At 46.5% G+C, this 72089-nt stretch overlaps 2 protein-coding genes across 4 annotated transcripts; both read left to right on the top strand.

Annotated features, from left to right (window-relative positions):
• Window positions 1–17746: 17746 nt before the first annotated feature.
• LOC119309712 lies at window positions 17747–51044 on the top strand. Its single transcript, XM_037585659.1, has 16 exons — window positions 17747–17886; window positions 18326–18383; window positions 18442–18517; window positions 19005–19092; window positions 19209–19365; window positions 22067–22328; window positions 22521–22740; window positions 22826–22949; window positions 23660–23899; window positions 24375–24863; window positions 25904–26278; window positions 47360–47749; window positions 48059–48469; window positions 48701–49084; window positions 49532–49900; window positions 50658–51044. The coding sequence occupies exons 1-16, from the start codon at window positions 17747–17749 to the stop codon at window positions 51042–51044; spliced, it is 4170 nt and encodes a 1389-aa protein (XP_037441556.1).
• LOC119310587 lies at window positions 49536–55715 on the top strand. 3 transcript variants are annotated; one of them, XR_005150728.1, is made up of 8 exons: window positions 49536–49900; window positions 50658–51035; window positions 53077–53456; window positions 53577–53969; window positions 54268–54495; window positions 54591–54648; window positions 54861–54932; window positions 55394–55715. XR_005150728.1 is itself a non-coding variant. In XM_037586281.1 (7 exons), the coding sequence occupies exons 3-6, from the start codon at window positions 53154–53156 to the stop codon at window positions 54882–54884; spliced, it is 1101 nt and encodes a 366-aa protein (XP_037442178.1). In that variant the 5' UTR covers window positions 49536–49900; window positions 50658–51035; window positions 53077–53153; the 3' UTR covers window positions 54885–54932; window positions 55394–55715. The 3 variants fall into 3 exon arrangements, 1 of the variants encoding a protein (XP_037442178.1); XR_005150727.1 differs by having other exon boundaries at window positions 54587–54648; XM_037586281.1 differs by having other exon boundaries at window positions 54268–54648.
• Window positions 55716–72089: the final 16374 nt, after the last annotated feature.

The following is a 72089-nucleotide window of genomic DNA, read 5'->3' as shown; positions in this document are numbered from 1 at the left end:
CATATCTCTATGTAACCATAACATGTATCCTTTGGCCTATTGGTGTTTGCTGCATCAAAGCGGACACCACTGTTTTGGTTGATGCTCTCTTTATCTTGGGCGATCATGTAAAATGTATTCCCATTCATCTTGTACCCTTTGAAGATGGTAACTTGGACAACAAGTACAACTCATCTTCAACATCGTCATCATCCATGAGACGTGTCTGCAACAAATCAGCGAAGTCTCTGTTTGTTCACATGTAATCCTGTCGTCAGACTGCTCCGGGTGTTTGGGGTGTAGAATATTCTTATGTTCCTCGATATACGGAGCCACCAAGGAGGAATCTTTTAGAACTGTGTAGTGTGCTTGAGTGAGAGAATCACTACAAGAAATATGTCAACTTATGACCTTCTGTCAGTGACCCTCGAAGAATTGGTCATAAATTTATGACCATTTCAGACCAATAGGTCAAAAGCTGTTCGGGGGGCTCCAAACCCTAAACCATTGCGACCATTTTGGTCAGAAAGGTCGTAATTTCCTCACACGAAAAGGTCATAAAGCAAACAGCGCTAGTCTGCTACCTTATTTCTAGTTGTTAACGACCAATATAGATGGTCATAGCCTTGTAAATTGTGGTGGGTTGCTATGACTAGGCGCCACCTCATCAGTTTTGCCTATGTGTCATGTCCATGTGGCAGTTTTTGCCCTAGGTTGTGAAGCAACCTATATTTCTGTCATTCCCAAAATTCCCAAAAAAATCTCATAAATTCTTTAGGTCATATCTTCATCAAATATGTAAAAACCTTCCTTGCCTAGTTCAAAACTAATTCAAAAATATTCATTTTCCTATTCTGTTCAGAGCAGCACTTTGTGAAGGAAGTACCACTTTGGCATGTCCAAATGGTATCCATTTTCTACAGTGCTTTCCTATGCCCAAATAACCATCCTTCACCAAATGCCAGCTCAATCCATTCATTATTTTGAGCCGAGCTTCAACATTCGTATTTATGTCCAGTGTGGTGGTTTGCAAAGCAAGTACCACCTAGGCTCCTTTTTTTGAGCTGAAAATTTGTGAAGACGGTCTTCTTAGTAACTGATCATCCTCAGCCAAAACTCACGCCCATTAGCCATGTACATTTCCCGTACCGCTAATCAAACACTTGGCTGCTAATTCATGTTTGAGCATCGATTGGTCTCCTCGTGAGAATCTTATGTTGTAATTTTCTTCCTAGCACCAACCTGGGGAGTGCCCAACCCACTAGACATGCCTAGGCCGCCCAGAACGCATGGCAACGCCACGGTCACGCGGTGACCACGCGGCGGGCATGCGAGTTTACGCGCTCTAGAGTTGGGGCCCTCGGCCACCGCCCAAACCTCGACGTATCGCCACCAAACCATGTATTTATGATTAAATAGGTCCTTATGTAACTAGAAATGATTTTTGGAAAAAATAAATAACAAACTATGAGGAAGCTGCAGTTCAAATTTGACCCGCTTCCAACTGAATCGGCAGAAATTTGTCTTTTTCACGAGAGGTGGATCAAAAAATTGTACACCAGACCATTTTGTCAATTGTGCATTAAATATGCCCTAGTATTTTATAAAAATGATTTGGTCCAATTTGCAACAATTATTTGGTAGTTCCTTCACAAAAAAACCTCCTTTCGGGCACTCGAAAAATGGAAAATGGTTTTTCCGTCCAACGAAAATGAAAACTTCCTTAGGCAACATTGTTTGCCATTCCAATATGCACCCTTTTGCACAATATGAGATCATTTGAACAAACTAAGCCATGAATGTGGCCATAAGATTGATCATTTGGCTTGAGAGCCATGAATCTTCACGCATGATAGCTCATTTCTGAGAACACTTTTTTAAAATAATTACCGTATTACAAGTTTGTTATTTTTCTTGGGAACTTGGCCACATATAATGACACAATGTGAAGGTTTCCCAATGTTTTGATTTTTTTGGAATTTTTTATGCCCGTCTCAAAATGCGGTCAAAACGGCGGGCTTGACCGTTCCTAGATAGTGGTTGAATCTTGGAATTTTTTTGGTGTTTCTCTGATTAAATAGATACTTATGTACCTAGAAATGATTTTTGGAAAAAATAGATAGCAAACTATGAGGCAGCTGCAGTTCAAATTTGACCCGCTTCCAACTAAATCGGCGGAAATTTGTCTTTTTCACGAGAGGTGGATAAAAACTTTTTGCACCCAACAATTTTGTCAATTATGCATTAAATATGTTCTAGTATTTTATAAAATTGATTTGGTCCAATTTTGTAACAATTATTTGGTAGTTCCTTCACAAAAAACCTCCTTTTGGGCACTCGAAAAATGAAAAATGGTTTTTTCGTCCCAAAAAAATTAAAACTTCCTTAGGCAACATTGTTTGCCATTCCAATATGCACCCTTGTGCACAATATGAGATCATTTGAACAAACTATGCCAAGAATGTGGCCACAAGATTGATCATTTGGCTTGAAAGCCATGAATCTTCAGAGATGATAGCTCATTTCTGAGAACACTTTTTTAAAAATAATTACCGTATTGCAAGTTTGTTATTTTTCCTGGGAACTTGGTCACATATAATGACACAATGCGAAGGTTTTCCAATTTTTTAATTTTTTTGAATTTTTTATGCCTGTTTCAAAATGCGGTCAAAACGACGGGCTTAGACCGTTCCTAGCTAGTGGTTGAATCTTGGATTTTTTTTGGTGTTTCTCTGATTAAATAGATACTTATGTACCTATAAATGATTTTTGGAAAAAATAAATAGCAAACTGTGAGGCAGCTGCAGTTCAAATTTGACCCGCTTCCAACTGAATCGGCGGAAATTTGTCTTTTTCACGAGAGGTGGATAAAAACTTTTTGCACCCAACCATTTTGTCAATTATGCATTAAATGTGTCCTAGTATTTTAGAAAATTGATTTGGTCCAATTTTGTAACAATTATTTGGTAGTTCCTTCACAAAAAAACCTCCTTTTGGGCACTCGAAAAATGAAAAATGGTTTTTTCGTCCAAACAAAATGAAAACTTCCTTAGGCAACATTGTTTGCCATTCCAATATGCACCCTTGTGCACAATATGAGATCATTTGAACAAACTATGCCATGAATGTGGCCATAAGATTGATCATTTGGCTTGAAAGCCATGAATCTTTAGAGATGATAGCTCATTTCTGAGAACACTTTTTAAAATAATTGCCATATTACAAGTTTGTTATTTTTCCTGGAAACTTGGTCACATATAATGACACAATGCGGAGGTTTTCCAATTTTTTGATTTTTTTTGAATTTTTCATGCCCGTTTCAAAATGCGGTCAAAACGCCGGGAATGACCGGTCCTAGCTAGTGGTTGAATCTTGGAATTTTTTTGGTGTTTCTCTGATTAAATAGATACTTATTTACCTAGAAATGATTTTTGGAAAAAATAAAGAGCAAACTATGAGGCACCTGCAGTTCAAATTTGACCCGCTTCCAACTGAATCGACGGGAATTTGTCTTTTTCACCAGAGGTGGATCAAAATTTTTGACACCCAACCATTTTGTCAATTGTGCATTATATATGGCCTAGTATTTTATAAAATTGATTAGTTCTAATTTTACAACAAATATATGATATGTCCTTCATAAAAAAAACTCATTTTGGGCACTCGGAAAAATGGAAAATGAATTTTTCGTGGATCAAAAGCATTTTACGTAAAATCATTTGGTCAATTATACATACAATTTGTTCTAATACATAGAGTTCGTAGGTTCGTCACAACAAAACTATTTTTTATACTTCAACAACGAAAAATGCTTTTCTCCTGCAAAAGAACTTATTTTTAATCATTTACGACCTATTTATATGGTCATAAAATCATCAAGGCCTTTATTGCATTCTGATTGGTCCACGAGCACCTCACGCGGATCATGCCCGACCACCATTGGATAGGCCTGGATCCGACGACAGCCCTCTTCCCCCACCTCCTCTACCCCTCATCCCTCTCATCCCCCTCCCGAATCAGCGCAGCTCTCGTCCAAACCCTAGCCGCGCCATCCTTCGTGCGCCGCCGCCCCCATCGATTCCGCCCAACACCGCCGATCCCCTTCCACCTCTCCCACCCATCCCCTCGCCGCCACCCACCTTTGCCACCGACCAGTGCCCTCGCCGCCACCCACCTCCGCCACACCTCCCCTCCCCACCTCAGATCCTCTCCCCTCTTCCCACTCCCAGATCCAACTTCCCACCGCCGCCTCCGGCGCCCAATCCCGGTGACCTAAGGCGGGATTCGATGGTGCCCAGCAGACCTACACCCGTCACCGGCCATGGAGGGGGTGGCCCCCTCCGCCAGCGACGCGCGGACGAGACCTACACCCGTCCCGCCCTTCTCCTTTCCTCTGTCTCTCTCTCTCTCCCTCACGCATCTTCCCTCTCTCTCAGGTACATCTACAACAGCCCCGCCATGGATGGCCTCTTCACGAGCTCCTACCGCCGCTGCAGTTCGTCCGCGTCGTCGCCCCACAGACCACCCCTGCACCTCTGCAGCGGACCTGCTCCACATCTCCTACAACCATGACTACGTCTGCTTCACGACGAGATGCTCGCGGCAGTGCGGGCCTCCGACGCCATCCTGCTCGGCGCGATAGGAGGGTGAGTGGAAACGATCTGGCAATAGAAATTAGTTCAGAAGTTGTGATGTGCATCTGTGACTTTCAGTTTCAGTAAATGGACGCTGATGCTGCGCTTGCAGGTATAAGTGGGACAACAGTGAGAAGCATCTCAAGCCTGAGACCGGGCTGCTCAACATCCATGCCGGGCTCAGCGTGCTCGCCAATCTGCGGCCAGCCACGGTGTTGCCGCAGGTATATATCCCTATCTTGTTTCAGCTTCAGTGCATTTCACATAAGTACTATGCTTTACTCGACAGCACTGCCTTTCGTACTCTAGTTTGCTAGTTGCATCCAAGGCCATGTATTGAACACATCAGATTGTCTCCTGCATCCCCAATGTAATCTCTAGTAGCGGCACATAGTTTAACCAAGCAGCAAAATACTAGCAAATGTAGCCATAGCTGCAGGATTTGGGATGGGTGGACTTGTTTAATTCACTTAAGAATAATAATGTCCTGTGTAACTACTTCCCTCTCTGCTCAGTTAACTAGCTAGCTCACTGGTTGTTGCTGTGGTGGTTTAGGGTCCTGGAGAACGCTTGTAGGGACGACGAGGAGATGCGCGCCATCCTTGGCGACAGCATCGGCAACCTAGAGCTCATGAAGCAGAGGGTGCGTTTTTCTGTAATAATAAATTACCAGGGTCTTGATTCTTGGGGCCTCAAAGTGCAGTGCATCTGCTGTGCTGAAATTGTAGAGCTTTGTGTTCTTGCTGTGCAGATACAAGAGAGGGTGTGCGCGAAAGGCAAGGAGGGGTTCAACAGGCCCAAGACGGGCTCCGTCGCCGCGTTCAAAGTCAACTTCCGAGAGTGAGTTGTTGCGTAGATGATGAACACACATGTATTGTTATCTTCTAGGCATGCATGATAACTGAAAGTGATTCTGGACAGCTTCAATGACTTCGTTGACTGATTCGTTGTTGGTGAACTTGGTGATATTGTGCATGTAGATCATGATGTACCAGCTCTGCAATGGCATTGCTTTCTGCCACGAACGCGGTGTCCGGGACCATGACCTCGAGCCACACAACCTGCTCATGGGTGGATGCGCTGGTATCCTCTGGTTTGATCCCAGCAAGAGGTAGTCTTCTCTTCTCTTTATCAACCAAAGGCACTTTCTTTTCTCATGGATGGATGGGACTCCATTAATTTAGTATCAATTCAGGTGTTAGTATGCTATTGATGCTCGTGTTAATGCCATGCTTTTTGTCTTGTCATGTCTTGAAATTAAGTGGCAGCATCAAATGCAAATCTATTAGTGTTGTTAAACTACTGGTAGGCTAGCTACAAACTGACTTGTTATTTTCTTCTCTAGCAAATTGTATACATGAATCTCTAGTTGGCCATAAATTTGACATATTGATTTACATATGCATACACATGACTATTTCTGTACACTGAATATTTAAGCTTCTGCCTAGCTTACCAAAATTATGTATACAGAGCTGCACGTTTTAACACTAGAAATCAGTTTCTCTAGCATATATAATAGAAATACAGAAGTGCTTCTTTCCATATTAGAGTTGTGCTTGGCTAATTTTTCCATGTGATGACTACCACTTTTACAGGTAACGCTGATGGTTTCGGAGATACTCGTAAAGAAGAGTTGTACAATGCATGTGCTACTCTTAAGGTACTTGGGGTCCTTCACTTCTCCATAGTAGATTGTTTCCAGCCTTTGAACTCCTAGGAGTTTTTAACACAAATTGTAACAGATGATTCCCTTAATAGACAATGCATGTGCTACTCTTAAGAATTTAATAAGTGCATGCTATACTGTTGCTTACTAGGCCAGAAGTGTTTTTTTATGCTAGAAGTCATTAGTAGATCATGAGCAGAGTGAAGCCTAGAATTGCTGCTGCACAAATAGATTGCTTGCCACTTTGCTACCTGAAACAGAGCCTCGATTCCATTCAGACGCTTTTCTGACTCTTTATTTATTAGCGGCCCGTGTAAGAACAAAAAAAATAAAGCTCCAATTAAGTATGGTATTTTGTTTTTATTTCATGCTCTTTGTAGCTGACGGGCTGGGCTGTGCTTGGATGGGCCATGTTGTAGCTTACAGTTTGGTGTTGCACATGGTCTTTTTTAATTTTCATTTGATGATTAGGATACACCCCTGTCTCATTTTTCAGAAGTATTTAACTCTGTTATCCACTTGCTTGGTTTAAGGGAGATTCACATGACTAGGGGATGCTATACGTGGTCCAATAAACAGGAAAACCCAACCCTTGAAAAATTAGATAGAGTGTTGATGTCTCTTGATTGGGAAGATTTATTTCCCCTCGCTTCGGTGAGTAAGCTGGTGAAAGAACTATCAGACCACAATCCCCTTTTATTGGATGGTGGGGTCGCCTCATCTAGAGCACCAGGGAATAGGTGCTTTAAGTTTGATAATGCCTGGCTTGGTAATCCTGAATTTCTCCCCTTGGTGGCTGATATTTGGTCAAGACCGGTATATTGTGTCGACCCCATTGATATTCTTAATATCAAGTTGAAGAGGTGCAAGAAGTTTTTCAAAGGTTGGGGGTCCAATGTGTTTGGGCATAATAATATTAGGAAAAAACTTATCAAGTTGGAGTTGCAGGAGTTGGAAAAGATTGAGGAGACCATTGGTCTATGCGGGGATGCTTATACTAGGAAGCTCGAGATCCTAGTAGAGCTCAATAACATGTATGCAGAAGAAGAGCTTCATTGGCATCAGTTTTCTAACAAAAGGTGGCTGCTGAAAGGAGATAATAACACCGATTTCTTTCATAAAGTTGCGAATGGGCGTCGCAAGAAAAATTCCATGAAATCCCTTGAATACGGGTCTGTGGTTGTAGAAGGGACCAAAAACTTGCTCTCTCATGCCACAGAGTATTATAGAACCCTTTTCGGGACGGCTCCAGGTAACCTCTGTCATATCGATGTAGAATTATGGTCTCACGAGGAGAGAATTACTCATGCTGACAATGAAGACTTAACTCGGTCTTTTTCTCTTGAGGAGATAAAAAATGCTCTTTTTGAGATGAAATCCAACCGTGCTCCTGGGCCGGATGACATCCCTATTGAGTTTTATCAACATTGCTCGGAGGTGGTTGCTCAGGATCTTTTTCGTCTTTTCGAATGGTTTTACGAAGGCAAGTTGGACGTTCAACGCCTTAACTATGGCGTTATAACTCTTCTGCCCAAATCTGCGAATGCTGCGAAGATCCAGCAATATAGACCCATTTGCTTGCTTCGCTGTCCCTATAAACTTATCACCAAAACTATGGATATTAGAGTGAGAAAATATGCCCATAAGCTGTTTAGTATCCAGCAAAATGCCTTTATTAAAGGGAGACATATTGTTGATGGTATTCTCTCCTTGCAAGAGGTGTTGCATTATACTCATATCAAAAAACAAGTGGGGGTGGTCCTTAAACTCGATTTTGAAAAAGCTTACGACAAAGTTAACTGGGACTTTTTGCTGGATTGCCATCAAAAGCGTGGGTTTAATTCTAAGTGGTGTGGGTGGGTATCTCAAATCCTTAAGAATGGCACGGTGAGTGTCAAGATCAACGATGAGATAGGCCCTTATATTCAAAGTGCTAAAGGGGTGCGGCAAGGCGACCCTCATTCACCCTTTCTGTTTAATATGGCGGCAGAATGCCTGACAAAGATGGTGCTCTCAGCACAAAAAAATGGTCTCATCAAGGGTTTGGCTGCTGATCTTATTGAAGGAGGAGTGGGTATCCTTCAATATGCGGATGACACGGTGGTTTGTTTTGAACATGATATTGATAATGCTGTCAATGTCAAACTTCTGCTATATCTCTTTGAGCTCATGTCAGGATTGAAAATCAATTTTGACAAAAGTGAGGTTTTCACTATTGGAGGGGACAATGAGATTGACGAAATATATGCAGACATGTTTAACTGTCAAGTGGGCACACTGCCCATGAGATATCTGGGTGTCCCTGTCACATACTCTGCTCTTAAGAACATAGAGCTGGATTTCCTGGAGGGTAAGATGATTAAAAAATTGGATGCTTGGATTGCTTATGCTGCATCATCAGGAGCCAGGCTCACTTTGTTAGGATCCAGCTTGGATGGGATTCCATCTTATCTTATGTCGATGTTCCTTTTCAATAAAACTTTTGTTGAAAAAATGAAAAAACATCGCAGACGATTCTTTTGGAGGAAAAAAAATAAGAAACATGGATACCATATGGTGAAGTGGGATAGAATATGTCGCTCTAAAAAGATTGGGGGATTGGGGATTAAGGATCTTCGCAGGCAAAACATCAGTTTGCTTGTCAAGTGGTGGTGGAAGCTTGAAACAGGCGATGGCCTATGGCAACGTATTGTGAGGGCCAGATACTTTAGAAACAAAACAGTTGCTGATATACGGAGCCGTTTCTCGGACTCACCATGTTGGAAAGCTATTATGAAAGTCAAAGACACATATATGGCTGGTAGAAAATTAATATCAATAGTGGGAACCTAGCCAGAGTTTGGTATGATCCTTGGGTAGATGATACTGCTCTTTGTGAGCGCTTCCCAGATCTTTTTAGTATTTGTCAAGAGCAAGATTGCACTGTTGCTTCTTGGGTTGCAAACAACTATAATCTGGGTTTTAGACGCAGGTTGTTTGGTGAGCTGAGTGATCAATGGGCTTGGATGGTTGCGAAAGCCAGGCAGCTGTCGTTGAATAATTCTTCGGACACTATCTCATGGAAACTTAGTAGTAAAGGAAAATTTACAACTAAGTCGGTTTACGAGTGGCTAGAAAGGAACCTATCTGGCCCTAATTACAAATGGGTGTGGAAGGCCCCTATTCCACTGAAAATCAAAATTTTCTTGTGGCAACTTTTTCAAAATGTTGTACTCACTAGAGATAATATGCGAGCTAGGAGGTGGCATGGGGATCTTACATGTTCCTTTTGTACTGATATGGAAACAACAAATCATTTATTCTTCACTTGCCCGCTCGCCCGCACTGTTTGGGGTGTGTTGGGAATGACGGGTGGGGCATCTTGCTGCCCTCGACCGCTTCGGCAAAGCTGGGCGTGGTTGTATAGGTTCTTCCCAGGAGGGGAACCATTTTATATGATGATTATCGCTGCTGTTTGCTGGGGGATCTGGAACCTTCGTAATAAAGTCACTTTTGATAAACATGTTGCTCGCACTCCACTTGAGGCGGTTTTCACTGCATGTTCTTTTATGCTATATTGGGCAGGTTTGCTTAAAGAGGATGACAATGTGCAGTTCCAGGCTGGTGTGAAGAGGTTGGCTCATGCGGCTGCGGCACTCGCGAATCGATCCTTTCCTCGCGGCAGACTCCTCCTCGGCGACAATGAGGGGATCCCGATCGGCTAAGCTGAAGTCCACCAGTGTCCTCTGGTCTGGCCGTCCACTGGGGTTTGATGCCCGCTGGATCTGGCACCTTTTGGTAGTGTCTTGCTGCGGCAAGAAACTTGTTGTTAGTCAGTCTAGTTATTAAACCATCTTAGTTGGGCAGTTGTTGTTAGTGCCATCAGGTTTTCGCCCCACGGCGGATGGTCCGCTTTAGGGTCATCATGCAGTGGGTTTCCTGGTGATGCGCCAACTCGCTCCTCCCCTTTCAGTCTTCTTTTGCGCTGTCTCATTCCAGTCCAGCTTTTTTCTGTTGGTAGTTGGTTACATGACAAAAGACTTGGATAATGACTGATGTATTTCCGTTGATTCACTGGTAGAAAAAGAGGCTTCCGTCCAGCCCCATTAGTCGCGAAAGTGTAGGAACCGCGACTAATGAAGTCTTTAGTCGCGGTTCGGCAGACGAACCGCGACCAAAGGCCTGGGCCCAGGGCGCTCGGTGGCCAGCTGGTGCACGTGAGGGGCTTTAGTCGCGGTTGGCCAGGCCAACCGCGACTAAAGGTGCGCAAAGGCCTTTAGTCGCCGTTGGCCAGGCCAACCGCGACTAAAGCTCCTCCCCTATATATACCAGTTCAGCACACTCACTTAGCCATTTGGTGCCACTTCTCTTCACAAGCTTCACAAGGGGGTGTAGGTTTGCTTTTGGTTCCTCTTATGCACACAAGGTGTTTGATGAAATACCCTAAGAGGGTGAAACAAACATGATATGAAGTGTTGGAGCCACACTTGAGGTTCCTCATTTATTTTTTCCTCCTCGATCGCGGTTAGCAACTTGAACCTTTCATGCATGTGTGTCATTGATAAAATATGCATGTGTGCAGTTCATTGTTTAATTTATATTGTTTGTAGCTAGTTAGTTTAACAAATGCATGATGGTTAATTATATATTTTATATTATAATAATGCAGATGAATCGGCAATGGATGTACGGTAACCGACTCTCCGGCGAGTTCACTACGGGTTTGAAAGATTTCCTCGTAGTGGCTAATGCGAACAAGCAGGGGGGTTTTGTTATCTGTCCATGTATTATCTGTAAGAATCAGAAGGGTTACTCTTCCTCAAGAGATGTTCACATGCATCTGCTTCGGCACGGTTTCATGCCAAGCTATAATTGTTGGACCAAGCATGGAGAAAGAGGGGGTATAATGGAAGAAGATGAAGAAGGGGATGATTTCATCGATGAAAGCTATCTTGCTCATTTCGGTGATACTTTCATGGAGGATGCTGAAGGTGAAGGGGAAGGTGAAGAAGAGGCACGTGATGATCCCGTTGATGATCTTGGTCGGACCATTGCTGATGCACGGAGACGCTGCGAAACTGAAAAGGAGAGGGAGAATTTGGATCGCATGTTAGAGGATCACAGAAAGGCGCTGTACCCCGGATGCGATGATGGTCTGAAAAAGCTGGGCTGCACACTGGATTTGCTGAAATGGAAGGCAGAGGCAGGTGTAGCTGACTCGGCATTTGAAAACTTGCTGAAAATGTTGAAGAATATGTTTCCAAAGGATAACGAGTTGCCCGCCAGTACGTACGAAGCAAAGAAGGTTGTCTGCCCTCTAGGTTTAGAGGTTCTGAAGATACATGCATGCATCAACGACTGCATCCTATACCGCGGTGAATACGAGAATTTGAATGAATGCCCGGTATGCACTGCATTGCGTTATAAGATCAGAGGCGATGACCCTGGTGACGATGTTGAGGGCCAGAAACCCAGGAAGAGGGTTCCCGCCAAGGTGATGTGGTATGCTCCTATAATACCACGGTTGAAACGTCTGTTCAGGAACAAAGAGCATGCCAAGTTGTTGCGATGGCACAAAGAGGACCGTAAGTCGGACGGGGAGTTGAGACACACCGCAGATGGAACGCAATGGAGAAAGATCGACAGATGGTTCAAAGATTTTGCAGCTAACGCAAGGAACATAAGATTTGCTCTAAGTACGGATGGCATGAATCCTTTTGGCGAGCAGAGCTCCAGCCATAGCACCTGGCCCGTGACTCTATGCATCTACAACCTTCCTCCTTGGTTGTGCATGAAGCGGAAGTTCATTATGATGCCAGTGCTCATCCAAGGTCCGAAGCAACCCGGCAACGACATCGATGTGTACCTAAGGCCATTAGTTGATGAACTTTTACAGCTGTGGGGTGGTGTCCGTGTGTGGGATGAGCACAAACAAGAGGAATTTGACCTACGAGCGTTGCTTTTCGTAACCATCAACGATTGGCCTGCTCTTAGTAACCTTTCGGGACTGTCAAATAAGGGATACAATGCATGCACGCACTGCTTACATGAGACTGAAAGTGTACATTTGCCAAATTGTAAGAAGAACGTGTACCTTGGGCATCGTCGATTTCTTCCGAAAATTCATCCAGTAAGAAAGAAGGGCAAGCATTACAACGGCAAGGCAGATCACCGGCCGAAGCCTGCGGAACGCACTGGTGCTGAGGTATTTGATATGGTCAAGGATTTGAAAGTCATCTTTGGAAAGGGTCCTGGCAGACAATCAGTTCCGAAGGGAGCCGACGGGCACGCAGCCATGTGGAAGAAGAAATCTATATTCTGGGAGCTAGAATATTGGAAAGTCCTAGATGTCCGCTCTGCAATCGACGTGATGCACGTTACGAAGAATATTTGCGTGAACCTCCTAAGCTTCTTGGGCGTGTATGGGAAGACAAATGATACAAAGGAAGCACGGCAGGACCAGCAACGTTTGAAAGACCCTGATGACCGGCATCCGGAATGGTTTCAAGGTCGTGCCAGCTACGCTCTGACCAAAGAAGAGAAGGTCATCTTTTTTGAATGCCTGAGCAGTATGAAGGTCCCGTCTGGATTCTCGTCCAATATAAAGGGAATAATAAACATGGCGGAGAAAAAGTTCCAAAACCTGAAGTCTCACGACTGCCACGTGATTATGACGCAATTGCTTCCGATTGCTTTGAGGGGGCCATCCCGACCAGCACCCCCCGCCCTGCACATGGGCCATCCCGACCCCACATATATTCGTCTCCATCCGCATCCCTGGCCAAACCCTAGCCAGTCTACTCCAAGCTCTGTTCGGACAATTTGTTTATACGGAGAGGGGCGGCAAGGGGGGCGGCGATGCGCGCGGTGTTTTTTTAGGGATCGAGAGGGGACGGCGAGGGTTATAAATGTGTTGTCCTCGCCTCCCCTCTCCGTGACGCCGTCGTCTGCCGCCCCGTCTCGCGCTCTACCGTGACACCCTCTCCCACCCCTTCCTCGCCCCCTCCTTTCGCCACCGCCACCGCCACCGCCCCCCTTCTTCACTTAATTAATTTGTTTTTACTACATGTTTTCAGGACTGACATAATGGCGGACGATAGAGCTGACCCGATTATGGACAACTATGATCCGGACGGTGAAGCACATATGTTCGGCATCATAAACGGCGATATTGTATATGTGCCGACCGGAGAAGAAGAAGATGATATCTCTTCTTATCTGAACCTTGACGGTGAAGATGAAGGGCGCCGTCAGCAAGATGATGCCGAACAAACGTCGATAAACGACGATCTTCAAATGGAAGTAGCAACCACCTCCGGCGCCGAGGTATATATATACATTGAGCCTCTGGTGATACAAACTAACTGATTTGAATAAATATGTGTGTACTAACGCGCGCGACTCTTTCTTATTTTAGCCCTCGGCCGGATCGTCGAAACAATCGAGTACGTCGTCAAAGCGTGGCGCAACCAAGACGATGAAACAAGGAGAAACATGCACCATCGAGGTTGTCGACAGTGCAACCGGCAGGCCGCTGGAGCCCCGCAAGAACGCCACCAAGTTTGTCAGCCAATGCGGAGCCATTGTTAGAGACAACGTCTCGATCACCGTCCAGGAGTGGAATGAGCCAAAGAAGGCACGAATTGATGGTTTCACTTTTGTCGATAAGAGAACAAAAAAAGATTGCTTCAAGAAGCTTATGGCACATTTCGTTCTACCTCCGGAATACAACAAATTCGATGAGGAGGGTAACAAGATTGAGGAAAACAAGGAGAGGAGGAGGCTAGTCAAACAGTTCGCTCTTCATAAGATGGCTGACGCATTCCGGAAATTCAAGCAAAATCTAGCCCATGACTTTGTCAAGCAGAACAAGACTCCGGATTTCAAAGGACAATATGAGAAACTGAAAGATGATTGGCCAGAATTTGTGAAGCAAAAGAAATCGGAGCAGTTCATTCAAATATCGAAAAAAATAAGGAAAATGCGGCTAAGAAGGAGTACAATCATGTTATGGGGCCAGGAGGGTATCGCCTTTGGGAGCCTAGGTGGGAGAAGATGGAGAACGAGCTGAGGGCGCGAGGAATCCGTCCAGGTACGGAGGGATGGGACCCAAGGGCCAAAAGCTGGTGGTACGGGCATGGGGGAACGCTGAACCCGGAGACAGGGGAGTGTGTTTACCGGGGCAAATTAATTAAACCCACCCAAGCCCTTATTAACGCAATGAGGGATGCTCAACAGGGGAAGATCAAGTTCAACAGAGAGAACGACGCGCTGACAAAAGCCCTCGGGAATCCTGAACATGGAGGACGTGTACGAGGCATGGGGCACATTCCGTGGAAAATAGGGTTCCCCCAGAGCGATGACCCGTACGGTTACAGAAGCCGTAAGAGAAAGATGGATCGGGAAGCAGATGTTGTGGCGCGGTTGGCATCGGAAATGGATGTGATGAAGAAAACCATGAGTGTACTAGTAGCCGAAAGAGATGCAGCTCGGGTGCAGCATGAAGATCATCCAGCGGATCTCGGAAGCCAGCAGCGGAGAAGCAGCATGGCTTCCACGGAGGCCCCACCGGCTGGTGCAGATGCACCGACGATCGAAATTACTGCACCGGAGCCTCTGGTGGTCCAAATTACTGCACCGGAGCCTCTGGTGGTCGAAATTACTTCACCGGAGCATCCTCGCTACCCCGTGGACGATATAAAGGAGATGAAAGAATGTCATCTGTATTATCCTATCGGGAACATGTCCATGAAGGTAGCCATCGGCAGTGCTTTACCATGTTTACCTGGAGCACTCCACCACAACAACCCCATTCAAGATGGCTATGCTCGTGTCACGGTGGAGGACATAGTCCAAGGGTTTGAGGACCTGGAGATTGACATTGCTACACCTGAAGGGGAGAAAAGACTTGGAGATGTCAAGCGCCATTTCATTCTATGGCAAAAGAAGTTTATCAAGTTTCCAGGCGAGGCGCCAAGGACAACAAGTCCACCCCCCTACGGTGGTGGTGGTGGCGGTGGCGGTGGTGGTGGTGGTGGTGGTGGTGGCGGTTCACCTACACCTCCATCACGTCAGCCGACGCCGCCCCCCAGTCCACAACGTCCGGCGGGTGATCAGCCGCCGCCCCCCAGTCCTCGTCCGGCGGGTGATCAGACGCCGCCCCCCAATCCACCTCCGGCAAAGAAGCAGAAGCAGTCCTGGATTATTAACCCGGACCCTTATGTACCTAAGACCACAAAGGTACCGGAGCCATCACTGAAGCCTCTCCCCACAAGGCCTTGGGAACGTAGTGCCGAGGAAGTCGACGCGGCCTCGGCTGCTGATTTGGAGAAATGGAAGGCGGACTGCAAAAAGAAAAGAGAGCCCGAGCCCAAGCCAGTATTTTCTGATGAGAAAAAGAAGTGGGCTAAGTCATTTTTGAGCACACCGTCCCAAGCCGCGAAGAATCTGCCTAACGACTATGCACGTGAACTTCGCAGGCAGGCACTCATGTTCAAGGAGAACAAAGAGCGGGAGAAGGCCGAAAGTAAAAAAAGCGGGAAACAAGTTGCCCAGCTCGGGGAACAAAGTAAACAATCGATTGCCCCGCTTATAGTGGAAGCCTTCTGTCCGGATGCCCCCGAGATCATACAAGCTGCGGCAGCACAGGGATTGACTGTAACGAGTGCCAGAGAACAAGCGGCCAACTTAGGTATTACTCTTCGTGAACTGTTAGGCCTTGACGAGGCGCCAGTGAAGGAGGTAGTAATTACATATGTCAAGAATGGGCCTCTCGTCGAGCCTGCGCAGGAAAAGGATCTACCTCCACAAATGAAAGGTCTGCTGAAATGGTACAAGGGTTACATAAAAAATAAAAACGCCAAAGAATATATTTATGCGGAAGTTAGACATGAGCATCACTTCAAACATTACTATGTACAAATTGAACTGAGTGAATTGTTCCAGCTTTTCAATCTGCGCGAGCTCGATAAATCTATCATCAGTTGCTACGTTCTGTAAGTGATTTATTAATTTCTACCCCATCTCGTTCATATTGCCTGCACTATATATATGTCCTAACTATATTGTTGTGTCCGCTATTATACATGCAGAATGAAGATTAAGGAATGCAGAGTAAGGAACATCCATGATGTTGGGTTCATTGACCCACACATCGTTAATGGACATGTGTTGGAGCGTTACCCCACCGACGTGGAGGCAGACCTGTGGCAGTTTCTTACAAAGCAGGAACTCAAAAGTGATATTCTATTTCCTTACCATTTTGAGTGAGTGTTTCTGTCTTGAGCACATTCTCTTTTGTTTACTCCATGCATGGTATGTGGCCGGCTAATCGATGAGTTATGCATGACGTACTGTGCATGTATCGTGTCCGCAGGTTCCACTGGATTCTGCTAGTAATTAAAGTTAACACCTCAGAATGTCTCGTCCACGACTCTGTGAATATGGATCCAAAGCTTTGGGGCGGCATGAGAAGAATGCTGCAGAAGTAATTATTTTCATTCATTTGCGCTCTATATCGATCGACCTATTTCGTTCATTTCCTAATATCAAGTAACTAATTAATAACTCTCTTGTTCATTTAATTTTCTTTGCCTCGTAGGGTTTGGAGACGGTTCGTAGATACAAAGGTCGGTGAATTCAAAAAAGAGCTAGAATTCAAAATGTTAAAGGCTAAGAATGCTGGGGATATTCAGCCACCGGAGACCAATCTATGTGGATACTATGTCTGTGAGATGATCCGGAGATACACCTCTGAGCGGGTTCCGAGTGATACCAATGCTCAGAGGAATAACCTCCGGTGGATGCTTAGTCCAGAAGCTCGCTTCCGACCACTTCAAGAGGAACTAGCTGGATGGTTCAGCAGGGAAGTCCTCCATCCTAAAGGAGAACACTATTACGAGGACGTAGAACTTTATATGCATTAAATCATGTATGGAAACTTGTTCAAAATTGTATATGGTCATCCGATGATATTGAATATATATTGTATATTCCTCTTGAATTCTTTTTGGTTCTAATTTTAAATTTATTTGAAATTGTACATTCATATGCATGTATGTAGTACCGTAGAATATATGAAACTCCTTCAAAATTAAAATAAAGCACAAAAGAAATAAAACAATACAAATTAAACAGAAAACAGGTTTAGGGGGGGCTAAAACCCTAAACCTGCGGCGGCCTTTAGTCGCGGTTGGCCAGAAGAACCGCGACTAAAGGTCCTCCGCCCCGACGGCCACCTGGCGCCCACGTGGACGGGCCTTTAGTCGCGGTTCTTAAGCAACCGCGACTAAAGGGGGGGGGGGGGCTTTAGTCGCGCACGGTCTGTCGCGGTTGCGCAACCGCGACTAATGGCAGTTGCGAACCGCGACCAAAGGCCCTTTTTCCACCAGTGATTGCAAAATTAATGAAAAGGGGTGAGAGTCCGGTTGGAAAATTTGATGATTAGGATTAGCTGGGGCAACCAGGCAAGGCAGCGGACGATGCGATGGCGAGCAATGCTGCGCGGGCATGCGACGGCGGCGAGCCGGAGGAGCACAAGTGTGACAAACCGACGAGGAAGAAGGATCTAATTGTTGCGTACGTGCTCATCTTCGCGGAGCTTTGCTCAGCTCCACTGGCCTTATTGTAATCACACTGTGAAGTTGAAGCAATAAAGAAAATCACCGGGCCATGAGCAAATACGAGAGCAAGAACGATCCGGTTGCTGCGTACGCCCGTGCGATGACCATGCTTGTGTATCCGGCCGGCGGCGGCGAGTCTACCTCCTTGTGTACGTGCCGTAGAAGCCAGCATGGAGCACAAACCTCCGGTTGTCGCATCGCATGTGGCTGAAAATAACTCACGCCATGGACTTCGAAAGGACTAGGCAAACAGATGATGGGAGGAAAGGGAATCTTTTTATTTTTTGAGCAAATGGTGGGAAAGGAATCTGCCTACCTGATTGATAAACATTCAAGTACCCAATATGCCCCTAATTAGTGCCAAAAACCTGAGGTAGTACAGAAATGAACGGCCCAAATTGCATTGATGCACTGTAAAAGGTCTCAAAAATTAGTTTCACCAGACTGTTAGGTCTTCCAAAGGTCATAATAATAAAGAAACAAGGGAAACTCAGAGGGCAGGTATACAGTCCATATCTTCCAAGCATCCCTGGCCCTGACCCTGGTGTATATACAACAGGACACCTGCTCATTTCAGAATACAGACGACATCTTCTTCAGCCTGCAGCCCGGTCCACCTCCCGATCGACTACCAGGTATGTGCAACTCGATGATCCCGACTCGTTTTGGCTTTTGTTTTCCTAGCTCCTGACCTGTTGTACTACTCCAAGATCCACTTGTCTGCATGCAAAACTTTGTTGGTTTTAATTTGCCCAACTAAGTTGAGATCTAAACTGCAAGCCGCGAATTTAGCCTGTAGAAATAAGTAGCAACAACACCACCCAAGTCAACCTGAATGGATTTCGGGAGTTGTTGTTGTTGTTGTTGTTGTTGTTGTTGTTGTTGTTGTTGTGAGAGAGAGAGAGACCATGGGAAGAGATGGATTTGACATGAACAACGAGTCGACGGTTTTATCATATAATACAACAAACAGGTCAATGGTTTTTTTTTTCTTTAAGAGAAGTTCCAGGGGTTTGATTTCGCTAGCCACTATGAGTTCAAGGTTGAGAGTGGACTAATTTACTCATCATTTTTTCCCCACATCTCAGCATCCTTCATTAATATTAATATTAATATATGCAGGGTTGTTTGATGATCAAGTCATTGGACATCTCCATAAACACAGTTCCAGTTTGTGCTCCGTTGACCTCCTACACGGCTCATCCCATAGGTACGCAACTCCTTGTTTGGATCCATATGCTTAGTCTCTCATGGTTCATGATGAACTGCATTACATTTACTGCGTAAGTACTATGTCGAATTAAGCACACTCTGTACTCTACTTAGGATGGACGAGGCAATCATGGAACGCGACGTATTGGAGCGTATATTTGCCGGAAGCATCAAACCAACAGATCTGAAGTTATCAGCTCTACAGAGCGTCACCGGAAATTTCTCAGAAAAGCAAATAGTTGGTACGGGCGGATTTGGAATAGTTTACAAGGTAAACTTCACTTTTTAGGGATTTATTTTGTGTAAACAACCCAAATATCTCGCGTGCTTGATCGAACATTTTATTTATGTCGACATAAGCACAAAATAAAACTACCTTTTTTGAAAATGAAGGCGTGCCCCGGGCCTCTGCATCATGACGATACAAGCAGCCATCTTATTAAAAAGTCTCGAAGTATCACAGAAACAAATAAGTATTACAGCTCGCAAGCGGAGCAAAAAATAAAAGGAAAATTACATGCTCAAACTCCCAATCGGAATGACAATGCCAAGGGCAAGCTCCCTAGACTCCGATCCTGTTATGCAACCGTCATCCGAACTGGTTGAATATAGCCCGCGCTACCATCTCCCACTAGTTGCACCCAGTAACCAAAGGCTGCTTGGAGTCTGTAGGAGTGAGTAAGGACCACATACGGATCCATGCAGACGCTCTGAAGATGACCTGCAAGAAAGTTAAAGTATATTGTCTGTTAAAAATCATATCATTCCTGCAATTCCATATATCTCACATGAGCACACATATTCCAATCCGAATACGAGCCGCAGTAGTCTGATCAACCCTAGCTAACCACGTTCCAAACAACGATTCAATGTGAACTAGAGGAGTAATGTTAAAGGCTATATGGATCGTTCTCCAAAGCAGCTTGGCGAGTGGGCACTCTATGAATAAGTGTTGTATTGTTTCACCATGATCACAAAAACAACAACGCGAACTACCTACCCACCGCCTCTTAAGTAAGTTATATTTGGTGAGGATCACTTGCTTGTGGACGAACCACATAAAGATCTTAATATGCAAGGGAACCTTAACCTTCCAAATATGTAACGATCTCGAGATTGGGCCAGAATTAATCAAATTCATATAGAAAGATTTCACCGCAAACACCCCATTTCTAGCTAACTTCCAGTGTGTCGAATCAGGTTAGTCGGATAATTGAACATCTATCAATCTCCGGACCAAATGCATCCAGGCAGTCCATCGCTCACCAACTAACGCACGTCTAAATTGAATGTTCAAGGGAGTCGCTTGAATTATTGTGCCTAGGTAATCCTCCTTACGTTGCACGATGTATAACGGGTGGGGTATTGTATGGCTAGGGGAGTCTCTCCTAATCATGTATCGTCCCAAAATCTTGTTGACATCCCATTGCTAATCAATAATTTGACCCTACAAAAGAACAAGTCTTCGCACGAGTCCCTTCCAGGATGGTGAGTCTGTTGGTCTCACAGTGACCTGGGCTGGGCAAGCGTTTTCGGCTGTCAATACTTATTACGTAAAATCTGTGCTTGGGTCGGCAAAGAATATCCCATAAACTCTCCGGTTATGTCCCTAACCTTTAGAGCCATTTACTCATAAGACATTTATTCTTAATTTTCAAGTTCTCTATTCCAAGACCCCCCTGGTCCTTGGGTCGGCAAAGAATATCCCATCGTGCAAGATGGTATTTCTTCTTGGCCTCATCTGACCGCCAGAAGAAACGAGATCTAAAGAAATCAAGTTTTTTCCTCACCCCTTTCGGTACCTCGAAGAAAGATAGTAGGAACATCAGTATACTAGTAAGTACCGAGTTAATTAGCACTAGCCGACCACAATACGACATTAGCTTGCTCTTTCAGCAACTAAGCTTTTTTTCAATTCTATCTTCGATGCACTTTCATTCTTTATCTGATCACTTACGGTGATGAATCGATATGCCCAAATAACTGAAAGGCAAAGAACCTAATTCACACCCAAACAATTGTCTATAAGCGTCTTGTTCTTCTTTAGTCTTTCCAAAGCCGAACAGCTCGCTCTTGTGAAAGTTTATTTTTAATCCAGACAATTGTTCAAAGAGACACAATATGAGCTTCATATTGCGTGCTTTTGCAATGTCATGATCCATAAATAGGATAGTGTCGTCAGCGTACTGTAAAATGGAGACTCTCCCATCAACCAAATGAGGGACTAGTCCTTCCACTTGACCGTGATGCTTGGCCCTGCCTATCAGAATGGTCAACATATCGGCCACTATATTAAATAGGAGAGGAGACATTGAATCCCCTTGTCTCAATCCCTTGTGTGTCTGAAAATAGTGACCGATGTCATTGTTAACCTTTATTCCGACACTACCCTTCTGGACTTGAGAACCCACTTGGTTCTGCCAAGCCTCACTAAATCCTTTCATGCGCATTGCCTGCTGAAAGAAATGCCACTTAACTTTATCATATGCCTTCTCAAAATCCACTTTGAAGATAACCCCATCTAGCTTCTTCGAATGAATTTCGTGCAGCGTTTCATGCAGGACGACAACCCCTTTAAGAATGTGTCTCCCAGGCATGAAAGCTGTCTGGCTCGGTTGCACCACCGAATGAGCAATCTGTGTCAATCGATTGGTGCCTACCTTTGTGAATATTTTGAAGCTCATGTTGAGAAGACATATTGGCCTGAATTGCTCGATCCGAACCGCCTCTTCTTTCTTTGGTAATAGCGTAATCATGCCAAAGTTAAGATGAAACAGTTCTAAATTACCGTTAAAAAATAATGAAACACTACTGGAAAAAAAGTTCCATTGGTAGATGCAGAATTTTATCAATATCACCGCTATGTCTATGTGCTATACTGCCAAGCAAAATACTTTGGGGTGGTATGTTGCCAAAACAAATTGTTGCATTGCATCTTCAGATAATTTCTAATGTCATCCAAGTTTAAACAGGGTGTCCTTCAAAATGGACAAGTTGCTGTGAAGAGGATAAAGAACAATCATACGATAGATGAGAAAGTATTTCGTCGGGAGGTTAACAACTTATTGCATGTCAGCCATAAGAATATAGTTCGGTTTCTTGGCTTCTGTTCTCACACAGAACATAAAGTATTCGAAAATGAAGAATCGAGAGATTACATTTATGCCGAGAATAGAGAAAGAATACTCTGTTTCGAGTACGTCAACAACGGGAGTCTTGAAAAATATATTACAGGTACACCCTGGATGTGAAACTTTTCTCTCTCTTTATTATATTAATATATTTCCTTTGTCAAAAACTTCTACTCTTCAATAACTGGGCCACAGATTATTACGGACTGGCTTACAATTATATCATTTTTTATGTCTAACAGTGCACAAATAAATGTTGAAAGACCTCACGCTCCTCCTCCTTTTTGTTCGGCAGATGAATTAAGAGGGCTTCAATGGGACACTCGCTATTCCATAATAAAAGGAATATGTGACGGTCTGCAGTATCTTCATGTGGAAAAACATATTATTCATATGGATCTGAAGCCAGCAAACATACTAATAGATTATAATATGGTAGCCAAAATAACTGATTTTGGCTTATCAAGAATGGAGGAAAATGCACAAACAAAAAGTACAGCCGGTTTTTCATCACCGTAAGCATTTCCCAAAACAACAAACTTCTTTTACCTTCGTTACAATTCATTTTCTATGTTCTGTAATTAAAATGTTCTCATGCAGAGGATACACCGCTCCAGAATACATAGAGAAAGGCAAAATGTCAGTCAAGTATGATGTGTATAGCTTGGGAATCATAATAATCGAACTGGTGACAGGACAAAGGAGTATTCCCGATAGTAATAGTGTAAGAGTTTTTCATATTGTAGGTGGCCTGTTTTTACAGATTTAGCAAAAATATTTCTGTTGCATACAGTTAGAAGGTTTGGTATGCCTATGGCTCGATGCAAAAATAAAAACATACAATTTTTTCGGTTAAGAAGGGTAATACAGTCGCATGTTTATGGATATTTAGCTTCATGACAATCCACAAAATTCCGCACGTGACACAACAAACACCTGTTTTGTGCCCCTCATTTTTCTTCCTCATGCTTCCTGTAAAGTGGGTATTCCCAGAATCTAGACAAGGTACCCCCGGTCCGAAACCTTGTAACTTTATTCATCTTGTGACATGTCTAATATGTGCCCATTACAGATCTAATGTCGACTAACTTGGACAACAACCGAATATACTCTTTCAAGTGTTTAAAATCCATTAATTTAATCAAAGGGGAAATAAGCTAAGTAGTGATTAAGCACCCCATAAATGTTTTAAGGGAATAGGAATTTGCATCTCTAATGCATTTCTGCCTAATTTTCATTACAACCATCGGATGGCATATTGAATTTTTCTTGGTGCCACAGTTTAAATTAGATCTAAAACATGATGTGTACATACCTGTTATCATAATGATGTCTTGATTCCAGAACCGTGCCGACATGGTTTTTCTACCCTATGCTTATACAAATCATGGGAATTGAATATTTTGTCACTATATCAGCCTTGTCAAATGGCAGGTACGTAGAAGATGGAGGCACAGATTCCATAAATCAGGGAAAGAAACTCTATTCAGATGCCAACAGATAGAGAAACTCATTGAGATAGGGCTACTCTGCCAACAAGATGATCCCTACAAGAGGCCTTTTATATCAGAAATAATACATGTTATCAATGAACTAGAAAGCACATATAGTAAAATCAGCAATACAAACGAAAAAAGTAGAATCAGCAATGCGAACGAATCTACGATAGGGCAGGTAAGTTCATGTGCTCCTCATAACTTCAATAACAGTCCAATTGTTCCTACATTGTTCTTTAGATATCATTGTTTTGTTTAAAGAGAGAACATGGAAGCAAAGTCTACGTGACAAGGTCCTTAAGGAAGCCCTATGTACATGTAAATGCACACGAGAAACAAACCAAGAAAGTGGATCCTACATTGTGGCAGAGGACTCTTAGATATATGCTTGGATGCACTGTTTCCTCTAAGCACTCATATATGGAAACAATTGAAAGTGATATTATACACGCAAGAGAGTGTGCCTATTACCATGACCTGGTGTTTAATTTCCATCAATGCGAATCCAAACATTTTATTAAAATTAAAAAAAATCCATTTCCTTTTGGCTACTATTCTAATTGTAGAAGTTTCCACCTTTTGAACACAAAGCTTATGAGATTTTATGAAAAGTACATCTCACTGTCACAAGGCATCTTGGTTTGTTCTTACAGATAAGCCCCTACTTGGAGGATGACATGCTTGGGATTGAGCCGCTCGAGTTATGCTTTCCTTTTAAGCTCAACACTCAGATATCATGCTCAGTTAAGCTAACCAACGAGACAAATGATTTTATTGCATTCAACTTTGAAACGACAAGCCCCCTGCCATACTGTATACAACCAAATAAAGGCTTTGTGGCTCCACGATCGAAGTTTGGTGTCGACATAACATTGCAACCACTGGACAAGGCACCACAAGATAAGTACACGGGTGATTTCATTGTGCGGAGCACCAGAGTGAATGACAATCTTGAGGACATAACTGAAGATATATTCAAAAGACAAGAGGGTAAATTGGTGGATGAGGTGAATCTGACGATTACATATAAGGCCGGGGAACCCGAAGTGGATGTGCCACTTGGGTCGCCTATAATTTTAGACACAAGAATTTTGCACGGTCCACATGTATCCACGGTGCTGTCAACCGAGGCAGAATCCAAGGTGAGCATGGTGACTTAATTAAACTTGTGAAGAGTTTAATCACCTTCATTAGCAGAACATACAATTGTTTAAGAATTTGATCTACTCGGCTTGGGTATAACTACACATGCACATTAACCTAATTAATATTTTACATAGAGCGTCCAAATATTTGCCATATTGGTTTTCTGGTTGACAACAAAAGTCTAATCCTCATTGCGATTTACTTGAGTTGACTATGTCATTTGTGAGTTTTATGCATTTCAAAACGTAGGTAAATTTAAAATTATCATTGGGGAGACTAAATATGTGTCACTTTGGTTTTTTGGCTAAGAACATAATCTTGAATGTTATTTATTTGGTTTGATTATATCATCTATCAGTTTTGTACATGTTTAGATTACCTTTTTAAGTAGACAAGCTGACTAGCTGCTAATCTCTGTTGAAAACAAGATCCATATGTCTGGCAGCAGTGTGCCTAGTTCATCATGACACCTACTTTCCCTGTTAATTAATTCCACTGCATCACTATTTTGTTAAGAATAAAATAACGGATGTACCCTAAACCTGAAGCTTCAAATGGTTGGCATCATCGGTATGCCTGATGATTAGTGTTCCAGGAACAAAAAAATGTCCTGTTGTGTTCACGGTCCCAGTTTTGTCCCTGGTTTTTACTCTAATTTGAAAGGAACCACCGATGTGCTAACTCACTTCCTCAAATTTGAAAGTAGGCGACGTTTTCACAAATTGCACTTACCAAAAAGAGATAGAATGACCCGTATTTGACAGGATATTTTTTTACTTCTGGATAATGGCGTCTTGCTTATTCACTCTACTATATAATAATAACAACCACTGGAAATAGTTTAGTATGAAGCTGTTGAAAGGAAAACAAGCTGGAAAATTATCTCAAAAAAGTGAAATGGGCTATACTTGAAACAAAACTTGAAAGTTAGAATGTCCAATTTAAATATAGATACTAATTTAGCTGCAAGTTAGTGTTGTATAATTGAGTGTTTCTAATAGGCCCATTTATCCATGGATGTGGTATTATTTTGCAGATAAGTGCATCTACCTCAGATGAGGTGATCCAGTTTGATCCCCCCGAGCTCTGCTTTCCCTTAGTGCCAGATAAAAAGGTGTTATCCTCAGTTAAAATAACCAACATTAGAGATCTGTATGTCAGTATAGCCTGGTCTTCACCAGAAGAAAACTCCGCAATGTACGCCGTAACCTGTCCCTTATCGATCATGCCACCACGGTCCACACAATGGCTCACACTAACAAGAAAAGAAAAGAAAGATGCAGTAAAAGACATGCAGTTCAATGACCAAGTCTTTGTGTGGTACACAATCGTGGCCGAAGATATCAAAGTCTCCGACCTTGATTCGGAGGATTACAAGGAATATAAGAAGTTGCCTGTCGTTCTAACAAAGGTAACTACACTATTTTTCTTTTGAGAAAGTTCACTAATTAGATTGCAAAATTCTTATAGTCTAGTTATTTTCGAAAAGAAGGATAATCCCCGGCATTCTACATCAGGACGATGCATGCAGCCATATATTATTAAGAAAGTACATCGACCCAGAAAATAAAGCAAAAATATAATATGAGGCTGCATGCCTCGCCACGGTAACTCCATCATATAGCCACTAACCCTATGTTACAAGACAACATGAAAACGTAAAATATACAACTCACAGGCTACGCTTTCAACAAGGAATCGCTACACATGCGGCGATGATGGCGAGTCCAACACAAGCTTGCACTCCGAATTCTCATCCCTAAAGTCAAGTTTCAATCCACTATCTTTAGCAAGGTCACGACGTAGGCATGGCTCAACGTAGCCTGAGCAGAGATCTTGTGTTTCCTCCGGAGTGCATAAACTCGTCGTTAAAGTCGTCTGTACCATCATTCCTTATCCAGCAATCAACCACCTCGATAACAATATACTTCTGGAGAAGACACCGGAAGACAAGGACGTCCCATACTGCATGCCTCCCGCGACTGTCGCACCACGTTTGATCCAGCAATAACAGGGTAAACATGACACCTCTGCCAGAGCAAACATGCATCACTTGCCGGTTGCAGGCATGACTTGACGCCTCTGCATGAGACGTCGTGTGTAGGATCCGCCGTCGGCGTATCTGTCAGGGGCTTCACCTGCCGGCGACACACATTGCTCGACGTCTCCAGAAGAGACGCATGTGTCACCTGCCGAGCCGCATCCAATCCGGTTTGTTGATGGAGGGGATGTCCCGTACCGCCGCCAACATCAGAAGGGTCGTCACCTCCTCGAGATACGATCTCCGAGTAGCCCACATGACCACGAATGCTGTCGCCGTCCAAGAGGATGGGTCGCCGCCTTGATTTAGGGTGCTACAGGAGCACCCACCGCCACCCCAGCGGCTGTCGTCGGCCATACAACGGCAAACGCCGCCACCATCCTAAAATGGGTACTAGTGCCCGAATGTCACACGCGTTGTCCCTTGGTCAGCCGTGCTCAGCGTATCGTCGCGTTGTCGAGTAGGCCGCTACCAAATAGGCATCCGGGTCCACAGCCGCCGACAGATCCCCTCCCTCCATGCCGAAGCCAGGAAACACCGGCGCCACGAGCCGCAGCTCCCCGACGGCCGCCGCGCACCCTACCTCGCCATGCTACCCATCCTGCCAAATCTGAGGCCGATCCGCGTGCCACGCACCAAGGCGCATGCTCGCGACCAGTCGGTCCGCCACTGCCTTCCCCGGAGCCATCCGGACTTTCCCAGACGGTGCCTCAGCGGCGGCAATCCGCGCGGCAAATATGATTCCCCCCATCGCACCTGGAAACTGGCGACTCTGACTCCGCTATAGCTTCCGATATGCCGTAATGGCAGCAGTGTTAGCTTTTTTAATCTTGATTCACATGTATCTGCATATTAGTTTGCTTGTCCATGCATATAGGTAGTTGTAGCAGGTGAAGCCTTGGAGAACATGCAGGAGGTGAGATGCGAGGCGCCGTGAGATATGGCGCATGGCGAGATGCCGAACGGTGGCGAGAGGCTGCTGTGTATGCATGTCCGAGGTTGTTAGCTGCTGCTGCATGAGTGGCCGGGTCGTGTGGTTCCTAGAGTGATTCTAGGAGAAGATCAAGTCATTAGTTAGTGGTGTGCGTGGGTGCGTGCATGCAGTTAGTGGGCGAGTGTGTGGCCCGGCTACGTGAGCGTGAGTCTACTTAAGCACTTGTATGCATATTTGCTTTCAGAAGAAAAAAGACAGAGGCAAAGAGAAAAGGTTGGGCTGTGAGAGTCCGACGCCAAACACCTGTGTCTCCATTTTCTTGAGTTGGTTGTGTGAGGCAGCCGTGAGGGAAAAGAGGGGCTGAGAGAGTTAGCTCCAACATTTGGTATCAGCGCTAGGTGATGACGAAGACGATGCCGCGTGACTCTTCAGCGAGTGGAGCGTTGGTGCCGAGCGACTCGGCGGCGATGGCGGCTGCCGCGACGGCGGCGACGACGGCGGCGGCGGGGAAGCTCCCGTTCCCGCTGCTCACGAGGACGAACTACGCGGCGTGGGCGATGAGGATGAAGTACCTCTTGCGCGCCAATGGCGCGTGGGGTGCCGTTGATCGCGAGGCCTCATCGGAGGTCGACAAGGGCAAGGAAGAGATGGCCATGACGATAATCTCCCAGTCCATCGACGACTCGACGCTGCTGCGGGTTGCAGAGAAGGAGACCGCAACCGATGTGTGGGCGGCGCTACGCTCCATGCATGTGGGCGTCGAGCGCGTCCGAGAGGCGAGGATTCAGTCCTTGCGCTCGGAGTTTGACGGCCTCAAGATGGGTGATGCCGAGTCCGTGGATGACTTCGCGGCGAGGTTCACGACGCTCGTGGGGCGCATCCGTGAGCTTGGTGATGCGATGGAGGAGAAGTACGTCGTGAAGAAGCTGCTCCGAGCCGTCTCCAACAAGTTCATCCATGTTGCGTCGTCAATTGCGTTGTTCGGCGACACCAACAAGATGGCCATGGAGGAGGCCATTGGTTCACTCAAGGCACACGAGGAACTCGTCAAGGGGCGTGAGACGGGACGCGAAGAAGAGCAGCTCCTCATGGCGAGAGGACACGACTCGTCGCGAGGACGGGGTCGTGGCCGTGGACGCGGTGGAGGGCGCAGAGACAAAAGTGAGGTACAGTGTTACAATTGCCGCAAACTTGGTCACTTCGCTTGGGAGTGTCCTGAGAAGAAGAAGGAGAACGAGGAGGAGAAGGCGCTGCTGGGACAGTACGTCGACGACGAGCCAACTCTCCTTTGAAGCTCCATGAAGAATTGGGAATCAAGATTAGGGGGGTGATTGTTAGCTTTTTTAATCTTGATTCACATGTATCTGCATATTAGTTTGCTTGTCCATGCATATAGGTAGTTGTAGCAGGTGAAGCCTTAAAGAACATGCAGGAGGTGAGATGCGAGGCGCCGTGAGATATGGCGCATGGCGAGATGCCGAACGGTGGCGAGAGGCTGCTGTGTATGCATGTCCGAGGTTGTTAGCTGCTGCTGCATGAGTGGCCGGGTCGTGTGGTTCCTAGAGTGATTCTAGGAGAAGATCAAGTCATTAGTTAGTGGTGTGCGTGGGTGCGTGCATGCAGTTAGTGGGCGAGTGTGTGGCCCGGCTACGTGAGCGTGAGTCTACTTAAGCACTTGTATGCATATTTGCTTTCAGAAGAAAAAAGACAGAGGCAAAGAGAAAAGGTTGGGCTGTGAGAGTCCGACGCCAAACACCTGTGTCTCCATTTTTTTGAGTTGGTTGTGTGAGGCAGCCGTGAGGGAGAAGAGGGGCTAAGAGAGTTAGCTCCAACAAGCAGAAAGCCTGAGAAGGCGACTCTGCTAAATCGATAGACCACAGAAGCAAAAGTGATGAGCCTTGTCACCGTCTTAGCTAGGAACACCTTCGTCTGCGCTGTCTAAGACAAAACCACTCAACTGGTGCCAAAGCGTAGACCACAGAACATGGATGCATGGTCGCCACGGCAGCTCACCACCCATCAAAACTACTCAACATCGGTCGTTGTCGCCACACAAGAAGCCACCCATGGAACCATGCATCCATGTTAGGCCAACCATGCACGATCAGCCTACCAGGAACCAGGGACAGAGCTGCTAGATAAATAATATTGTCAGCTCACACTACTGATACTTTTTTTTTCGGAAAAACTTCCAATCTATTCATCTTCAATCATGGCAGTACAACGAACACCAGAAATAAAAATTACATCCAGATCCGTAGACCACCTAGCGACGACTACAAACACCGAAGCAAGCCAAAGGCGCGCCGCCGGCATTGCCCCTCCATCACCGGAGTCGGGCACAACTTGTTGTAGTAGACAGTCGAGAAATCGTCGTGCTAAGGCCCCATAGGACCAGCACCCCAGAACAGCAAACGCCGCCGATGAAAAATAACGTAGATCGGAAGGATCCAAAACGAAGACACACGAACATAGACGAACAGCGACCAGATCCGAACAAATCCACCAAAGATAGATCTGCCGGAGACACACCTCCACACGCCCACCAATGATGCTAGACGCACCGCCGGAACGGGGGCTAGGCGGGGAGACCTTTATTCCATCTTCAGGGAGCCGCCGCCGTCTCGCCTTCCTGAGTAGGACACAAACCCTAACAAGATTGGAAAAAAGACTAAAAACGAAGCCCTCCCGCCGGCCCTTGCTAGGATCCTCCGCGCCTCCATGGTCCTAGGGCCACCGGAGACGAGGTGGACCTATGCCGGCATTGGCGAGAGGCACGAACCGTAACTTCCTTTCTTCACACTACTGATACTTAGTAAAACCTTCACTAAATCACTCTTCATTTTGTACGTATAAGCACACCCATCGAACTTTTCTACTAGCTTCGTCTGACATGACTTAGGAACACCTTCGTCTGTACGTGTCACGTGTAGACGAAGGTTTTTTTTTTTTTTTTTGAGAAATATGTAGACGAAGTGAGGTGCTGAGACCTGGAGCAGTCCCAACTAGCTAGCGCAGCCCAGCCGCCACTTTTCAGATGACCAGCCACGCCATCGCGCCGGATGGGAAATGCGAGGGCCCACAAAAGAACCGCTCAGCCGCGCCCCCTAGGGGACCAAATTTTGTCATTTTGGGCCAAAATTGGCACCGGCGGTTGGCGGATCCAAACCAAACTCAGCACGCTATGAGGCGACTTGGGGCGCCGTGGGAAAGAAAAATGGCGCCAAAACATCCCGCGCCAGATTCCCACGAGGCGGGCCCGCCGAGACAGCGACTAGGCTTCATTGTCTTCATCGCCTCGCCTCAGCTCGAGCGTGATTCAATGTGAAGGCTCCTGCCAGTCATCCTTCCATGATTGATAGATGGCGCAGTGATGGCGAGCCGCCAAGCGTCCCGCCCTTTCCTGCCATGCGTCCACACCGCTCCCGCCCTCTCGCCGCTATAAAGGCCGACCTCGCCGCACACTCGCCATCTCTCTCGCCCACACAGCTCAAGCCCAGTGCCGACCACCTTTCTCGCCTTCTCTCTCGCCCGCACAGCTCAAGCCGTCACCACATAAGTCATGGCGGAGAGGTTCCCCGGCGATGGGGCGGCCACCAACGGCTTCGGCCGTCTCTGGCTTCATGAGTGGGAGGCGCGCCTGCTGCACGAGGCGGACTACCCAACGTCGCCCGACATGCGCGTCCTGGGTGAGGGAGTCCTGGACTGGGGGGTCCTCGGGCTGCCGGCTTATCTTTATGAGCTGGACAGCTGGGCTGCGCTACAACTGTTGGAAGACCGAGCTATGAGGTGACCCCGTATGCGGATTGGAGATCTTCGGTGCCTTGGTGTGTCCTCCAAGGCAAGACAAGGAGAATCGGCATCTTTATTCCTTCCTTGTAACCGACCATGTGTAAACCTTAGAACCAGAGGGTTTAGTCCGTATAGGCTAGAAAACCATCATCATCCTACTCGCCTATGGTTTAGTTCATCCGATCTCATCGTAGAACTACTCTGTAATCCATTCATATACATCAATACAAGCAAGCATGACGTAGGGTTTTACCTCTTCGAGAGGGCCCGAACTTGGGTAAATACCCTGCTCTTCGTCACTTGTTAGCCATTGATCCAAGATCCACACCTCGGGACCCCCTACCCAAGATCCGTCGGTTTTGACACCGACATTTGTGCCTTCGTTGAAAGTTCCGTTGTTGGATCGCCGAAGGATCGATGGCTCATCTAACCGCTGGCAACACCGTCCGCATCAGCGACATCTTCGTCCTAGGCCAGATTTTCGTGTTTGGCAGTATCATACTACGCGCTGATCTGACTGGCTGCCTTGGCCAGATCGATGACTTCACCCCCAATGAGGCGACCGAGCGCGGCAGCCTAGAGTTCGTTGCTAGCCCGCGAGAAGATCTTCCTCTTACAAAGTCCTGGACTCCTATCAAAAAAATTGGCGAGCAGGACGCCTTGACGTCAAGTTCGACAATACTGGTAGAAACTGGTATTGCACGGCGTCCGGCCTTAAAGCCCGACCCCGCGAAACCATCCGGAGTACGCCTGGCCGAACACCACTCGGAAGTGATCTCGAACATCGCCGTAGCTGCGGCACTACGGGTTAATTCCGAAAACCCAGAGAGTACGGATCTAGCATCAGTAAACGATCTGCTAAATCGGTTTTGTGCCATGGGAATCTCCGTCGACCGGCCCTTTATTTATGATCATATCGGGCTTAAACCCGACGACAGGGAGATCCATACCCCGCCGGTTACACACCTCGTCGCCGTCGTCAAGGAGACGGCGGAGGGATCACAATCTCCAAGGTTAAAAACAAAATACACCCGAGTCTCCGATCATCCTGCCTAGGCTTCTGCCCCAGAGAATGATGTTCGCCAAAGGAAGGCCCGGAACCAAGCCCAAACGCAAAGCATGACCTTGAGCCTGCACAATTACACTCGACCGAAAGTCCGGGCGTCGAATAGGAAGCGCCATACACCGCGATAGAGTGGGCTGCCGCCTGGTGTGGTCACCTACTCCGGGTAGGGTCAATTACCCATCATTCGGGACCCGCAAGCGGCCCATCATCATCATAGGTAAGTCTTTGGACCATGCCTGCACCTGGATGCGCAAGTCAAGGAATCCACTCGTACGACTCAGCAGCACTCGGGAGTCATCTCAGCACTCGGATAACCACACGTCACTCAGCTAATGAATCAGTACTCGGACATAGAAGAGGAGAGGGACGTCGTGGGAGCTGCAACGGTCGAGGGATCCTAAGCAATCCATTAAGCCTAGTCAATAGCTATGGTTACCTATAACTGTTGTAGTTGAGGCTCATTACACTAGTAACGGAATATCATCAATGTCATTAAATGCCTCGGCGGCGTGGGAGACGTGGGCTGCGGTGCACTCTATGTAAGCCGTGCTCCTCTCCACGCCTGAGCAAGCAAGCATTCCTGTAATCATACCGACCAAATCAAAGCAAGCCCCAGGGCACGAGACATAGGGCTTTTACCTCCACCGAGTGAGGGGCCTGAACTCGCTAAACACCAAGTGTTACACCTACTTCATAGCTAGACTCTGCCTCCTTATTCGTACCCCCTAGTACTCATTGTAAGGATAGTAATCCCGATAGTTGGCGCCCACTGTGGGGCTAGGCGTCTAGCAAAACTTCATGACGTAGGTGGAATTCATCATCATCGTCATGTCTGTCAGCAGTGAGATTCACTTCGGGGCTCTCTCCTTCGTCGCTCACGACTCAGCGTGGCTGCGCGAGGCACCGCTAGACGTGGAGGCGTTGCCTGTCTGTGGCGCGATGCACTTCTGTGCATCTTCTTATCGGATTCTTCTCCGACGGCCCTCAGCCCCGTGCCGAGTGGTTGCTCAACCCACCATCACTCGCCGTCGCAAGCGCGCTGCGTATTCACGGCTACATCACTAGATAAAGCATGATGTTGCCATTCAGGCAGCAGCAGCGCAGGTGGTAACTCTTGACTACGATGAGCCCGCCCTCGACCTCGCCAATGGGTCACTCGGCGACTACTCCGAGGAGTCCGAGTCTGAGAGTACCAAGTCGTCTGCCGAGATCCTTATGGTGGATAACAACGATCACCGCGCGCCTCCAGGGCACGGGGCACAAGGACGGCCACGCAGGTACATCTCACGTCGACACCAACGGTGGCATGGCTGGCCACGAGCAGTACGTGCCCCAAGCTCTCACTTGGGAGCAGCGGGAGGAGCTCCGTCAGCGGAACGAGAAACTCCTCAACACCCCATCACCGGAACATCTCCTGAGGCCTTGGCCATGGAGTCAACTCGCTTCGCCACTCTGGCCGAGTGTGAATGTCTCGAGCGGCTCCAGAGGGAGCTGGACGAGCGCGCGCGCCGTCTTCCTAGTTCCAGTTGGCACAAGTGCCGGCTCTTCCCTAACAATCAGCCTCGTAAGTACCGAGTTCTCAACACTCCACTATAGAATCTGGCAGCTGCCACTCAGATCATGGATTCCCTCCAGCCCTCTGGCTCCACAGGCGGAGAGGGGATTCGACAGATCCAGGCGCTCCTGAAGACAGCATTGTCACAAAACGCGGCAGTGTCTCAGTCCAGGGATCGGATGCACAGTGCAATTGTGCGCGTGGAGATGGTCCAGTCGATGCACAACCTACTCGGCTCTAGCGGACGCCGAGCTGCTTCCTCTTCACGAGATCACCACGATGATCGGAGGCACGATCGGGTCGAGTCGCCCGGGTGCTATGACGATTACGATCACGCTCTGATGCCTCCATCACGGGATGGCACGTACGAGCGTCAGTCCCATGATGATAGACGTGCACACGGCGATGATCGAAGGCCGAGTCCCGCTCGCTACGTGAGGGACGCTCGCAACCCCCAGTTCAACAGGGGATCCGTTCTTGCTCAGAACTTGGTCGACAAGCGCCACGCCCTGCGAGAAGGCCAAGACCACAAAGTCTTGAGTAGTTCCGTACCATCGGGTCCCGAGTGCTTTAGTCGCTACATTTGGGCGGCGGAAATTCCCACAACTTCAGGTTAGCCACAAGAATAATTAAGTTAACTGGCGAGTCGAAGCCAGAAATTTGGTTAGAGGACTAACGGGTGGCAGTCCAGATCGGCGGTGGCAATGATAATGTGGCCATGAAGCACCTACTCCTGGTGCTGGAGGGTTACACCTGGGCCCGGTGGACTCAGCTCGCGCTAGGCAGTATTTTCTTCTGGGACGACTTGGCGAGGGTATTCGTCAGGAACTTTGAGGGCACTTGCAAGAGGCCGGGTGGACTGGCCGAGTTGCAGAATTGTGTCAAAGAGAAGAACGAAACTCTCCGAGAGTACATTCGGTGGTGGACCACCTTGCAAAACATGGTGGAGAACATCACTGAACACCAGGAAATCTGCGCCTTCAAGGCCGGAGTTCGTTACCGAGAGCTGAACATGAAGTTCAGACGAACTAAGACTCCGACTCTCAGTCGAGCTACGGAAATAGCCAGTCAGTATGCCAATGTTGAGGAGGAGGACCGGCTGAGGAGCGGCAAATCTCGAGCTAGAGATGCCCACCATCGGATCACAAAGGCAAGAAGAATAAGTGAAAGGCTGACGCTGGAGGGGGTGTCGAGGCTGCAACTCTGGCCGGCCAAGTCAAGAACAAGGCCCCCCAAAAGCATAAGAAGGAATGGAGAGGAAAGAAGCAGGTTACAAAGAAGAATGATATTCTTGACCAGCCCTGCCAGATACACACCAACAAGGGATGAGGAGGGCAACCTGATTTTTTCCAAACACACCACTCGGGAGTGTCGGTTCCTGAAGCACGAGATGCGGCAAAGTCCCCCTGGGGACAAAGATGAGGACGATGACGATGAGGGCATAAGTGCCTCCGGGTATCCGAATGTCGAGAACGTCTTGATGATCTTTGTCGACATAGAGAGCAGGATTCACCTCAAGGCCATCAACCGAGAGGTGAACATGGTAGTTTCGATTGTCACCAATTATCTTGATTGGACCAAGACGCATGTCACCTTAGGCCAGTCGGATCACCCGACCCATATACCTACCCCTGGGCGGTAGGCTCTGGTGGTTGACCTGGTTGTTGGTGGTACCCAACTGCGCAAGGTTCTGATGGACGGCGGCAGCAGGCTCAACACCATCTATGTCGACACGTTGGAAGCAATGGGCATTCAGATGTCCCATCTCAGCAAGAGCAGCATGTAGTTCCACGGTGTAATACCCGGGAATAAGGCCAAATCACTCGGGTAGATCGCCCTAGATGTGACATTCAACAAAAAGACAAACTTTCGGAAGGAGCGACTGACTTTCGAGGTGGTGGACTTCCGGAGTGCTTATCATGCCATCCTGGATAGGCCCGCCTACGCTCGTTTCATGGCCCGGCCATGTTACGTTTATCTTAAACTTAAGATGCCAGGGCCGAATGTTGTGGTCACCATCACCAAAAATCGGAAGTTAGCCAAAGAGTGCCTTCAGAAGGGCTCTACAATTGCCGACGAGCAAATGGCGATGGCCAAGTTAGACGAATACAAGAAGGCGGTGGACCCAAGCGAGCTGATGATGACCAAGAAGCCGATTGTGGAATCCGCTTTCCAGTCAGCCGGAGAAACAAAGCTAGCTCACATCCACCCGAAGGACCCGAATGTACCCCGACCAACATCTCAACGACGTTGGACAGCAAATAGAAGCCGAGCTCGTCTAGTTCCTTCATGGGAACTGTGATATCTTTGCATGGAAATCTTCCGACATGTCGGGTGTTCCCAGGGGACTGGTCGAGCACAGACTATGCGTCGGCTTGAAGGTGAAGCCTGTCAAGGAGCATCTTGGACGGTCTTCTACCGAGAAGCGCGAGGCAATTGCCGAGGGGATCGCGTGACTCTTAGCCGCCGAGTTCATCCGAGAGGTCTACCACTCTGAGTGGCTCGCCAACGCCGTCATGGTGCCAAAGAAAGACAAGTCTATTTGCACGTGCGTATTTAGACATCTCACCGGGCCTGCCTGAAAGATCAATTTCCTCTCCCCAGCATAGATCAGATAGTTGATTCTACTGCCGCGTGCGAGAGGTTATGATTTAAGGATGCGTACTCTGGGTACCTTCAGATCCGACTGTATGGCCCCGATGAAATAAAAACTGCATTCATCAGCCCATTCGGGTGTTTTTGTTACATCATGATGCCATTCGGTCTGAAAAATGTTGGAGCCACATGCATGCGCATGATCCAGAAGTGTCTATGAAAGGAGATTAGTTGGAATATATAAGCCTATATGGATCACATCGTGGTCCAAGTCGAGGAAAGGTTCAGACCTCCTGACTGTCCTCGCTGAGACATTCACAAATCTGCGTGAGTATGGCATTAAACTCAATCCAGCCAAATGTACATTCGGCATCCCATCGGGCAAGCTACTCGGATTCCTCATTTCCGAACGTGGTACCGAGGCCAACCCCAAAAAGATCAGGACGATCATCCGAATGAAGCAACCAGAGCGCGTCTCCACGACGATGTGTAGCTCCTCACAGGCTGCCTGGTAGCCCTGAGTAGATTCATCTCTCAACTCGGTGAAAAGGCCCTGCCTCTTTACCGACTGATGAGAAAGTCTGATCGGTTTGAATGGACTCCTGAAGTGCATGCCATGTTCGAGGACCTCAAAGCTCTGCTCTCCACCCAGCCAATGTAGCTGCTCCGTGCAGCAAGGAGCCCTTGCTCTTGTACATCGCGGCCACATGTCAAGTTGTCAGCACGGTCCTAGTGGGGGAGCGGGAAGAAGAGGGCAAGGACTTCAAGCTCCAACATCCTATGTACTACATCTCTGAGGTCCCGACGCCTTCCAAGCAGAGGTATCCACACTATCAGAAGTTAGTATACGGAATTTATTTGACTGCGAAGAAGGTGGCACACTACTTTCAAGAGCACTCGGTCACGGTGGTTAGTGACGCCCCCTGGCCGAGATCATGCACAATAGAGATGCCATAGGCCGAGTGGCTAAATGGGCCATTGAACTCCTTCCACTAGACATTAAGTATGAAGCCAAGAAGGCCATCAAATCTCAGGCTTTGGTCGATTTTCATGCCGAGTGGATTGAGCAGGAGCGGCCCGTCCCGAGTGTTCCCAAACACTGGATGATGTTCTTCGATGGTTCCAAGATTCTAAATGGCCATGGAGCCGGAGTGGTCTTAGTGTCCCCCAAAGGCGACCGACTCAGCTATGTTCTTCAGATTCACTTTGATTCCTCCAAGAACGAAGCTGAATACGAAGCCCTACTGCACGGGCTCCAAATGGCAATCATCCCGGGGATTCGCTGACTGATGATGTATGGCGACTCGGATCTGGTGGTAAATCAGGTCGTGAAAGAATGGGATGTCTGCAACCCGGCGATGACGGGCTACTGCAATGCTGTCAGGAAGTTGGAAAAGAAATGCAAGGCTCTGGAGCTCCATCATGTGCCTCGACTCAAGAATCAAGCATCAAATGACTTGGCCAACATGGGCTCCACTTGGAAGCCCGTGCCCAAGAACGTAACGTGTTCCTAGAGCACCTATACTCGCCCACAATCAAGGAAGATCCTTTTGTGGAAGAGCCCCCGCAACCAGTCGGTCCTTCCAATCCGACTGAGGTTGATATCCCTGCAGTAATCGACTTGGTCCAAGAGGTCCTTGTCATCATTCCTGAGTGGCCCATACCTGGCCTACTTGCTTCGGCAGAAAGTCCCAGAAGATGAAATTGAAGCGCGATAGATCGTGCGTCGATCCAAAACCTTCACTGTCATGGGGGAAGAGTTGTACAAGAAAAGTGCAACTTGAGAAACTCAATGGTGCATCTCGCTGGAAGAAGGACAACATATCTTATAGGAAATTCACTCAGGATCCTACGGACATTACGCGTCCTCTCGGACCTTAGTCGCCAAGGCATTCAGGGCTGGGTTCTATTGGCACCGAGCCAATCAGGCCGCTCGAGACATAGTGGACCAGTGCGTCGGGTGCCAGTTTTACAAGAATCAATCGCACAAACCGACGTCTGCTCTCAAGACTATTCCACTCACTTGGTCGTTCGCAGTCTGGGTCTCGACATGATCGGCCCCCTCCGAACTAGAGCGAGTGGTTTCACTCATCTGCTGGTGGCAGTGGACAAGTTCACCAAGTGGATCGAGGCCACACTCATAAAAAAGTTGGACTCGGCCACTGTCATTCAGTTTATTCGGGAAATAATCTTCAGGTTTGGAGTCCCACACAGTATCATCACCGACAATGGGGTCCAATTTTGAATCGGACGAATTTCGTGAATTCTGCCACACCCAAGGCACTCGGGTCGACTACGCCTCTGTGGCGCACCAGCAGTCGAATGGCCAAGCCGAGAGAGCTAACAGACTCGTACTTCAAGGATTAAAACCTCATCTCATGCGCGACTTGACTCACGCCACAAGAGCATGGGTGACCGAGTTGCCTTCAGTCCTTTGGGGATTGCGGACGACTCCGAATCGATCCACCAACCGCACCCCATTCTTCATGGTATACGGGTCAGAAGCAGTCTTGCCGAGTGATTTGCTCCACAATTTTCCCCGAGTGGATCGTTACTCGGAGGCTGAAGCTAAGGAAGCTAGGCAAGACGGCTTAGACCTTCTGGAGGAAGAACGTGAGCTGGCGCTTATAAGGTCAACACTGTATCAACAAGACTTGCGCCACTACCACGACAGACACGTCGGAGGGCGTGCTTTCCTGGCGCCCCCCTGGGAGGGGCCATTCACCATATCCAAAGTCTTGCACAATGGAGAATACATGCTCTATAACTTCACCAGAGGAGTAGAAGAGCCCATAACTTGGAACGCAGATCTGCTCCGCAAGCTTCATACTTAGAATAAAATTTTCTCCTTTGTAATAGTTAGTTTGAATGATCTTAGATAAATAATTAAAAGAATCACTTCTTCCCATACTTTGTCTAGTTCGGCCCATGGTCGCATTCACTCAGGTGACGAATTGCATTTGGAAGCTAACACACCTCCAGTGGGTGAAGAGAGGAGAGGAAAACTTAGCCGCGAACCAGCTTTCACCTAAGTTAAAAATAACTCGAGTGAGGATCTGCTCCACACTCGGAGGCTTAAGTGCAAAACCAGTTTTTCCTTGAGTCAGAAACCAACCCGAGTGAGGACTTGCTCCACACTCGGGGTCTTAGCTGCGAACCAGCTTTCGCCTAAGTTAAAAATAATCTGAGTGAGGATTTGTTCCACACTCGGGGGCTTAGTCGCGAACCAGCTATCGCGTAAGTTAAAAATAATCTGAGTGAGGATCTACTCCATACTCGGGGGCTTAGACAGGAACCAGCTTTTGCCTAAGTTAAAATAATCCAGGTGAGGATCTGCTCCACACTCGGGGGGCTTAGACGCGAACCAGCTTTTGCCTAAGTGAAAAATAATCCGAGTGAGGATCTGCTCCACACTCGGGGGGCTTAGCCGTGAACCAGCTTTCTCCTAAGTTAAAAATAATCCGAGTGAGGATTTGCTCCACACTCGGGGGCTTAGCCACGGACCAGCCTTCGCCTAAATTGAAAACAATCCGAGTGAGGATCTTCTCCACACTCGGAGGCTTAGCTGCAAAACCAGTTTTTGCTTAAGTGAAAACCCACCTCGAGTGAGGATTTTCTCCACACTCGGGGGCTTAGCTGAGAATCAGCTTTCGCCTAAGTCAAACAAGAACTCAGAAAGCAAATAAATTCTCAAAGGGTTGGGCAACAGCGTAGGTGTCGGCATGGGCGTAGGCGCGGCCGTCAATGGCATCTGGTTCAAGATAAGGCCACGCTCCGCCATGTACCACGCCTTGACATGCTCTTCCATCGAGAATGCTAGGTCGGTGTTCCTCTTCTTCGCGGCGACGTTTGTCCGGAGTAGGTCGAGATTAACGTGCTGGTCTTCATCAATGCCGATGATGTCATCGTCTTGCTCATGGAAGCCGGGGTAGGAGGCGGTTGCGAACGAGCGGCTCGTGATGATCTCTTCCATGTCGGTTTTCGTCGGGTCGGGGTTGCCGAAATGCGACGAGGCTTGCGAGAAGGGCAGGGCGCCATGCCATAGAGGCGGCGGCGGTGAGGCAGCGTAAGCCGGCGGCAAGTAGGTGCACGGGGGGTACTGGACGCGGGAGAACACGGGCGAGGGAGTGTGCTGATCGGGGTTCACATACCGGCGGGAGAGGATCGTTGGCCATGTGGAAACGTGATGTTGGGGTTGAATCCGCCATGCACGTCGCCATCAGAATAGCCAAGCGAGGGGGCACAACGCCATTCCGGTGGCGAGAAGCTGGCTGTCAATGCAACGCTTTGCCGGCTCCATGTCGGGCCGTGGTCGCCAAGCGGATGTATCATCCCTGTGTGAGATGCCTTGGCCTGCTCAGCGACCCTCGCGTCACGGCGTCCTAGGCTTTCTTTGCGTTGAACCTGTTCCATCGGTCAGTGGTGACGGCCTCCCGGCGCTGAACCTCCACCCTCCACTCGACGTTCGACATGCCCGGTGGTTTTGCCATCGGCGCCCTCGGCTTCCTTTGCTTCGGTGGGTCGGATTAGAAGCCATGGCAGCGGCGCGAGGGGCCAAATACTTCTTCGACGGCATGGCGGGGTGGCGGCGGCCAGATGGCGGGGAGAGTGAGGAGAATGGAGAGGAGAGGGAGGAGAATGTCGGGCGGGATGCGGGGAAGGAAAGGGGAAATGGAGGGAAAAGTGGGGAAACGGCGGGAAAAGGGCCTCTCGCTGACAGAGCGGACCCACGCACCTTTTCACTTCGGCCGGCGCCCCCAAGCGACCCCCCTGGGGGATGTGTTCGGCTTGGGTTCGCCGGCTGTTATTTCGGCCCAAACCGGTGACAAACGAGGACCTAGGGGCGTGACTGGTCCGATTTTTCACCGGCGGCGCTAAAAAAGGGCCCTGAGGGCATGTTGGGGGGGGGGCGAGTGGACATGCTCTTATCCCCTACGTTCCCGATTGTTCGCCTAGGGGGTAAAGTGATCACCTCTGCAATTGTTACGACTGGGTCAGACGGGTACGTACCTCAGACGGGTGAAGCCGAAAGCTAGCACTCTTAAGAAGATAACTGGTCGGCCACGAGGGAAGAGAAAAATACTTCGGTGACTGTCACCACAACATGGGGGTTGTCTCCCCACATTAACGACAACTGCACACCATGGGTATTCGGTTCAAAAACGCCTATGGTTAATATGACAACCCGAAGAAAGGAACCCATGAAGGAACTATTTTCTTCCGAAGATGTTTCTTGCATTAAAAAGTAATATAACATAACTCTCCGCACACGTTTTGTCTGTTCGTACCAAATGGACGGATTGGTTGGTTGCCCGATGTGATTTCCTGTTACCACATGTCACATAGTACGGAACACTCTCCAGCCATTGGCAGGAGATGCGGAAGCCGATGGCCGGTTAAGACAACAGTTACATTGCGGATGGATAACGTTTGATGTAAAGTAGATTGATACATAGAATCAAACACTTTATTCTTTGTCCAGACTGTCTATTATACTATCTAGGGCACAGTCTTCCTGAGTGTATCGCACAACGGGCATCACATTATCATATACCAATTAAAGAGGTATTTCTTGCCCATCCGGCCCTGCCGGTCCGACACGCGCCATGTGTTCTGGCTCGAGTTTGGTAAAATAGGTCTTCACCATGGCCCATGCCTCCTGTGCTCCCTCTCGGCAAGCTGATATCTTCCATAACTCCAAGAGACGCCGAGCTCCTTTAAACCGATTGACAAGTTCAGCCATCCCTTCTGGAGACGTCTCGGTCAGCCATAACGCCTTTACCAGACTGTTCATAGCCTTTCGAGCTCGCTTGTGCACAATGGATAGTTCCTTCAATAGGTTCCCTCCAAAAGAGTTCATCTCTACTTCTGGGTGCCCGGTGGGGAGACCTATTAAGAGACACGGCATATCTTTTTACACGTCCAGAATACACGTTCGTCACGTGATCATAAGTAGAAAATCACTCACCGAACATGGTGCCTTTCAATCTTTGGTTCTCCTCAAGAGCTTTCACAACGGAGTCTTCAACCTCGCAATCTCTTCATCCTGCTGCTGCTTTTCCACCTTGAGTTTATTCTTTTTCTCATGGCTTCGGGTTATTACCCGGCGGCCGGCTGCCTCTTGCGCTTCGGCGTACCTTTGGGACTCTTTCGCCGCGTCCAGATCCCTTTGCAGCTGACCTATGGACTCAGTTGCTACAAAGGACACCTAGGTCAAACAGTGCAACCTGGAAATTCTGGCGTATTGAACTTCCTTATTCACCATGCGCTTCCCTGGTGAACTTCTTGACGTCCTCCAGCTCGGCCTTTGCAGCAGCCAATTGTTTTCGGTGTAATTCCAGGTCCACAGACAACTTTTTATTTTGTTCTTTCAAGACCTGCACAATACCGCACATATATACGCTATCCATCCTTAACTCGGCCGTCCCGCCCAAGTTAAGGCTTGGGGGTTACTGGGTTAGGATTTGTGTTTGGATTTCAAACTGAACCCGTACCTGCATATTGGCCGACAGCAGATTGGCAGCTCCCTCAAGGCCAGTTCGGCAGCTCTGAGGTATGCGTCTACCGAACTCAAATCATTGAATTCTAGATGGGAAAATGCAGCATGACGCAGTGATTCTTTCCGCCGCCGGTGATTCATTACGCTTTCATCTTCGGAGTTGGTAAGCGAAACATCCCTAGAATCCGCTGGGGCCTGGTCTACGGTGGTTTCCGTATTGACCCCAGTCCGAACAGCAGGCCTCTGTTCAGTATTATTCCCGCGCATCTCCTTGAGGTCTCAGCTGCGTTGGCAGAATGTTTTTTCTACAGGATGCGGCAAAGTTATAAGTACTTGCAGTGGTCATATTGACAAATAAAGTCGCGACTTACCTCTTGGTCGGGGGAGTAACTGATGTAGCTCTCGCAACTTCCTTGCGCTTAGAAGCTCCAATGCTGGTGGGTATCGACATGGTAGGCGCCGCACTCATCGTTGTTCGGCGCACGGTACGGCGACCCTTGGGAGTAGAAGTCAGCGTACTCGGAATGGCACGAGACGAGCGCCGATTTTGGGAAGAGGCCTTCTTGCTACTTACAGTGGAAGCAGGAAGAGCCCCAGGATGATCGGCTACGAGGGCCACCTTGGAGCCATCGAGACTTTCCTGGTAAAAGAACCGTCCTCGAAGTCAGTTGACGTCTCCGGATCGACATGGAATCCTAGGTTCTCATCACGAGAATGATCCTCCGGTTGTGGCGAGGGGCAGTCGATGCCCTCGACCACGCGTCTCCAGCTTTGTTCAGAAGCATAGAAGATAGGATTAGACAAATTCGGATGTAATGTACGAACTGTAAGAATAAAAATCAAACTTACCCATTCAACGAGATTATAGCTCGAGTAGCCGTCCCTATTCCATAGGCGGGTGAAGTCTTCTTCTTCCCCTTTGAAGAGGTTGTCTAGCAGGGTAGCCATTGTTGAGCGGTTGGCCGGCCCTTGCCGTGTGTAACTTGTAGCATCACCTGTCCCATTATAGCAGCACAAGGAATGCATCCTTTTTTGAAGAGGTTGCACACATCGAGTAATAGCGGCGGTCATCACGTCGATGATGGTTCATTTACTATGAGTTAACAACCTCACCTTGGCGGCCAGTTGTTGTACCTCGGCACTCTCTTCTCGAGAAGATCTTTTTCGCTGCCAGTTGAACCGCTTCTTTTGAGGAGCATCCGAGTATTCGGGCAGGCCCTGCCGAGCCGGTTCAAGTACTTATATATAAAACAACTCTGAGGTCTATTCTTTGGAATCCTTTTTGGGGTCCTGATCTGATACCCTATCCCGGCTATGTGTCATACTTCGGCTCCGCCTACTTCATAGATCGCCCCTTCTCGGCTATGAGGAACAAGGCAAAAAAACTTCATCCATAACTCGAAATGGACCTTGCAGCCCAAGAACATCTCGGAATGGGCGACGTAGCCCGAGATGTGCAGTGCGGATCCAAGGGGTGAGATGGTGGAGTTGGATCCCGTAAAACTCTAATAGGCCCCTGAGGAAGGGATTTATGGGGAAACCTAGACCTCGTAAGAGAAAAGGCACAAAACATACCCTCTCCTTCTTGCTTGGGGTAGGGAAGTTCTCTGCGAAAGATTCACCATTCATGGAGATTAGTCCGGCGCGAACGGATGTCAAACCTGGGGCAGGAAGGTATCCTTCCGTCTGAAGCATGCTTAGTTGAAGATGTGAAACTGAGCAGCTGGCCCAATCGCCTGGAAGGAGGCCATGGGGGTGCAAGGATGAGCTTGGGGCGCCAGCCATCTTTTCGATTTTCTGTGGTTTTCCCGTGGTGTTTCTTGATCTGGGGTGGTTGAAATATGCGTCGAGTTCCCAGCGTATTAAATAGCCACATTCTGTCTGGGATCTTTCCTCTGTGAAAGGGCGATGGCCTGTTCACCTCCCCTGGCGCGCGGAAATCGAGGGATGTCTTTGGCCCCTGAGGAAAAATTTAAGATGAGGGCCCTGTGATGACTTGACTTGCTAGATTGAAATGTCATGGGCTGCCGATAAGGGATGGGGAAAAGGAACTCATCTCGCAAGCCGGAGACCTTGAACGCACAAGACGACTGGTGATACGGACCCCGACGTTGGAGACTAGTTCGGGGGCTACTAAGGGAGTCCTGGACTAGCGAGTCCTTGGGCTGCCGACCAGTCTTTATGGGCTGGACAGTTGGGCTGCGCTACAACTGCTGGAAGACCGAGCTATGAGGTGACCCCGTATCTGGACTCGGGATCTTCGGTGCCTTGGTGTGTCCTCCAAGGCAAGACGGGGAGAATCGACATCTTTGTTCCTTCCTTGTAACCGACCATGTGTAAACCCTAGAACCCCTGATGTCTATTTAAACTAGAGGGTTTAGTCCATAGAGGCTAGAAGAACCATCATCATCCTACTCGCCTAGGGTTTCGTTCATCTGATCTCGTGGTAGAGGTACTCTATAATCTATTCATATACATCAATCATGTTGGACGTAGGATTTTACCTCTTCGAGAGGGCCTGAACCTGGGTAAGTACCGTGCTCTCCGTCCCTTGTTATCCATTGATCCAAGATCCACAGCTCGTGATCCCCTACTCGAGATCCACAGGTTTTGACACAGACACCGGGCGCATGGCGTCCCCGTGCCTCTGCCACCCCCTGCTGGAGTACGCGCGCCGTGAAGCACGGTATGCGGCGGCAACACCCCCGTCGGGACCGCACACTTCCAGCGCTGCCACGCCGAGGAGCTGGTGTCCAACAACGGGGCCCCAAGGTAGAGGGGTCGCCACAACTCGGACGGTCGGCGTCAATGGTGGGGCGCGTCGGGGCGGACTCTCTCCGCCGTGCTCGCTCACATCCAGGCCGACGACGAGCCGCGGCTGGAGTACCCGGCACTATCCTTCTCTTGCCGTGGCGGGAGCTCCTGGATGCCGAGGCGCACGGACACGCCATCCTCGTTGTCCTCGGGCTCCTGCTCCTCCGGGTTGGCAACCTCGTACCGGTCAAGCCCGAGCCGCAGGAGATGCCGCTCCATCGACGTAGCCGCATCGGCAACCTCGTCATCAATGAGGGCTCTCATGCCCTTTCCCCTCCTCACGGCCACTACCGCATGGTCAAGCTAAAGGAGCCAGCGGCAACCGTCGGTGAAGCAGGAGTTCGACGCAATGGCCGCCGACCTCAAGAGTGGCCTCGCCTGGCTACGTGCAGGAGGAGATGGACCGCCAGCGCCGCGCTCTTGAAGAAATCGTCGTGCGGCGCCGCGGCCGCGGTGAGGGGGCGTCATCGTGCTTTCCGGCAGCGACGAGGAGGTCACTGCACCGAGCCAGCCGCCCCGCAGTGGCGATCCAGAGGAGGGCTACAGCCAGGCCCCCCTGAAGGACAGGCCACCGAGAGACGGGGACGATGATGACGGCGGCGACGACTACACCGCCTTCTACAAACTCCTCGGCATGAACTAGGAGTAGTTTTCTTTTTATGTTTTTATCTTATGTAAATTCGCCTAAATATCAATGAAATAGCCTAAATTCTGTCCAAATTTACTGAATTTCATCGAATTTGTCCTTTGAAAAAAATCGCTCATGCCGGTGCGGTCGCGACTGAGAATCAGTTCCCCAAGCCGAAATTATCGCCGCCAGGCCCTAGAGGCGCTATTTTACGCCTAAAAGCGCCCTTGGGGCCGAACGACTGGAGATGCTCTGACCTACGCATGGTCTTGACCCGGCGGTAATCACCACCTGCAGTGAAGGGGAGGTGGCAGAGGAGGGCTGGGTGATCTGACTTGTCCACACATTAGCTGGCTAGCTTGGGTGTTGGTGTTGGTGGCACACATTCACATACATACATACATATAACATCTCTTCCCTTCCTTTGATTACCTAATCCCACGTGACATCTCATTGTTATCGATTTATTTCTTCTGTACACTAATGAACAAATAATCTTGGTTCTCTGATTGTTTTATTCACCGAGTCAGACTAATCCACCTACGATTGCTTGCCTTCATTTTTGTAGATAAACGATTCTTGTACTACCTCACCAAATGAGCTGATCCAGTTTGATCCACCCGAGCTAAGCTTCCCTTGCCTGAACAAGACGTCACTCTCCTCAGTTAATATAATCAACATTACAGATTGCTACATTGGTTTCAATTGTTGGAACCTCACTGAGTTTTCTGCGTGCCACGACAGACAGCCCCGTCAAGGAATTCTGGCACCACGGTCCACTCAGAGAATGGTTGTACAATGTGTACCCAAGGAAAATGAACCAGTAGAGGACATGCATTACAAAAAAAGCATATTCGTGTGGAACATGATTGTGGCTCAAGGTGTCGAATCCAGCAGCTTGGAGGATCAATGCAGTGATGAAGACAGTAAGGAGCTGCCCTTCATTTTTAACAATAATGTGAGTTCCCTAATGAAGCAATGCATTATTTGTACTATTCTTTTTACTCGTGTAAAACTTCTGCCTCTCTGATCCTGCCTAAAAAAAGTAAAGGAGCTTAGTAACTGGAATCATAATTGTAAGTTAGTTATGTGGCATCTGTTTTGACATGGCATCGTAATTGGTCAGTCCCACTCCCACATGCCATCCCCCGTAGGATTTAGATTAGCTGGTAAGTTAGTTAGTTGGTTGAGCATTGTCAGGCATGCATGGCAAAGAAAGGTGAGGCGGCCTGATACACACACACTTGTGTCGATTTTGTTTTTGCAGATAAGCAGCCCATGTACCTCAACCTCAACCTCAGGAGACGAGCTGCTGATCCAGTTGGACCATCCTGCAGGGCTTGTCTTTCCGCGAAACAAGACAGGCTTGTTCTCAATTAACATTGTCAACGTTACCGATTACTATGTTGGTTTTCGTCTATTTAAGCCCAGAGAAGATGCGGCCGTGACCCACCGTACACATACTGAAGTAGGAATTTTGGCACCACGGTCTGATCAAAGACTCGTCGTAGCAAGGCTAATAAATGAAAAGGAACCACAAGACACAACATACAACGACGACAAGCAGCTCTTAATATGGAATGCCATTGTCAGTGAAGGCGTCAAAGTCAGCGACCTTGATTGTTCCATATGTCTCCAGATAGGGAAGAGTATCGAGTTGCCCTTGATTTTTGATAAGGTAAGTTCCCTAACTACAAAACGCATTAGTATTACATGGAGTGTTTTTTCCTTCTTGTACCATTGCTCGGAGTTGGCGCCTATGAAACTGATGTTAGAGAGTATTGCCCACTGCGTGATCCTTATTTTGATGATGGTGGCAATGCCTTGAATCTGGAGATATACTTTACGCGGCAAGATCGCCTGTTTCTTTTGTCCCCGATTAATCTAACACCCATATTCTCCTCTGCAGATAACTTCATCTACATCAGTTGAGCTGATCAAGTTTGAAACCCCCCAAGTCTGTTTCCCCTTCCTGCCAAGCAAACGTCTGTTATCTCCATTTAAGATAGTCAACGTTACAGATTATCACATTGGTTTCGGTACACGAGTTGAGGAAACAAATGTGGCGTTGTACATCACGGTGCCACCGTATGGAATCCTGCCACCACGGTCGACACAAGAACTGGTGGTAACAAGGGTCGCCAAGAAAGAGGCACCGGAACTGGAAGACATGCAGTGCAAAGATAAATACTTTGTGTGGAGCTGCTTTGTGTCTCAAGATGTCAACGCCAGCGAACTCACAAGATATATGCCCCAAAGTGAGAGAAGGGAGTTGCCCATAGTTTTTACGGAGGTAAGCTTCGCAATTTTGCAACCCATCGGTTTTAAATTTGATTTACTCTTTTGCAATCGCACCACTCGGAAAATAAGATCTAAATTTAGATCACGATGGTTTCAAGCTACTGCCATTCTACTAATTTTCCAAGGAACGAGACTTTTTATAAGTGTAAACATTTCATGTTTCTTAAAGAGTAAATTGCACCAGATTTTCCCCATACTTTTCCTGAATTTCATATTTTGAACATAATGGCTTAAATTTAACCAGCACATCCCTCAAACACCTAAACTAGACACTCTCAACTGTTAAAACTAGACAAGATATGCACCCGTCGAGACCACTCCGAAACGTTTTGAGCGCTGAAATGCGAGTACTGTTGGATGAACCAAATACTAAACGTTCTCTGCCTGCATGTTTCTTGGGCACGAACTAAGCCACAGCTATATAGGTTCCATTTTGCAGACAAGCTCAAACGAGTTGGTTCAGTTTGATCCTCCCGAGCTCAGCTTTCCTCTGTTGCCAAACCAGAGAGTCTTGTCGTCAACTAAGATAGTCAATATTACAGATCAGTACATCGGTTTCAGAGTATGCACCAAGAAAAGCAATTCAGCAAGGTACAACACAAATCCGGCGGAAGGAATTTTGCCACCGCTGTCCACGCAAGTAATCCTGGTAACAAGGATAGCAGGGGAAAAGGAACTAGAAGACACACAGTGCAACGGCAAGTTTTTGGTGTGGAGCGGCATTGTGACTGAAGATACGAAAGCCAGCGATGTTATTGATAACATGTCCGAGACAAAGTGTACCGGTTTGCCCATTGTTCTTACACAGGTGAGTTCTCTATATGTAATGAATATGTCTTATTTTTTTACCTTTGTGTTTTTCTTCTCGACCGCATTAAAAGAGCTAAATTCCCCATCAATGTCAGCTCCCATACCTTTTACTTTTGCTTTTTCTACTGAGCTCCTTGTGGCTCAACTAGAACACTTTTGAGCATATTTATTTCGATTAGCCTCCATTTTAAAAAATACAAATTGAGGCAAACAAAAATAGAACACTATTAGATTCGTGAAGGATAAGAAGAGCCATATGTAGTTGTGAAGAATATTGAACCAAATATGGTGCCAATGACTACATACTTGCTTACAACTACCTCCGTTTCTGAAAAGGAGGCCTATAAGTTTTCTAAAAAAATCACATAATGTAAAATTTGACCAAGTTTCAGAAGAAGAAAACACTGTCAACAACTATTGTACATATTAATGTTTTATTTCTAAAAACAAAGTAAAACTTTAAATTGTTTGACTTCAAAAGAACTATCGGCCTTATTTTCAGGAACATGGGTAGTAGTTCCTTGAACAGGAGTAGCATATGCTTAATGTTTGACTGTATTTACTGCAAACCTGGGTACATATATACAACTATTATGCTATGTTTTGGAAAGCGGAACAAACGCTGTCCATTGCACCAATTGATGCACACATCCATTTTATTGCATTTTTTTCCTCGTGATCAAAATCACGTTGTGTTATCTAATTGCATATTTTACCCGGCCTAATTTATACATATGCTATGTTGTTTTCAACAGACAAGTTCATCTATCTCAGAGGAGTTGATCCAATTTGATCCACCAGAACTTCACTTTCCCATTTTGCCAAACAAGAAGGTGTTGTCCTCAATTGAGGTAGTGAACCTTACAGATTACAATGTTGGTTTCAATACATATAGCAGGCCAACAAATGTGGCATGGTACCACACAGAGCCACCGAGAGGAATCCTGCCGCCACGATCCACTCAAAAACTTATGGTAACAAGAGAAGAAAAGGAAGATGCATTAAAATATAAGCAGCTCACTGAAAAGTACTTTGTGTGGACAGGCATTGTATCTGAATGTGTCAAAGACAGCGAGCTTAGTGATTGCATGGCTGAACAAGAGAGCAAAGAGTTGCCCATTGTTCTTGACAAGGTTAGTTAACTATTTTTCTTGAGGAGAAATTCATGATTATTTACTTGGTTTATTATTAAAACCGAGAGAGTCCACCTGTGCTTTTCCCATGGTTTTTTATTTTGAAATGAATAATATCTGGGACCCACTAAAATTTGGTAAATTATCCAACATTCGTTAAAAACTTCAATTCAACATGATTATATTTAGTTCAAACGGAAACTAAGAGCAAAAAAAGGAGAAACAATATGGAAACAACTCTACATATCCATCCCTAATATGGCAACCACTCCCACCCCTAAGAGGATGCTACTCTTGGAATCAATGCTTCGCAACCAGCTCTCAAAGATATTTGCAACACAACAGAGGTGGATAAAGGCACATCGTTTACTGATCATATAGAACACGCAAACTTTTACCATAAAAACTAAATGTTCAATATTCTTGTCATGATGACAGAACAAACACTTTGTACTATTTTTTTCATAAAGATAACTAAGTTACTGCTTTAATTTTATTACAAACATATGTGAGATCCTACCATGTGCTGTGGATTTCAATGAATAAATGGCATATGGTTGCCAACATGCAATTCTCACTATAATTTCAGTTTAAACTAGTAGAATTGCGACATTACGTAAATTCTTATAATTACTTCATGCATATTTCTAATTAGCTATATAGAAAATTCTAAATTTCAAAGACAATGTTTTTCTTGTTGATACCATCATCAAACTAACAACACTTCTATCTTTTTTTTAGCTCTAGTGATCTACTTCAAAGCCCATAGAAAAAAAACTAGCCAACATGGCATCACAGTCTGTTTTCTAACTCAAACTAATGTGTTCTTTTTAATAGCTATTGTACTGTTTAGAACTATATTTTGAGTACACATGGCCAAATATCGCAATAGTAACTTTTCAGTATTGTAGTGATATAGATTTAGTTTTGTGGATATTTTAAACAAGACAAAAGATTTGCCATTTCACTAATTAAGAATAAGAAACTCGTCGGTTAATTAGTGGAGAACTGGTCGAAAACCGATTCAACGCCAATACGGCCCAGTTCGATGATCCGACACACATAAGGTACAACACGGTTGAGAACAACATCATCAAGGTAGCACATTGACATCATCGTCATCATTTCTCCTAAAGCAAACAACTCTGACTCCACCACAAACAACCATCGACAAAGCCCACACGGCAAAGGTCACGCGAAGTCATGAAGATCACAGCCAAGCAATCAGCCACACGCAATGGAGGCAATGCAGCTCCGATTATGAGAAGAGCTATGGATGGAGATATGCATGGTTGGTGCCGTGGAAGATCACTGAACAGACCACCTGTCGCTTGTCACCATCACTACATGGACTCTGCCGCCACAACAAACAACCCGAGACAATCTGGCCGACATGTTGAAGAGCCAACTACTATGGTCTTGTCGCGGCCAAGGCATCGCTCTAATCCCTGGTCTTCACTCGGATCTGACTAACTGATCCTCATGCCCACACATCGGTCAAACCACTTGCAACTTGCTTCAGATCCGGCCAGATAAAGCCACTGGTCCTGTCTACCTTCCAACCCCCTCACCACATCTAAGATAGAATTTTACCCCTGTCAATTTGGTTCAGTAGTAAAACCCAGCACCAACCCCAAGGGCCCAACCTAACCCCCACAACACGTCATAAGTCAAAATCGATACCCTTAACTATTCAAACTAGACTATGTTTCCAATAAATATTTAGTAACCTGGCCTATATTTGGCAGATCGTCAGGCCACCCACAATGCAAGTATCATAAATCAATAGTAATATATGTTACTATCTTCACAAGGCCTAAGTAGTCAAATGATCACTGAATCCATCTCTCTCTCTCTCTCTCTCTCTCTCTCTCTCTCTCTCTCTCTCTCTCTCTCTCTCTCTCTCATGATTGATATATCACAAACAAATGATATTTTGTTGCTGATGGCAATATACTTCTAGTCCAACTTTATTTATTCCAGCAGAAACGAATTGACGAAGATGTTTTCTCATTGCATGAAAGTCGTCTTTGTTTTGCAGATAAGCTCATTAACCTCAGATGAGCTGATCCAGTTGGATCCCGCCGAGCTCTGCATGCCCCACTTGCCAAACAAGAAATGAAGTTCATAGTAAATGTAGTCAACACTACAGATTTCTACGTTGCTTTCAATGTATATTTCATCCGCAGGAATGCAGCACGGGACAAGAGACCTGCATCGGTAGGTACAGGATCGAATGTAATCCTGCAACCACGATCCACCAATAGACAAATACTACATTGGATAATTGATGAGACGGAGGAGCCCGTAGAAGATTACTTTGTGTGGAGCCGTGTTGTGACTGAAGGTGTGGAAAGCAGAGACATCATTCGTTACATGGTTGAGGAAGAGAGTAAGAAACTGCCCTTTATTGTTAATAAGGTGAGTTCCTAATTATGCAACGTATTTTCTTGTATGGTCAACAATGATCGATTTAAATAAATCATTAAAAGCGAACTGATGATGATTTTCTTTGGGCACGGTTGTGTTGTTTCTTGGCAGGCAAGCCCGGCATGTACCTCAAACGAGCTGATCCAGTTTGAGCCGCCTGAGCTCAGCCTCCCCTTGATGATGATGCCAAACAAGCCCTTGGCGTTTTCAGTTAATATACTCAACAGTACAGACTACTATGTTGGTTTTGGTGGATATAACCTGAAAACAAATGTGGCCTGCTACTCCATAAAACCTGCGGGTGGAGTTATGCCACCACGGTCCACTCAAAGACTGGTTGTAAAAAGGGTACCAAAGAAAAAGGAGGAGCTGCTTAGTGAGTGCCAAGATGATAAGTTCCTCGTATGGAGCTGCTTAGTGAGTGAAGGTGCCAAAGCCAGCGACCTCAATGGTTGTGCTAAATACACAGTGGGTAGGGAGTTGCCAATTGTTTGTACTAACAAGGTAATTAAGTTCCGTAGCTATGCAATGAATGTGTTAAAACTCAATTTACTATTGATCCCATCTGAAATCACGAGCTAGGTTCTCATGATATATGTACACTCCTACCTTCAGAGCTCGTGTCGGTTAACTTTTTCTTTCTTTGTTAGTGTTCCAACATTTTTTTGTCCTACTACCTCCGTTTTGAAATTTCAAAAAAAAATCATGCTACTCGCACACATTTCGATTTGTTATATTTATTTTCTTCATCCAAGATCCTTGGACTTTTTGAATTGAAACAGCCGCATTCCTTTTCTTGCAGACAAGCAACTTATGCACCTCAGACGAGTTGATCCAGTTTGATCCTCCACAGCTCCCGTTCACCTTCCTTCCCAACATGAGGGTGTCCATGTTGCGCTTGCTTAAAATAGTCAATGTTACAGATCACATCGTCGGTTTCAGTACATGGTCTCATGAAGCCAATTCTGCGTCATACACAATGGAACCGCGTGCAGGGATCCTGCCACCACAGTCCACACAAGCAATCAAGGTAAGGACCCCAAAGAAAAATGAAACGGAAGACATGCAGTGCAAAGACAAGATTTTTGTGTGGAATGGAATTTTGACTGAAGGTGTCCAAGTTAGGGATGTCTGTACATACTGGAAGAACGAAGATAAAGAGTTGCCCATTGTTCTAAGAAAGGTGAGTTTCCTAATTAATTTCTCAGTCTTAAGTGTCCATTTACCCCTGTCAGTTCCAATAACCCATCCCATTGGAATCGCCAATGAGCACCATACTAGGTATAATTGTTGGGATTGACTGTCTTGGTCCTAAACCAGCTAGGTACAAAAAGATACAACTATTACGGTAATTGACACAACTAATAACTATGGGCTTTCTATATATGTTGACAGCCTGGAGAAAGCAGTTCAAGGTAGGATCGGCAGCATGGTCGAATCTCTTGGACGTAAAGCTGGCTTGACAAGGTAATTAATGTACTACTCCCTCCGTCCCAAAATAAGTGTCTTGAGCTTAGTACAAATTTGTCGGCAGCGTGATCCAATCGATGTAGGGGACGCGGGGTTGCACAGCACGTCAGCACACCACACCAGAACCGTTTTCTGCAACTGCTTGCTGCCAACCATGAGATTGCCTTTATCAAAAAAAAAAACATGAGAATGCCGTTCCGTAAAATGCATGTTTGGACACTGGAAAATGTATAAGGAGGTCTAAATTAACACATGTGTTTTACAAGTGTAGAAATATTAAACGGTCTTTAGTAAATTATTATAGGGAAGGGCTGGCAAATCAATTGTGATTGTCCTGTTTGTTGGCTTTTAGGTCAATTATCCTTTTTCTTACTAATTATTATTACCTCAATTGTAGTGTATGCTAGTTTTTTCGCTTTGAAATTCATAACTTGGAACATGTTTATCTATATATGCAGGTCCATCATGGGTTTGTAACAGAACAGAAATCCTGGGTATATATTGACATGGCAAAATCTACATGTATACTCTAAATGAAGCCTGCCTTGATCGTCATTGATGGAATCATCTAATTATTATAAAAATATATTTGATACAATAATCTCAGATTGTGGCCGTAGCTTGAACTACTCCTCTGTTTCTGGTAATTTGTACGTACCGATCGACATAACTTGTAGCATGCATGTGCGTCGGCATGTTCACCCATGCCTTGACGTCATTTCTACTATTCTGGTGTATTCAACACTGTCATGCGATTTGTTCAACTATTTATCAACTTAAGTAAATTCTAAATTTTTAGGAGAATGAAGAACAAACTCCCAGGCTCTCATGGAGTACTGAATAAGACGGCAGAGGGAAGTAGCTAGTTGCGTAGTGTAAACTTTGGAAGCGTTCCTACTCCTCGTAAGGAGCCGCGTGATTTTTATTTATATGCGACAGGAAGAGCCCTTGTTCGTGGCGTACAAGTTGAGGCCGATCGCTAGGATACAGCGGTACATATAGAGAACAAGAGGAACACGAAAGGGAATAAAGATAAGGGGAGTTTGAGATTACAACGTGGTTTAAACCATAGTTTCAAATAGCCGGCTATAGCTCCGCTATAGCTTTTTGAGCATGTTGCCGCTAAATGATTTCATGTACAATTTGCCGCTATAGCCTGCTATAGACCAGCTATAGCTGTTTTTAAGGGTTGCCGCTATATTCCATAGCCCGCTATTTAAAACATTGGTTTAAACTGAATCTTCTAACACCCTCCCTTAATCAATACTACCCTATATTTAAGTTTCTCTTGAACTCCTCGAACGGCCTTGCTGGAAGGGCTTTGGTGAACCCGTCTGCCACTTGATCTTTGGAAGGAATAAACCGTATGTCCAACTTCTTCTCTGCAACCCGTTCTCTCACAAAATGAAAGTCAATTTCAATGTGTTTGGTTCTACCATGAAAAACCCGATTAGCAGAAAGATATGTTGCTCCCAAATTGTCACACCATAAACAAGATGTACGATGTTGCTTAATTCCTAGCTCATGAAGAAGTGATTCCAACCAAATAATCTCAGCTGTGGCATTTTCTAAGGATTTGTACTCAGCTTCTGTACTTGATCTCGACACCGTGGCTTGTTTTCTGGCACTCCAGGAGATAAGATTAGAGCCAAAAAATATTGCAAAGCCTCCAGTTGATTTTCTGTCATCACTGCATCCTGTCCAGTCAGCATCAGAAAATACACTAACAAGAGTAGAACTAGAACGTCTGAACTGGAGACCCAAACTTGCAGTATGCTTTAGGTATCTTATAATTCTTTTAACAGTTGTCCAGTGTGCAGTAGTAGGTGCATGCAAATACTTACAAACCTTGTTAACTGCAAAGGATATATCTGGCCATGTCAACGTCAAGTACTGCAAAGCTCCCACAGCACTCCTATATTTTGTGCTTTCTTCTTCCTTGAGTGGCTCACCTTCAAATGCTGAAAGTTTTTCTGAAGAGGACAATGGAGTGGGTGAAGGCTTACAGTCCTTCATCCCCATACGAATTAGAAGTTCAGTAGCATATTTTTCCTGATTCAGTACTATGCCATCTTGAACCTTCTTAACTTCAATGCCTAGGAAGAAGTGTAGATCACCAAGATCTTTGAGAGCAAATTCCGAATTTAGATCATGCAGAAGAGCATTAGTATCACTTTGTGAGGAACTTGCAACTATAATATCATCAACATATATCAGCACAAATATAACTATGTTTCCCTTGTTGTAAATGAAGAGTGATGTGTCAGCCTTGGATGCAATAAAACCAAGACGTCTCAACTGAGAACTCAACCTTGAGTACCATGCTCTCGGTGCTTGTTTCAAGCCATAAAGAGCCTTATCAAGCTTGCACACAGAGTGGGGTGTTTTTTCTTCTCATACGTACCCACGTGGTTGTCTCATGTAAACCTCCTCTTCCAGAACACCATGCAAAAACGCATTCTGAACATCTAGCTGTCTCAAGCTCCACCCCCTAGACACAGCAATAGCTAGCACAAGCCTAATAGTTGCAGCTTTGACAACATGACTGAAAGTATCTTCATAATCCAAACCATAATGTTGCTTAAAACCTTTTGCAACTAGTCGTGCCTTATATCTGTCAGTCGAGCCATCTGCCCTTTTTTTGATTCTGTAAACCCATTTACAATCAATGATATTTTTACCTCTTTGTTCAGGTACAAGATGCCAAGTTGTTTTTCTTATAAGTGCAGAGTATTCTTCATCCATTGCATTTTTTCACCTCAGATCTCTGAGTGCATCTTCTAACCTTGTTGGTTCCCTTGCAATACACAACATTGCCATATGGTATAGTTCCATTAGTTCAGATTTTTGGATTTCTAATAGCTTTTTGTAATCGAGTTGAAACACGTGAGATCACTGGTTGAACAGGAAGTGTCATTTGTTGTGTAGGGGGGGATGTAGATTCAGCCGCAGAAGATCCTGATCCTGGAGAAACATCATATCCACTTTGTACAGCAGATCTGGAGTTGGACATTGTAGCCTGCGCTGTGGCCCCTGTTCCTGAATTAGCAACCACAGAGAATCCCGAGTCGGTCGCTTTCACGGCCTCTCGCTCGCGCGTGGATTGCGGCGATCCCGAGCCGGCCGCTGGCGCATGCAGGCGCATGGGTCATGGGCCAGCCGCTACAACAGATGACATGGCGCCCGCTGGCTGGCTGGACTAGGCTCTGCCAGGCACGCGATCTAGTGCAGATCCTCGTGCGCGATCCGAGGGATCCTGGCACACAGGAGTTCCAGGTGACGCGGGATCCTCCTCGTGTCCAGCGCCTATTTCGTCTCCTTCCTGTGCATGAAATATAACATCATTTTCAATGAAATTTTGATCATTTTCTTCACAGTTTTCTGCACCGTTTCTTTTGTGTCTTCTCCATGAGCCTGCATAGGTATAGACACATGACAAGTACTAGTAGAATCATCATTTTGGATAGTACAATTGTCACCCCCATGATCAAAATCGTGAAGATTAAACGGAAGAAGAAGAATTTCCTTTTTAAGGAGGGCTCCGGCATTAGGATGAAGAGATGCAAAGGGAAAAACAGACTCGTCAAAAACAACATCACGAAATATGTAGACCCTACCAGTGGAGATATCTAGACATTTGACCCCTTTGTGAATTGGACTATATCCAAGAAAAGCGCATTGCTTTGAACGGAAGGCAAGTTTATGTGCATTGTATGGTCTAAGGTTGGGCCACCATGCACAACCAAATACACGAAGTGATTTGTAATCAAGAGTGATGCTAAAAAGTCGTGTGATAGGAGTTTCAAACTTGATGACTCTGCTAGGAAGCAAGTTTATAAGATATGTGGCAGTCAAGAATGCTTCATCCCAAAATTTTAGTGGCATGGATGCATTTGCTAGTAGGGCTAGCCCTACCTCAACAACATGGCAATGTTTTCTTTCTGCACAACCATTCTGTTGATGAGCATGAGGACATGAAACATGGTGTGAGATACCAAGTTGCTCAAAGAAAGAATTGAGTTTCTTGTATTCACCACCCCAGTCAGTTTGCATTGCAATGATCTTAGTGTTTAGTTTTCGTTCGACAAGATTTTGAAAAATCTTGAAAACTTGAAACACTGCAGATCGTTTTTTTAAGGAGATAGATCCAAGTAAATTTACTATAATCATCGATGAAGCTTACATAATATGAATGTCTACCAACTGAAACAGGAGCTGGCCACCAAACATTTGAGAATATAAGTTGTAGGGTGGAGTAGAGATACTAGTAGAAATAGGATATGGCAGCTGATGACTTTTAGCTTGTTGACATGGATCACAAGCTGACTCAATACTAGCCTCATGAGTATGAGGGAGTTTATTTCTACTAAGAATAAGTTTAACAATAACTGATGAGGGATGACCTAATCTACTATGCCACTTCAAAGAAGATGCCTTGATGACGACAAAAGCTTGCTTATTCAACGATGATGATGATGACAATGATATGAGTGGGTAAAGACCTCCCATGCACTTGCCCCTAAGAAGTATTCTCCTCATGTCCAAGTCCTTAACCAAAAAGAAGTAAGGATAAAATTCAATGAGAACACAGTTATCACGAGTAAACCTATGAACTGAGACAAGATTTTTTGATGTTTCAAGCACATGTAGAATTTGTTTTAGATGGAAATTTTTCATGGAGGTTTTAACAATTGAATGACCAACATGAGTGATTTCCATACCAGAACCGCTAGCGGTGTGAATTTGATCCGGTCCATGGCACTTGTCTCTGATTGTCAACTTGTCCAGTTCACCCGTGATGTGATTTGTTGCTCCAGTGTTCGCGTACCAGTTAGTGTCGATGCCATAGCTGTTCGTTGGTGACAGCATTAGCCTCTTTCTCCTCGTAGTCATCTTCCTCATAGCGATCCCAGCATGCACGGGCACCTCCCACGTGGAACTTGTAACAGATCTGGCACTCGGGATAATACCGAGGGGGTTGTTGACAATGTTGCTGTTGTTGTTGTGGGCGGCCTCTGTAGCCTCTGCCACCACTGCTGACAGAGGGAGAAGGGGGACGCCTTCCTCGGCCACGCCCTCTGTGGCCACTCCCACGTCCTCGATTCTTGTTCTGGCCGCGCCCCATGTACACTGTGTTTGCAGCCGAATTGAAGGTCCCATCTGTACCATCACCGAGCATCTCTACTCGCTGATCGAAGGCAGAAATCTGGGCGAAGAGCTCATCCACCGTGATGGAAGTTTTGACTGCGCCAATGGCTGCCACAACCGGATCGTAATCTCGGTCAAGACCTGCAAGTACATAATCCACCATCTCGAGATCATACACCAGACGACCCACTACTGCAAGTTCATCCCCAAGGTTTTTCATCTTGGCGATGTAGGTGCTGTTGGACATGGCGCCCTTCTTCATGGTGGTGATGGCGATCTACAAGTTTGTAATTCTAGACTGGGACTGCGATGCAAAAATTGTGGTGATTGCGGTCCATAGATCGAAGGTGTTTTCCTTACCAATGACTTGAGCAAGGATCTCCTTGGAGAGTGAATTCAGCAGGTAACTTAGGACTTGTTGATCCTTCGACAGCCAAGAGCGTACAGAGGATTTGGTACTACAACCATGGTCTTGTCTAACTACTGCTGCTCCAACGTGATCGAGGGCGCCGCCTCGGTTCGATCTAAAAGCCCTATGACCTGCGCTCCTTGCAGACCGGGCATCACCTGAGCTTTCCACAAAAGGTAATTCCCCTTTGCCAACTTCTCGGATGGAGGAGGACCGAGGTTGAGGATGACCGTGTTCGAGGTGGAAGACATGGCGATGGAAAGAGGTTTTTCTGGAGGCTAGATTGGGAAGAGGATTGCTATGATACCATGTAAACTATGGAAGCGTTCCTACTCCTCGTAAGGAGCCACGTGATCTTATTTATATGCGACAGGAAGAGCCCTTGTTCGTGGCGTACAAGTTGAGGCCGATCGCTAGGATACAATGATACATATAGAGAACAAGAGGAACACGAGAGGGAATAGAGATAAGGGGAGTTTGAGATTACAATGTGGTTTAAACTGAATCTTCTAACACGTAGCAGACATCCCTTGCGCATCCAACGGAAGCGGGTGAAACCTTACCAACAAAACGAGCTGTGTAAGAGCATCTCTAGCAGACCCAGTATATTGCTGACCCACAAAATGCGTTTACATTTCGGAGAAACTTGCAACGATATTGATCATGCATTAGCTCATCTACATACTACATTTTTCATACATAGTTCATCTACATTGATCATACTGGAGGGGGAATCTGCGGGCCCAAGCCTAGCTACCAAAATTGACGAGCTCGTGGCGGCGACGACGTGGCAGAGGAAGATGCACTCGTAGTCGAGCTCACAGCGGCGGAGCGCGTCGGCCTCCTCCTACTTCCTCGCCGAGCACTCGAGAATGACGCGCTCTAGGTGTTACTCCTTGTTGAGTATATATGTTGTGCATATGTGTGTATGGGGCCCACCTCCACTAGCAGAAAACAGGGCTTTGGTTCAGGCCGGGCCAGCCCATTAGTCCTGGTTTAGTCACAAATCGGGACTCATGGGGGCATAGGTCCCGGTTCGTGAGGCCAGGGGCGGCCGGGCCTTGTGGGGGCATTGGTCCCGGTTCGTGTCGCCCCTTAGGTCCCGGTTCCAGACATGAACCGGGACCAATGGGCCTCGCTCCTGGCCTACCACCATTGGTCCCGGATGGTGGCTTGAACTGAGACCAAAGGGTGTCCTTTAGTCCCGGTTCCAGCCACGAACCAGGACCAATGAGATGCCTATATATACCCCCTCGCCTACGAGCAGAGCACTCCACTGCTCTGTTTTTCTGGCCGGCCGCTGGAGAGCTTTGTGGTGCTCTAGCTCACCTCCTATGCACATGAGGTGTTCGATGAAATGCCCAAGCCACACTTAAGCTTTCTCCTCTCGAAGCTCCTTGTCCAAGCTCCATTTTCCTCGAGATTCGTCTAGGTTTGGCGGTCCATCCTGTCCCATCCCCGTCCTCACCGCCATTGATCGCCCGCGCCGATCTCATTGCCTGCACCACCGTGGTGAGCATCTTGATCTTATCTTATTTCTAAAAGAAAAAAGTTCTTACTTGTATGATTTAGATAGATACTTGTGTAGTTTTCTTACTTATTATTGTTTGTTATTATACAGTGCGATGGTTTTGGTATCCGCCTCCGTCGGCCCTCGTCCTGTCTATGATTTAGATGTGGTATATATATTTTCTTTTATAACTATTATTTTCATTTAGTGTTTATGACAATTATGCCGAGCAATGTGACATAGATTTTTTATCTAGGAGGTATGTGAACCGGAAATTCCAACCGACCCTATTGTCGAGAGGTTAAATTTAGTTGAAGAAGAACAATTACTTGAAGGAAAAATTGAAAAACAAATTGAGGAGGAGAAGATGATATTGGAGTTGCATGTTGCGGATGTCGTCGATGATCACAAGATCAAGATGAATGCAATGCGCTTGACAATTAGAAAGAATAGAAAATATGCCGTTCATACTGAGGCTTGGTATCATTATGTCGTTGGATCAATTGTTACCTTGGTTGCGGTTATGATCGCATTTGTTGTTGCATTGAAATCTTTTACGTAGTTTCAATGTATGGTTTAATTAGATGCTCTGGAGAGCTATATGTTGCTCAGTGAGAACTATGTATGTACTTTGGTGTGACACCCCCGATTCAATCGTACACTAATCATGCACGCAAATGTGTACGATCAAGATCAGGGACTCACAGGAAGATATCACAACACAACTCTAAAAGTAAAATAAGTCATACAAGCATCATATTACAAGCCAGGGGCCTTAAGGGCTCGAATACAAGTGTTGGATCATAGACGAGTCAGCGGAAGCAACAATATATGAGTACAGACATAAGTTAAACAAGGTACCCTAAGAGATGGATAGCACAAACTGGGGATACATATCGAAAGAGACGCAGGCCTCCTGCCTGGGATCCTCCTAAACTACTCCTGGTCGTCGGCGGACTGAACGTTGTAGTAGGCACCTCTAGTGTAGTAGGAGTCGTCGTTTACGGTGGCGTCTGGCTCCTGGGCTCCAACGCCTGGTTGCGGCATCCGAGTAGAAGAGGAAAACGACGGAAAAGAGGGAGTAAAGCAAGGAGCTACACTACATATGCATGGGTATATGTGTAAGGAGGCAATATGAGTGGACTGAATTGCTCAATGCCAGAATAAGAGGGGGATAGCTAGTCCTATCAAAGACTATGCTTCTGGCAGCCTCCGTCTTGCAGCATGTAGAAGAGAGTAGATTGAAGTCCTCCAAGTAGCATCGCATAGCATAATCCTACCCGGCGATCCTCCCCTCGTCGCCCTGTGGGAAAGGGATCACCGGGTTGTCTCTGGAACATGTTTGGGTGTGTTTTATTAAGTATCCAGTTCTAGTTGTCATAAGGTCAAGGTACAACTCCGGGTCGTCCTTTTACCGAGGGACACGGCTATTCGAATAGATCAACTTCCCTGCAAGGGTGCACCACATAACCCAACATGCTCGATCCCCTTTGGCCGGACACACTTTCCTGGGTCATGCCCGACCTCGGAAGATCAACACGTCGCAGCCCTACCTAGGCACAACAGAGAGGTCAGCACGCCGGTCTAAATCCTATGCACGCAGGGGTCTGGGCCCATCGCCCATTGCACACCTGCATGTTTCGTACGCGGCCAGTGAGCAGACCTAGAAACCTCCATTTCAAAGGAAGTTGTGTTACGCGGTCCAACCCGCCGTGCGCCACTCAGTCGCTGACGTCAAGAAGGCTTCGACTGATACCATGACATCGAGTGCCCATATCTGTTCCCACGTAGTTGGTTAGTGCGTATAGGCTAGTGGCAAGACTCAGATCAAATACCAAGATCTCGTTAAGCATGTTATTATGAAGTAACCACGGACGCCGATCAGGGCCAGGCCCACCTCTCGCCTAGGTGGTCTCAACCTGCCCTGTCACTCCGCCACAAAGATCCACACAGAGGGCCGTCGGGACAAAGGTTCTTTCAGCCCACAATCCGTGAATCACTCACGAGTACTCTTCGAGCCGACCCGACTTTAGTCACCATCCGTATAGTATGTATATATGAATAGTATATACGCGTGATCACCTCCTGAGTGATCACGGCCCGATAGTATAGCAAGGTAGACTGACAAGAATGTAGGGCCACAGATGATAAACTAGCATCCTATACTAAGTATTTAGGATTGCTGGTAAGGTATCAACAGACGTAGCAACAATGACAGGCTATGCATCAGAATAGGATTAACGGAAAGCAGTAACATGCTACACTACTCTGATGCAGGCAGTATAGAGGAGAATAAGCGATATCTGGTGATCAAGGGGGGGCTTGCCTGGTTGCTCTGGCAAGAAGGAGGGGTCGTCAACTCCGTAGTCGAACTGGGCAGCAAAAACGCCGGTCTCGTAGTCTACCGGAGAGAAGAAGGGGAAGAAACAGTAAATACAATGCAAACATAATCATGACGATGCATGACATGACAATGAGCGGTGTTAGGTGTGCCCTAACGCGGTAGTAGGCGATACCGGCGAAAGGGGGAAACATCCGGAAAGTATCCCCGGTGTTTCGCGTTTTCGGACAGGTGAACCAGAGGGGGAAAGTTGCGTCTTTGCTATGCTAGGGACGTGTGGCGGACGAACGGGCTGCGTACCAGGATTCATCTCGTTGTTCTGAGCAACTTTCATGTACAAAGTTTTTCCATCTGTGCTACGGTTTATTTTATATTATTTTCTAAAGTTTTAAATCATTTTCTAGAATTAACAGATTATTTCAAATTGAAATTGCTTTTATGACGTCATCATGACGTCAGCAGTCAACTGTGGACTTTGACTAGTCAACAAACCACTAGGTCCCACATGTCATAGGCTGTGTAATTAACTAACAGGTTAAGTAGATTAGTTACTAGATTAATTAGGTTTAATTAGTTTAGTTAAAAAATAATTAACTTAATTCATTAGTTAATAATTTATTTACTTTAAATTCATTTTTTTAATAAAAAGGTTCTGGGGCTCGGCCCCGGCTGTCAATTGGCCAGAGCCTTAGCGGTTCGGGCTAACGGGCGCCTGGAGCGGGCGCTGGGCACACGCCCAGGCCGACAGGGGGGAACATCGATAGGCGCCGGCGGTCTTCGCGACGAGCGGCAGCAGCAGCACAGGGGGCCTGGGCTGCGCGCCGATGCGGCACAGCAGCAGGACCGCCACGGGATGGAAAAGGGGCGGTGGTTCGGGGAACCGACAAGCGGCCAGTAGGGTGCGTGCGGCAGACGAGGCCGTGGGTGCCCGATGGGCGCGAGCGCCGGGAGCTGCGGGGTCCCGGAGTTGGTCGCGGGTGCGGTGGTCCGGGGTCGGCAGCTGCACGGGGAGGCATGGCGTAGGCGAGGCAACGGCGACACGAGCGGTGGCCGGCGAGCAGCCCCAGCGGGGTGAAGCGGGGGATGCTTGGTCGTTCGTGGCCGTGGACGGGGGCACGGGGCGGCACGTGTTTAGCGCAGCCGCGAAGGGGGAGGTCAGGGGCGGAGCGGCTCGTGCTAGCACGCGGGGACGAACGAGAGGCGGCGCCGGACAGAAAGGGAAGAGAGAGGAGGCGGGCCTCACATTCGAGTAGAGACCAGGGGGCAGTGAGGCTCGGGGGAGCCGTTGTGGAGGAGGACGGGGACGACCGACGGAGACGGGGAGGAGATCCGGCGAGGAAGCGCTCCGACGAGGTCCAGGCGGGGCGGCGGTGAGGTCGGGCGGCATGGCTTGATGCGGGCCATCAAGGACGAGGTCGAGGACGGAGCTGCGAGGTCCGGCGACGGGGAGGGTGGCGACGAACGGCGAGGTTAAGGCGGGGCACCGATGCAGGAAAGGGGATCGGGCGCGGGGTGAAGGAAATATGCCCTAGAGGCAATAATAAAGTTATTATTTATTTCCTTATATCATGATAAATGTTTATTATTCATGCTAGAATTGTATTAACCGGAAACATAATACATGTGTGAATACATAGACAAACAAATTGTCACTAGTATGCCTCTACTTGACAAGCTCATTAATCAAAGATGGTTATGTTTCCTAGCCATAGACATGAGTTGTCATTTGATTAACGGGATCACATCATTAGTAGAATGATGTGGTTGACATGACACATTCTGTTAGCTTAGCACACGATCGTTTAGTATGTTGCTGTTGCTTTCTTCATGAATTATACATGTTCCTATGACTATGAGATTATGCAACTCCCGTTTACCAGAGGAATACTTTGTGTACTACCAAACGTCACAACGTAACTGGATGATTATAAAGGTGCTCTATAGGTGTCTCCGAAGGTACATGTTGGGTTGGCGTATTTCGAGATTAGGATTTGTCACTCCGATTGTTGGAGAGGTATCTCTGGGCCCTCTCGGTAATACACATCACTTAAGCCTTGCAAGCATTGCAACTAATGAGTTAGTTGCGGGATGATGTATTACGAAACGAGTAAAGAGACTTGCCGGTAACGAGATTGAACTAGGTATTGAGATATGGACGATCGAATCTCGAGCAAGTAACATACCGATGACAAAGGGAACAACGTATGTTGTTATGCGGTCTGACCGATAAAGATCTTTGCAGAATATGTGGGAACCAATATGAGCATCCAGGTTCCGCTATTGGTTATTGACCGGAGACGTGTCTCGATCATGTCTACATAGTTCTCCAACCCGTAAGGTCCTCACTCTTAACGTTACGATGACAGTTATATTATGATTTTATATGTTTTGATGTACCGAAGGTTGTTCGGAGTCCCGGATGTGATCACGGACATGAAGAGGAGTCTCGAAATGGTCGAGACATGAAGATTGATATATTGGAAGCCTATGTTTGGATGTCGGAAGTGTTCCGGGTGAACTCGGGATTTTACCGGAGTACCGGGAGGTTATCGGAACCCCCCCGGGAGGTTAATGGGCCTTAGTGGGCCTTTACATAGAAGAGGAGACGCAGCCAGGGCTGGGCCGCGCGCCCCTCCCCCCTAGTCCGAATAGGACAAGGAGAGGGGGACGGCGCCCCCCCTTCCTTCCTTTCTCCCTCCTCTTCTCCCCCTCCCAAGTCCTAATCCAACTCGGAAAAGGGGGAGTCCTACTCCCGGTGGGAGTAGGACTCCTCCCGGCATGCCTCTCCCCTTGGCCGGCCGCACCCCGCTTGCTCCTTTATATACGGGGGCAGGGGGCACCCTAGAGACACAACAATTGATCATTTGATCTTTTAGCCGTGTGCGGTGCCCCCCCTCCACCATAGTCCACCTCGATAATACTATAGCGGTGCTTAGGCGAAGCCCTGCATCGGTAGAACATCATCATCGTCACCACGCCGTCGTGCTGACGAAAGTCTCCCTCAACACTCGGCTGGATCGGAGTTCGAGGGACATCATCGGGATGAACATGTGCTGAACTCGAAGGTGCCGTACGTTCGGTACTTGATCGGTCGGATCGTGAAGACGTACGACTACATCAACTGCGTTGTGCTAACGCTTCCTCTTACGCTCTACAAGGGTATGTAGACAACACTCTCCCCTCTCGTTGCTATGCATCACCATGATCTTGCGTGTGCGTAGGAATTTTTTTGAAATTACTACGTTCCCCAACAGTGGCATCTGAGCCTGGTTTTATGCGTAGATGTCATATGCACGAGTAGAACACAAGTGAGTACTGGGCGATATAAGTCATACTGCTTACCAGCATGTCATACTTTGGTTCAGCGGTATTGTGAGATGAAGCGGCCCGGACCGACATTACGCGTACGCTTATGCGAGACTGGTTGCACCGCCACGAGCACTAGTTGCTTAAAGGTGACCGGCGGGTGTCTGTCTCTCTCACTTTAGGTGAACCGAGTATGGCTACGCCCGGTCCTTGCGAAAGTTAAAACAACACCAACTTGACAAACTATCATTGTGGTTTTGATGCGTAGGTAAGAACGGTTCTTGCTCAGCCCGTAGCAGCCACGTAAAATTTGCAACAACAAAGTAGAGGACGTCTACCTTGTTTTTGCAGGGCATGCTGTGATGTGATATGGTCAAGACATGATGCTAAATTTTATTGTATGAGATGATCATGTTTTGAACCGAGTTATCGACAACTAGCAAGAGACATATGGTTGTCACTTTATTGTATGCAATGCAATCGCCCTATAATGCTTTACTTTATCACTAAGCGGTAGGAATAGTCGTAAAAGCATAAGATTAGCGAGACGACAACGATGCTACGATGGAGATCAAGGTGTCGCACGGGTGACAATGGTGATCATGACAGTTCTTCGAAGATGGAGATCACAAGCACAAGATGATGATGGCCATATCATATCACTTATATTGATTGCATGTGATGTTTATCTTTTATGCATCTTATCTTGCTTTGATTGACGGTAGCATTATTAGATGATCCCTCACTAAATTATCAATGTATAAGTGTTCTCCCAGAGTATGAACCGTTGCGAAAGTTCTTCGTGCTGAGACACCACGTGATGATCGGGTGTGATAGGCTCTACGTTCAAATACAACGGGTGCAAAACAGTTGCACACATGGAATACTCGGGTTAAACTTGACGAGCATAGCATATAACAGATATGGCCTCGGAACACAGAGACCGAAAGGTCGAGCGTGAATCATATAGTAGATATGATCAACATAGTGATGTTCACCATTGAAACTACTCCATCTCACGTGATGATCGGACATGGTTTAGTTGATTTGGGTCACGTGATCACTTAGAGGATTAGAGGGATGTCTATCTAAGTGGGAGTTCTTAAGTAATATGATTAATTGAACTTAAATTTATCATGAACTTAGTACCTGATAGTGTCTTGCTTGTCTATGTTGATTGTAGATAGATGGCCCGTGTTGTTGTTCCGTTGAATTTTAATGCGTTCCTTGAGAAAGCAAAGTTGAAAGATGATGGTAGCAATTACACGGACTGGGTTCGTAACTTGAGGATTATCCTCATTGTTGCACAGAAGAATTACGTCCTGGAAGCATCACTGGGTACCAGACCTGCTGCAGGAGCAACACCAGATGTTGTGAATGTCTGGCAGAGCAAAGCTCATGACTACTCGATAGTTCAGTGTGCCATGCTTTATGGCTTAGTACCGAGACTTCAACGACGTTTTGAACGTCATGGAGCATATGAGATGTTCCAGGAGTTGAAGTTAATATTTCAAGCAAATGCCCGGATTGAGAGATATGAAGTCTCCAATAAGTTCTACAGCTGCAAGATGGAGGAGAATAGTTCTGTCAGTGAGCATATACTCAAGATGTCTGGGTATAATAATCACTTGATTCAACTGGGAGTTAATCTTCCGGATGATAGCGTCATTGATAGAATTCTCCAATCACTACCACCAAGCTACAAGAGCTTCATGATGAACTATAACATGCAAGGGATGGATAAGACGATTCCCGAGCTCTTCGCAATGCTAAAAGCTGCGGAGGTAGAAATCAAGGAGGAACATCAAGTGTTGATGGTCAATAAGACCACCAGTTTCAAGAAAAAAGGCAAAGGGAAGAAGAAGGGGAACTTCAAGAAGAACAGCAAGCAAGTTGCTGCTCAGGAGAAGAAACCCAAGTCTGGACCTAAGCCTGAGTCTGAGTGCTTCTACTGCCAGCAGACTGGTCACTGGAAGTGGAACTGCAACAAGTATTTGGCGGATAAGAAGGATGGCAAGGTGAACAAAGGTATATGTGATATACATGTTATTGATGTGTACCTTACTAATGCTCGCAATAGCACCTGGGTATTTGATACTGGTTCCGTTGCTAATATTTGCAACTCGAAACAGGGGCTACGGATTAAGTGAAGATTGGCTAAGGACGAGGTGACGATGCGCGTAGGAAATGGTTCCAAAGTCGATGTGATCGCGGTCGGCACGCTACCTCTACATCTACCTTCGGGATTAGTTTTAGACCTAAATAATTGTTATTTGGTGCCAGTGTTGAGCATGAACATTATATCTGGATCTTGTTTGATGCGAGACGGTTATTCATTTAAATCGGAGAATAATGGTTGTTCTATTTATATGAGTAATATCTTTTATGGTCATGCACCCTTGAAGAGTGGTCTATTTTTATTGATTCTCGATAGTAGTAATACACATATTCATAATGTTGAAGCCAAAAGATGCAGAGTTGATAATGATAGTGCAACTTATTTGTGGCACTGTCGTTTAGGTCATATCAGTGTAAAGCGTATGAAGAAACTCCATACTGATGGACTTTTGGAACCACTTGATTATGAATCACTTGGTACTTGCGAACCGTTCCTCATGGGCAAGATGACTAAAACGCCGTTCTCCGGAACTATGGAGAGAGCAACAGATTTGTTGGAAATCATACATATAGATGTATGTGGTCTGATGAATGTTGAGGATCGTGGCGGATATCGTTATTTTCTCACCTTCACAGATGAGTTAAGCAGATATGGGTATATCTACTTAATGAAACATAAGTCTGAAACTTTTGAAAAGTTTAAAGAATTTCAGAGTGAAGTTGAAAATCATCGTAACAAGAAAATAAGGTTTCTACGATCTGATCATGGAGGAGAATATTTGAGTTATGAGTTTGGTCTACATTTGAAACAATGCGGAATAGTTTCGCAACTCACGCCACCCGGAACACCACAGTGTAATGGTGTGTCCGAATGTCATAATCGTACTTTACTTGATATGGTGCGATCTATGATGTCTCTTACTGATTTACCGCTATCATTTTGGGGTTATGTTTTAGAGACGGCTGCATTCACGTTAAATAGGACACAATCAAAATCCGTTGAGACGACGCCTTATGAACTATGGTTTGGCAAGAAACCAAAGTTGTCATTTCTTAAAGTTTGGGGCTGCGATGCTTATGTGAAAAAACTTCAACCTGATAAGCTCGAACCCAAATCGGAGAAATGTGTCTTCATAGGATACCCAAAGGAGACTGTTGGGTACACCTTCTATCACAAATCCGAAGGCAAGACTTTTGTTGCTAAATTTAGAGCTTTTCTAGAGAAGGAGTTTCTCTCGAAAGAAGTGAGTGGGAGGAAAGTAGAACTTGATGAGGTAATTGTACCTACTCCCTTATTGGAAAGTAGTTCATCACAGAAACCGGTTCATGTGACATCTACACCTATTAGTGAGGAAGTTAATAATGATGATCATGGAACTTCAGATCAAGTTGTTACTGAACCTCGTAGGTCAAACAGAATAAGATCCGCACCAGAGTGGTACGGTAATCCTGTTCTGGAGGTCATGCTACTGGATCATGATGAACCTACGAACTATGAAGAAGCGATAGTGAGCCCAGACTCCGCAAAATGGCTTGAGGCCATGAAACCTGAGATGGGATCCATGTATGAGAACAAAGTATGGACTTTGGTTGACTTGCCCGATGATCGGCAAGCAATTGAGAATAAATGGATCTTCAAGAAGAAGACTGACGCTGACGGTAAATGTTACTGTCTACAAAGCTCGACTTGTTGCGAAAGGTTTTTGACAAGTTCAAGGGATTGACTACGATGAGACCTTCTCACCCGTAGCGATGCTTAAGTCTGTCCGAATCATATTAGCAATTGCCGCATTTTATGATTATGAAATTTGGCAAATGGATGTCAAAACTGCATTCCTAAATGGATTTCTGGAAGAAGAGTTGTATATGATGCAACCGGAAGGTTTTGTCAATCCAAAGGGAGCTAACAAAGTTTGCAAGCTCCAGCGATCCATTTATGGACTGGTGCAAGCCTCTCGGAGTTGGAATAAACTATTTGATAGTGTGATCAAAGCATTTGTTTTTGTACAGACTTTTGGAGAAGCCTGTATTTACAAGAAAGTGAGTGGGAGCTCTGTAGCATTTCTGATATTATATGTGGATGACATATTGCTGATTGGAAATTATATGGAATTTCTAGATAGCATAAAGGGATACTTGAATAAGAGTTTTTCAATGAAAGACCTCGGTAAAGCTGCTTACATATTGGGCATCAAGATCTATAGAGATAGATCAAGACGCTTAATTGGACTTTCACAAAGCACATACCTTGAAAAAGTTTTGAAGAAGTTCAAAATGGATCAAGCAAAGAAAGGGTTCTTGCCTGTGTTAATTACAAGGTGT

The sequence above is a fragment of the Triticum dicoccoides genome, chromosome 5B (assembly GCF_002162155.2).
Source record: "Triticum dicoccoides isolate Atlit2015 ecotype Zavitan chromosome 5B, WEW_v2.0, whole genome shotgun sequence".
In the NCBI taxonomy this organism is placed as follows: domain Eukaryota; kingdom Viridiplantae; phylum Streptophyta; class Magnoliopsida; order Poales; family Poaceae; genus Triticum; species Triticum dicoccoides.
Note: the sequence above shows the minus strand (reverse complement) of the source record. Positions and strands in the feature narration are given on the sequence as shown.

What these genes read in the sequence shown, in the direction of transcription:
- LOC119309712 (XM_037585659.1), top strand. Translation starts at nt 17,747, where the DNA reads ATGGCGAGCAATGCTGCGCGGGCATGCGACGGCGGCGAGCCGGAGGAG. An exon ending in TCTTGAAAAATATATTACAG is followed by an intron (nt 22,329 to 22,520) that starts GTACACCCTGGA and finishes TTTGTTCGGCAG; the next exon opens with ATGAATTAAGAGGGCTTCAA. An exon ending in TGCCTGTCGTTCTAACAAAG is followed by an intron (nt 26,279 to 47,359) that starts GTAACTACACTA and finishes TCATTTTTGTAG; the next exon opens with ATAAACGATTCTTGTACTAC.
- LOC119310587 (XM_037586281.1), top strand. Translation starts at nt 53,154, where the DNA reads ATGAAGTTCATAGTAAATGTAGTCAACACTACAGATTTCTACGTTGCT. An exon ending in TGCCCTTTATTGTTAATAAG is followed by an intron (nt 53,457 to 53,576) that starts GTGAGTTCCTAA and finishes GTTTCTTGGCAG; the next exon opens with GCAAGCCCGGCATGTACCTC. An exon ending in TGCCCATTGTTCTAAGAAAG is followed by an intron (nt 54,649 to 54,860) that starts GTGAGTTTCCTA and finishes ATATGTTGACAG; the next exon opens with CCTGGAGAAAGCAGTTCAAG.